This window comes from Cibotium barometz, chromosome 37, assembly GCF_041138505.1.
Source record: "Cibotium barometz isolate CiBa-2024 chromosome 37, ASM4113850v1, whole genome shotgun sequence".
NCBI classification, from domain to species: Eukaryota; Viridiplantae; Streptophyta; class Polypodiopsida; order Cyatheales; family Cibotiaceae; genus Cibotium; species Cibotium barometz.
In genome coordinates this window covers 6,324,312-6,396,400 of record NC_141082.1, presented here as the reverse complement: position 1 = coordinate 6,396,400, position 72,089 = coordinate 6,324,312, and the positions used below count along the sequence as shown (strand labels likewise).

The window sequence follows — 72,089 nt, the reverse complement described above, 5'->3', positions numbered from 1 at the left end:
CGAACTTAACCTAATCACTCAATGGTTTTGCAACCAAAAGAGGAAATAGTGGTGGTTTCCACACACTCTCAACCGGATTTGAGTCTTCTCCCCGGCAGCGGCGCCAATGGAGAGACGGAAAACTCTCTCACTTGTAGTAAGAGTAGCACGATCCACGTGTAGCTCAATCCAATGGGATTTGCATCCCTGTCGGAGCTAGGGATTCGACCCGTACCGGTGCACAAGAGCTTATCCACAAATGGAGAGAATGCTCATGGCTACCATCACTTGACACTAGACTAAGCACACACACAAGCTCAACTTGTCCTCATTCCTACACACCCCTTCATTCACAAATACAAGCAAGAGGAATACAATCACTATGCACTCAAGCAAAGAGAAAGACCTCACTCCACTCCTATCTTCCTACAAGCATGCACACATTCAAGCATCAAGCTTCCATGAAAGCTTCAAATCAATCCATGTACTCAAAAATGAAATACTAAAAGCATGCATAAGAGTAAAATGATTAGAGAAGAGGATGAGAAAGACTCATGACATTGCTAATGATTCAATGAAGAGATTTATCTCATACAAAGATGTAGATGGGGTGAGAGAAGAGCCTTCACCTCTATGGAGAAGAGGGAGAGTAGGTCTCTCAAAGGAGCTCTTGCATGAACTAAGCCCAAAAGTGTGTCTAAGCTCTCAAATGAGCCACCTTTTATACAAAAATTCTAGGACTCCCATAAGTCCCCATGTGGGATTATTATCAAACCCTCTCCCACATTCATCTACAAAGTGGAACTCTTTTCAAGAGCCCTAAGTATCGTTTTTTGTTGCATCCTGGTATTGATCTTCATTTGCATGAAACAGGAACAAGAGAAGAAAAGAGAAAAGAGAAAATGCAAAGGTTGGTGTTCAGGAACAACACACACTTAGCCAACCCTAATGAGGGTTAACTCCTTGATATGAAGCCGCTAGGGGCTCACTCCACCACCACTTGTGTCACCCAAGTGGAGCTTTCCTCAAGCTAGGTGTGGAGCAATGAGAGAAGGAGCTATGGAGAGATTAACTCCTACTCAATGCCTTCATGTGTGTGTGTGTGTGTGTGTGTGTGAGAGAGAGAGAGAGAGAGAGAGAGAGAGAGAGAGAGAGAAGAAGAAGAAGAAGAAGAGGCAAGCCCAAGGAGCATCACCTACATGCACACACATACAACCAAGCAAGTAAGCATGCATACACACAAGCTCACCACCATAGCCACAAGAGAGTAAGAGAGAGAGAGAGAGAGAGAGAATCAATTGTGATAATCTGTAAGATTCCTCCCTAGCCTCTCAAGATGTCCAGCATTTTCCCCTGTAATCAAATCCCTCTTCAGAAATATAAAAGATCTTGTTTCTACCTGTTTTGGCCTAGAGAGAGAAAATGTTCTAGAGAGAGGTTATTCAGATTTTGAATATTTTTGAGGGGCCAATAGGATTCATCCAAATGTGTGGAGAAGATAAATAGAAGAAATAAAGAAAATCCCTCCAAAAATGAGTAAATACTCACATAATATGAAGAGTGGACTAAGGACCGAAGGAATTCTTAAAAAATGCATTTTTGACACCTCAAAATGGGAAGTCCCCCCCTCATGAATGAGGCACCTACTTCACATGTGGAATGGAGTTTTAAATCATAAAAAATTGAGATATTTCATCTCTCCTCTCTCCTAATTCAGGTCTAGTTCCAAAAAGTAAGCTAAACTGACCTAAAAATGGTCAAAAATTGACCAAACTGATCTGAAAAATTCTAGAATGAGTTTGCTTGGTTAGAAGCTCACTTTTTTCTTTAAATAGAAGCCTCCCCCTTTGTTGAAGCTTAATAGTGTTTTATACACCGTTACTCTGCTCCACCCTAGAGCCAAGAACTATGAATTTCTTAATAATTCATTATAGTTTTTGACCTTTCCCTCTTCTAAAGAATTGGTGGCCACTCTTGTTGCAAACAAGAGTAGATCCCTCAAACCATCAAGCCAAAGGAAAGCTCCCAGAATTTCATGTAAGTAAGAAATCTTACTTTTTCTTATTCTTTTAATGGTTTTTTAAATTGTTTGTTATCTTAAAATGATAAACAGATGCTATGCCTTCTTGGAAAGGCTTTCCCCCTCTCTCATTCTTAAATTCAACCCTTCTTTATCCTAGTTAACTGATCTAATTGTTGGAATTAAACTTTTCATATTGTTTCTCTTTTAAAAGTGAAATTTGATTAGTTTAGAGTGCTTAAAACTATTTGGGGATAATTTTAATTAATTTTAAGATAGAAAAAAATTAAAAATGGTCAGCCATACAAAGGAGATTATGGCAAAATTTTCTAAAAAATGGTGAAGGAAGTTTTATCTTTCATTATTCAAAAAGAGTAATCCCCACCAATTGTGTATTCTAAAAGTGTAATTTTGATTTTATGCATAAATAGGTGCATAAAGAAATTATTTTTATTCCAACAGAGTTATTCTCATCAATTTTGATTTTATGCATAGAAAGGTGCATAAAGAAATTTATTTTTATTTCAAAAGAATTATTCTCATCAATTTTGATTTTATGCATAAATAGGTGCATAAAGAATTTATTTTTATTACAAAAGAGTTATTCTCATCAATTTTGATTTTATGCATAAAGAAATTATTTCTATTCCAAAAGAGTTATTCTCATAAATTTTGATTTTATGCATAAATAGGTGCATAAAGAATTTATTTTTATTTCAAAAGAGTTATTCTCATCAATTTTGATTTTATGCATAAATAGGTGCATAAAGAAATTATTTTTATTCCAAAAGAGTTATTCTCATCAATTTTGATTTTATGCATAAATAGGTGCATAAAGAATTTATTTTTATTCCAAAGTTATTCTCATCAATTTTGATTTTATGCATAAATAGGTGCATAAAGAAATTATTTTTATTCCAAAAGAGTTATTCTCATCAATTTTGATTTTATGCATAAATAGGTGCATAAAGAATTTATTTTTATTCCAAAAGAGGTATTCTCATCAGTTTTGATTTTATGCATAGAAAGGTGCATAAAGAAATTTATTTTTATTTCAAAAGAATTATTCTCATCAATTTTGATTTTATGCATAAATAGGTGCATAAGAAAATTATTTTTATTCCAAAAGAGTTATTCTCATCAATTTTGATTTTATGCATAAATAGGTGCATAAAGAAATTATTTTTATTCCAAAAGAGTTATTCTCATCAATTTTGATTTTATGCATAAATAGGTGCATAAAGAATTTATTTTTATTCCAAAAGAGTTATTCTCATCAATTTTGATTTTATGCATAGAAAGGTGCATAAAGAAATTTATTTTTATTTCAAAAGAATTATTCTCATCAATTTTTATTTTATGCATAAATAGGTGCATAAAGAAATTATTTTTATTCCAAAAGAGTTATTCTCATCAATTTTGATTTTATGCATAGAAAGGTGCATAAAGAATTTTTATTTTATTTCAAAAGAATTATTCTCATCATTTTTTATTTTATGCATAAATAGGTGCATAAAGAATTTATTTTTATTCCAAAAGAGTTATTCTCATCAATTTTGATTTTATGCATAAATAGGTGCATAAAGAAATTTATTTTTATTCCAAAAGAGTTATTCTCATCAATTTTGATTTTATGCATAAATAGATGCATAAAGAATTTATTTTTATTCCAAAAGAGTTATTCTCATCAATTTTGATTTTATGCATAAATAGGTGCATAAAGAAATTATTTTTATTCCAAAAGAGTTATTCTCATCAATTTTGATTTTATGCATAAATAGGTGCATAAAGAAATTATTTTTATTCCAAAAGAGTTATTCTCATCAATTTTGATTTTATGCATGAATAGGTGCATAAAGAAATTATTTTTATTCCAAAAGAGTTGTTCTCATCAATTTTGATTTTATGCATAGAAAGCTGCATAAAGAAATTTATTTTTATTTCAAAAGAAATATTCTCATCAATTTTGATTTTATGCATTAAAAAGTGCATAAAGAATTTATTTTTATTTCAAAAGAATTATTCTCATCAATTTTATGCATAAAATGATGCATAAAGAAATTTATTTTTATTTCAAAAGAGTTCTCATTAAAATTGAATTTATGCATAGAACGATGCATAAAAGATTTATTTTTATTTTGAAAGTGTTATTCTCCTTAACATTGAAATTATGCATAAATAGATGTGTAAAGAATCTTTATATTAAAAAAAATAAGGATTCTCTTACATTCTAAGAATGGATGTGATGAGATGGGATGTGAATCAGATAGATGAGAATGAATAGAGAATAGATGTGATGAAAATTGAAGTAATGAGTATAAGAGGTAGATAGATGTGATGATACGTGATATGAATCAAATAGATGAGAATGAATGGATGGAAAGATGTGATGAGAATGAGAGGTAAATAGATGTGATGAGATGGGATGCAAATCAGATAGATGGGAATGGATGGATGGATGGATGTGGATGTATGTGAAGAATAGAAGTGGATGTATGTTAAAGAATGGATGTGGATGGGTGTATGTGAAAGGATAGATGTGGATGTGTATGTGATAAGTCTGGATGTGGATGTATGTGAAGAATAGTAGTGGATGGATGTGGATGAGTGTATGTGAAAGGATAGATGTGCATGTGCATGTGATAAATATGGATGTGGATGTATGTGAAAGGATAGATGTGGATGTGTATGTGATAAGTATGGATGTGGATGTATGTGGGAGAATATATGTGGATGTAAATGTGATGGATATGAACGAGAATTGAAGCGATGAGATGTGAAGTAAATTGGATAGATATGAATGATAAGGGATGTGAATGAATGATATAGGATGTGAATGAATGTGATAGTATATGAATCGGGATGTGAATGAATGATATAGGATGTGAATGAATGTGATAGTATATGAATTGGGATGTGAATGAATGATAAGGGATGTGAATGGATGTGATGTGATGTGAATCGGGATGTGAATGAATGATATAGGATGTGAATGAATGATAAGGGATGTGAATGGATGACAAGGGATGTGAATGAATGATAAGGGATGTGAATGGATGTGATGTGATGTGAATCAGGATGTGAATGAATGATAAGGGATGTGAATGGATGTGATGTGATGTGAATTGGAATGTGAATGAACGATAAGGGACATGAATGAATGTGTTAGCATGTGAATCAGGATGTGAATGAATGAGATGTGATGTGAAATGAATGTGATAAGATGCGATGTAAACTGGATAGATGTTAATATATGTGAAGTGATGAGATATATGGGTAGATACAAGTGGGTGAGATCTGATGAGGAAAAATGAGGAAATAAGTGATGAGATAGAAAAAGATGTGATTAGATGAGAATGGGAATGCTTATGAAATAATGTGGGCTGATGTGCATGGATGTTTGAATGATGTGGATTGACGTGTGGATAGATGTGGATGGATGTATGGAAGATATGGATGGATGTGTAAATAATGTGGATTGATGTGGATGATGTGGATTGGTGTGTGTATGATGATGAGTGAATGATGTGGATGATGTGGATTGATGTGGATGATGTGGATTGGTGTGTGTATGATGAGTGAATGATGTGGATTGATGTGGTTGGATGTATGGATGAGGTGGATTGATGTGTGGATAATGTGGATTGATGTGCATGGATGTTTGAATGATGTGGATTAACGTGTGGATTGATGTGGATTGATGTGTGGATAATGTGGATTGATGTGCATGGATGTTTGAATGATGTGGATTAACGTGTGGATTGATGTGGATGGATGTGTGGATGATGTGGATTGATGTGTGGATGATGCGATTGGATGTGATTTGATGTAGGAATGATGTGATGTGATAGGGATCGATGATGAAAATAAAATTATGGTAAGATGAAACAAAAAGATGGGGTCTAATGTGAAAGGATGCGGAGTAATGAGAAAAGATAGAAATATTATTGGAACTGTATTTGTTTGTGAAATCTGTTTTTAAATGACTGTTTTATGTCAAGAATGCTGGGGAAGCATTTTGACCGTCTTGTGAATGAGGTCGTGGAGACCTATCTGTTAAAGTTGCAATTGCTCTCACGAAGAGTCATTGGAGGACGTCTCGCGTAGCAAGGTCGTCGGCCAAGGTCTTGACCAGCCTCGGTTTGATTAAATGGTGAGCTTCCGGTATAGTGGATGAGGGACCAAGGAAGCGGCCTATGAGTGAAGCGCTAGGTGACCTGCGAAGGATCCTAGAGGGTGTTGACCATACGGTGCTCGGGCTCTGGGTCGCCGAAGATACCCACGAGTACGTCGAGGAAGATATTTGGAACAAGGAGTAAGAGTTGTTTTCTGAATTCGGGCATGGACCTGGTTGATTGACCTTGCTGGTCCCCAACGGATGAGTCCATGGCTCTTTTATATAGATCTGTTGGTTGATCTTGTTGATCTTCAATGGAGATTCTATCTGGATATTTTTATGTGATTATATTGTCCAGTACTATGAGCTAGGAACTATTGAAAAGGCCTTTGAGTAAACAGGTGGTGAGCGTTCTGGTTGCCAATGATGCCATAGGTACACCGATGAAGGAAGGAATTGGAAATTAGGATTCAACTGGATAATTAGAGGATTATGATCAGTAACACTATGGTTTCATTAAAAGATTGTTTTAAAGATTATTGAATCTGTGAAAAAGGCAAGTTCATATTGGGTGTGTAAGTGGTGTGACTAGTTTTATGTTTGCATGAATATCCGGCTAGGGGGCCTGGGAACTCTTTTCCCTGGTACCTGGGGACAAAACCTAACCAAATTCCTAATTGGATCCCATCACTATAGTGGTTGGGGCGGTTGGCTAACCCATGGGACTAGATGGGGTGGACTGATGGATCCATAAATCGAGACTCAATTTCTGTATAGTACGATAGATGAGGTAAATCCTAGATAAAAATTGTTCTATGGAAAAGAATCAACGGCTGTGCCTCTCAATGAGGAAAAAAGCGTTGGTCTCTATGATCCAAGTACAATCTTTTCCCTGATCTGATTATGGAACTTACGAGTTTGGTCAGATCATTTCAGCTAGTTCAGGCTTTTGACTACGTTAGAGAAAAGTTATCCTGGAGGAATCGCCCGTGCTTTCCGGGCAAGGGAAGTTTTTTCGAGTTCAGTTTTGGAAGAACTGATGGATTAGTCTCTTGTCTGGATATCCGTGGGTGAGGCCCCGAGTGTGAAACCCTACCCCGTGCAAGAAGTGCTACTTCCCCTGCTAGCACCCCCAAATTCATTGTGCGGTGGGGACAGGGATCTCACATAATCGAATTGTATCCTTTTTATATTTCATAAGTCACTTATATACATGAGCTCTCTTTTTACAATGACCAGCTGCCCATTTAACAATTAGGAGTCCAAAATTGGATTTCTAGCTCTATGTACACCTAGGCTTATTGCTCATGGATGGCATTTATAAGATTCCTCCCTCCAACTTTTGAGGTGTAAAGGTGTAAGAACCTCCCCTTCTATTCTTGTAATTATTCCCCTCTCTGAAATAGAAGAAAGATCTTGTTTTTACCCTGTTTTGGCCTAGAGAGAGAAAATGTCTAGAGAGAGGTAGTTCAAAAGTGAGATATCTTTGGATAGAAAAATTCTCTTAGTGTCTAAAATGGATTCCCCTGAATCAGAAGTTCAAAATAAACTTTCCAATGTGCATTAGGAATTAATTGAAAATGGTATAAGGGACCTTAGCCTAAGGGTCTACATTTTTCAAAAATTTTTGGATTATGGTCCAATTAAGGTTCCAATGGGCCAATTGGATTAATCCAAGTGTTGGGATGAGATAAATCCAAAGAATAAAAGAAAATACCCAAAAATGAGTAAATGCTCACATAAGATGAAGAGTTGACTGAGTACAAGGTTTATTAGTTAAAAATTAAGAGATATTACTTAAAAAATGAGATATTTTGAAGAAATGATGCATTTTTGACACCTTGGTAAGGAGAGGGGGGACCTTTGAGGTAGGTGCCTTTTTCACAAGTGTGGAAGGGTTTTTTAATTCAAAAAATTGTGATATTTTTATCTCTACTCTCTCCTAGATCAAACCAAATCAAAAAGGAAGCCAAACTGGTCCAAATCTTACCCAAATTGAGTCAAACTGAACTTGAAAAATTCTAGAACCCAAGTTGACTTGGTTAGTGGCCTCCCTCACCTATATATAGACCCTCATTCCTTTGTGAACATATTGGGGCTATACCATGCCAGTAGTATATTAAAATAATCATTTTTTCTATTATCACTTAAATTTTCCTCTCTCTTGGGAGCTTGGAGCTTCTCTCTCAACAACTCTTGGAGTTGCTCTCCTCCTCTTGGTGGACCAATTGATTGGTCGGGGGCTTCATTGTTAACAAAGATTCAAGCCAAACTTGGAGGTAAAATTGATTTATATGGTTTTTTCAAATTATCTCAATAACTTTCTTCTTCTCAACCCCTCTCAAGCTTGAGAAGCTTTCAAAATGATTGTTTTAATTCAAATCAAGATTTCCCTAAAAATCTTAATGTTTAATTAGGAGAAAGTTAATCTTTATGCTTATTTGTAATGCTTTCTTTAAGTAAATCTCTCTCTCTAAAAGAATAGCCATCTTTATGGCTAGATCCCTTGGAAAAGGATGCTTCTCAATGATAGTCTCTTAATTCAAAGCTAAACTCTAGGCTTGATGAGCTAGCGAGTAAGAAAATGATTTTCACCTGACGATTTGCTACATTTGGTCTTATACACCTTTGCACGTCTTGGTATATCTTTAATCTAAAGCACTCACTTGTTTCTGCTGTTGGTATGGGCCATTCTGGGACTATCGAATGAAGGTAGTGGTAATGCTTTCAAAGATCCATAACCTGTAACACTATGAGGTGCCATGTAAAATTCATTATAAAAGAAAACTCCTCTCTCTGCCAAAGACCTACTGGATGTTTCTTTGTATAGCTTCTCACCACCATTAGATGCATTAAAAACATCGAAGATTCCCACAATAGTATCTATAGGCTGCAGTCAACCAAGTTTGAAGGATATATATCTATACAGATGAATACAAGATAAGCATAAGTATAGAAATGAAACACATTACATAAACATAATGTAAAAACATTTACTTACAGTTTGGTCTATGGAGTGGGATTCCATCAGGAAAATGTTGCGGATGCAATTCTAAGTACATGTAGGCATGTTGTATAAGGACTTCCTTAATGCTCCTACCAATGTTAGAGAGTTTGAAGTCTTGAACTCTGCCTTTGTAAGTGTCGATGAACTCATTCTTTGTTTTTTTTTTCGCTTGCTAGTCTATAACATAATCCAACTACCAATAGAGATTGTGGTAGGAATCCACCTTTGATTATCCATATCAAAACTGTTGTATACTATAATAGCTCTAGTAGAGGAGTAGGGACGCCTAGGATGTCTAGTTTCCATGGAAGCAAATAGAAAATAAAAGCAGATGTAAGAAGATGGAAGAAGATGAGATGGCAGAAGAGATAACCTCCAAAACGTACAAAATTTTTAGAGGGAAATTAATTAAATGATGTAGGAACTTTGAAGAGAACATTTCAAATTCTTAGAGGAAAAAAGCACTTTTATTAAATGAGCTGAACGAGGGAAATTTTTAGATTGAAAACCATTCATTAAATGAGCTGAGATTTATTAAATGAGCTGACAACACTCTATTTTTCATATATATTAAAGAAATGACATTATAAAGTGTGGTCAAATGCATTTCGTATTTCTTTAATAACAATATATTCATATAAAGAATATATGAAAAATGTCTAATTATCAAAAGTTCTGTTACGATGGCTCTCTTCCTATTGGTCGAAAGCCTTTCTCTCTCTAGAGAAAAAAGGCCCAAAGTTGAGTCCAAAATTCGCCTAATGCTTCTCCAAAAAACCTATTAATAGCACAATCAGTAATCTATTTATTAGTGACACAAACCCCAAAGGGGATTCCCAGTAATGTAACATTTTGTCCCTTTTGCACCATCTCACACCCCCATCTCTGCATATCAAAATCATTGTCTTCTGCCAGACTAATGATTCTAGATTTCTGAATATTACATTTGGAGCCTGAAGCAACTGTAAACTTCTGAATAATGTCCAAAGCGGCGAGTTTAACATTATTGTTCTCAGCTCTGAAAAACAGCAAAGAGTCATCACCAAAACATTGTATAACCAATTGCTCATTGTAGCTTAACTTCAGCCCAGTGATACTACCATCTCTACAAGCATTCTCAAGTGACCACCAAGGGATGAGAGGCAATAGCAAATAGGAGGGGAGCCAAAGGACAACCTTGTCTAACAGATCTATTAATCTCAAAACATCCCACCACTCTCCCATTCAGTAACACATTAGAGTACCCTCCCCAAGATAGAGTATATATACATGTTGCCATTTTAGTCCCAAATCCAAGCCTCTCCATAATTCTTGCTACAAAGGACCAATGAACCTTATCTTAATTCTTTTCTAGATCAAGTTGTAGCATAATGCATTTTTGCTGAGTTTTAAGAGACACATATCTTCCTAACATAGCTGCAAAGATGTTGTCATATATTGATCTACCCTTGATGAACCCATGTTGCATCTTAGAGATAACTTCTTACAGCACAGTGGAGTGATTCTGAGAGCAATCACCTTGGCCAAAATCTTATAAATCACAGTCAACAGAGTAATGGGTCTCCAATGTCCCCATGTTGCATCTTAGAGATAACTTCTTGCAGCAGTGGAGTGATTCTGAGAGCAATCACCTTGGCCAAAATCTTATAAATCACAGTCAACAGAGTAATGGGTCTCCAATGTCCAAATCTATTTACAAGTAATGGGTCTCCAATGTCGAAATCTATTTACAAGTAGCTTATTTTGGAATTAATTTCACAAGACCTTCTTTAAAGTCCTTATCCATGCTGCCAATGTTGAAGGCTCTCAAAGGCTCTCCTACATACTTCCCCACAGAATATCCTTCAAAGAAGGCCAAAAAGAAATGAAGAATTAATTATATAGAAAGACCATCCCAACTAGGGGCTTTGTTCCTTCCCGATTTCAAAAGAGCAACCCAACATTCCTCAACATCCACATCTCTTTCTAGCCATCTAGCCTTGTCTGGATCCACACTTTGATTGATTAACCCCAACAATCTATCTTAAACTTGAAACCTCCTCAGGGAGCAATCCTCCTTCAGGCTTAGGGTAGATTCCAAAAAGCTACCCATTTCCTAGCCATTACTTTCATGTCATTCATAGGTTGCCTATCCTCATCCAAAAATATTCCCTACCACCTCTCTACCCATTTCCTAGCCATTACTTTCATGTCATTCAACGGTTGCCCATCCTCATCCAAAATATTCCCCACCACCTCTCTATTATTCCCCCCTTAGAAAGTTTAAAAAGACTGCTCTCTGGTTTCCTTTTATTATTGAAAATTTCCCATTTGACCTAATTTTCCTCCTCTCTAGCACATCTGTCATCCTCACCTTTTAAACCATATTGACATTTGAAGTACAAGTTGGTTTCCTCAGCATTCAGACTACCATATTGACATTTGAAGTACAAGTTGGTTTCCTCAGCATTCAGAGCACCAGTCTATCTTTTAATTTGTAATCTCTCGAGTTGTGTTGCTCATTTCCTTCTTTCACTTCTCCTTTCTTCTGCTCTCAATTTACCTACAACTCTAATAATCCCTTGCATTTCATTGGCAAACTGCCTCCATGCACCCTTTGACACCCCTCTCCTTTTTAGCCTTCTAATAGCTTCCTTTGTATGTTCCACAAATAGAGCATTCTTGAGGAGATGATTATTGACTCTCAGCTTCCTTGTAGGATATTGGGAAAGATCCAGCTATTCCCCATCATTAAAAGGACATCACCATTTCAAAGGCATATGATCAGATATAGTGGAGCTGTAGTCAATAAATACCCTCAAGGTATGGGGGACCCAAGAAGCTTGTTGCGACTAAAGAACACCTTGTCAATTCTAGTGGGTCCCCCATACCCTCAAGGTATGGGGGACCCAAGAAGCTTGTTGAGACTAAAGAACACCTTGTCAATTCTAGTGGAGGAAGAAATATATTGCAAGCTAAATTACATATGACCTAGGTTATCTCTCCAATCCCCTAGGTGCCAGTTGTCTATCAGGCCCAGATCCCTTCTTAACTCCACCCATTTGCCTTTTTCCTTGCCTACAAGGACAATGCTTCCACCACATCTATCCACTACCCTTTCAACCATATTGAAATCTCCCAAGATAATACAAGGAACCTGAATATTGAAATGGGCAATCCAATTCCACATCTCACTCTTGATTTTATGATTGTGAGCCCCATAAACATTAATGAGCCAAATTCTTTCTCCCCTCACCAAAGCTTCTACCACAAGAATCCTACCATTAGGGTGATTAGCTATTATGCTAGGGCTGAAATCATTCCTCACTATAGTCATCACCCCGCTATACCCCACACTTACTCCCCCTTACATAATTTTTGTCGACTTCTTTTATGACGAGGAGGTCAAAAAAACATTATCAATGTTTATCTATAAATCAGAGAAATGTTTGGATTTCTTAGGTCAAAATTGGGATGTGAAAGAATTAAATGGGGTTACCTGCAAAATCCATAGGAAATCTATTGTCTGTAAATATATGATTGGCTCCCAGAATTTTATTTTGGCCTTTCATTATATGAGATGGCATTATGTCAATGGAAAACTTGTAGCAATTGATAAGGACTTGGAGGATGACATTGAAAATCCATTGATGTTATTAGAGGTATGGTTTGAACATGAGCTCTTGACAGTACTCAATATAAGGTCAAAAATCTTATTGCGTCAAGTGAGAACAGACTTGGAAAATGAGGATGACCTACAAGTTCCTGATGATTATGTGTTCAAGTGCAACGGCCATAAGATATGTTATTCAATCTAACCTCGAAAAAGTATTCATTCCAAAACTACACCATAATCATTATTACTTATATACATTACTTTGATTTTTGGAAATAGGTACCAAGGAGAAAAGAAAGGACCATTCAATGTAAAGACATTACAAGGAAGCAAGTTTTCGTGGTGCAAACGACCATCACATAGAGATAAATGGAGATAAATGTATTTTTGATAGCATATAGTTACATCAATCATGATAACATTTTGTATTTCTTAGAGCAATAGAAACTAAGACAAATATTCTACATTTTCTTATTGGATGTTTAAAACATTGATAGCATGTTCTCATTTTTTCTACCAAGCGTGCTATTGTATGTGGGATGATTCTTGTTATTGGGGCGGTGAGGCTTGTCGTTGAGGGGGTGCTTACTCTTCGGGACGCTCTTGGGTTGGTTGCTCTTCGGGACGCTCTTGGGGTAGTTACTCTTCCGGACGCTCTTGGGGGGTGGTTGCTCTTCTGGAATTGAAGCTTGCTGTCGTGTGAGGTTGAAGCTTCCAAATTGACGTCTTCATATTCATCAAATTCTGGAAGCTCGACAACAAACCTGTCGACTTGTGTTGTTCGGGGGTACTGTCGTGGCGGTGGTCCTGGTCGCGACTGTGGTGGAGGGGGCACAAACACAACAACGATATTAGGCGGCATGCTATGAATGTTGACAATAATATGCTCAATGGCCTCTTGCCTGAACAGCCCTAGATCCACATCGGAGTATTCTAATAATCGTGGATTCTACAAAAAGCCAAAAAAATAGACATGTGCCGTCAAAGAATGAGGAAGGAAAGTAACATATCATTAAAAAAAAGGAGCATGCCTACATTTTCTGCAGTTAACGAGAGAACTAAATGTAGCAGCAACTTTGCGTTGTAGCACACCCTCCAACCGCAACTATGGCCATCCCGTTGCTGCGGGACTCTGCATCTCACAGTCCTTGTGTGTTCTAGTAGTGTGTCCTGGATTATGGCCTCGAGAGAAGTTATTAGCTTTCTAACTGATCTGCACAAAACAATACTGTTGTCAATATTGAAAGTTCTCTAAATACTTCTCCTTCTCTCTCTCTCTCTCTCTCTCTCTCTCTCTCTCTCTCTCTCTCTCTCTCTCTCTCTCTCTCTCTCTCTCTCTCTCTCTCTCTCTAACTCGTTACGATATATAAATACTGAATGTATGGACTTACTGTCTCACGGTGCCATGGAATTCTTCACCTGAATTGGCCAAGTATCAAGTCTTAGATTCCATATCGTAAAGGATCAAACTCCAGTGTGAACTACAACATGCAATTAGGAGTATCAAAAGTAACATCAAAAATATATAGTAAATATAGGTCCCAATACTAAGACTATAAATGAGATTGCATGTCACTCTTCATTGTATGCCATTAGGATTATTTGAGCTACATCAAAATTTATCGAACTAAACCATAGACATACATCAACCAATGAAGTATGTTGTGCAGTAAGAACCGAGGAAAGAAGGGAATCTACAATATATACACGATTTTGAACATCAAATGGGAGATTTAATACAACCAAGCTGCACAAGATTACATTATATTAGTTACTTTAGACAAGCAACCCACTTTACAATCACGATGATGAAAAGGACATAGCAAACCTTAGAACTATTATGATAATTCTATCATTGACCTCCCTCAAAACATTGGACAAAACATCAATCTCCTCCGCATCGAAAGGGAAAAATTGTGCGGTGCCTCGCACCGGAAGTCTAATGTGAAACGAGGGGACAAAATAACTCAAAGCTTTGACATTCGACTTATGCATTTCCTGAATAGCCGATTTCTTTAACCGCAATTCTTGGAGATCTTGCATCCTAGCTTGGTTGCCAATCCTTTGTGCGTTGAGCCTTGCGTTGAGCCTTGTGTCAGGTGAATGACTAGCCTCTGTCACTTCTGTGATCTTAACTTTCTTCGTCAAAGGCGGGATTTCCAAAATTCCCTTCATTCTCTTGTCACTAAGTAGGGCGGCGGGCTCCAGCGTATGGTCATATTTGAACCTCAGCAAACGAAGCGAGTTCATGTCTTTCGACATCACAGTGACTCTGTGAGCATGCACGGCAAGGACATAGCTATCCTGAAAAAACTCAACAAGCCAGTCTTCCAGCCTCTTGCAAACATCCTAGGGCAGAGGCGTGCCAACGCATATTAATGCCAAAATTCTTGCATATAGACCGGACTACACGCTGGAATGGCAACTTCGGAACCGTGCAATGCATATGTTTCTCCACCTTCCTTAGTTCAAGGACGGATCGCAGTGCAGAAATTTCCTTTCCCAAACTAGCTTCTCTATCTGATTGAGGATCATCTGTAGATGAGAGCCTTGCAGTCTTCTTCGTACGTGCCATCTGACAATAGTCATAATGCTACATGATAAGCTTCTCAATAAATACATAGGACAATAATACAAAAACTACTGAAAAAGTTAACTTGGATAACGAATTAGCTTAAAATCACTACAACGCGATATGGGTACTTCAGACAAAATCTACATCAACTCCTCGCGTTGTATTGATTTCTCAAAGAGACCCTTTCATTTGACAAAATAACACAAGAACAATACACTTGACTTCATTTAAGAGTTTACAAAGCAAAGACGATCTCTCCTCTTCCAATAGAAAACTAGACTGCTCGAAGAAATCTGATAGCCCAACATAATGCAAGCCTCCATCATTGCCTCAGTGGTGTAACCCCTTGGGGATTGCTTTTCCAGTCTGCCCCCTTTCTTTGACCAAATTTTTACTGTGGGCTTGGTTCCCATTGGGTTCTCTCTATGAATACAATAAAAGTATAATCAATCTGCTTTTCTTTCAGGTGTACCATCTTCTGGTTCTAGGCCCAACTCTGGGGAGTCTGCATTTCCAGCCTTCACAAAATCTCTCATCATCCAAAATATAAACCAAGGGTTAGGAACCCCCCGTATGTTTGAGCCCCCCCCCTCTATTCTTCACACTTGACTTCATTTAAGAGTTTACAAAGCAAAGACGATCTCTCCTCTTCCAATAGAAAACTAGACTGCTCCAAAGAAATCTGATAGCCCAGCATAATGCAAGCCTCCATCATTGTCTCAGTGGTGTAACCCCTTGGGGATTGCTTTTCCAGTCTGCCCCCTTTCTTTGACTGAATTTTTACTGTGGGCCTGGTTCCCACTGGGTTCTCTCTATGAATGCAATAAAAGTATAATCAATCTGCTTTTCTTTCAGGTACCATCTTCTGGTTCTAGGCCCAAATCTGGGGAGTCTGCATTTCCAGCCTTCACAAAATCTCTCATGCAAAATATAAACCAAGGGTTAGGAACCCCCAGTATGCTTGAGACCACCCCCCACCCCCCCACCCCCCCGGCCCGAGTAAGGCATAAATCAGGTAATGCTCCTTTGTAGATTCAGTAGGAGTTGATCTAGCCCATCTCCTCTCAACTTATTCAGATTACATATAGACTAGCACATGCTGCAAACACATTTATGCATTACATCTGTCACATCAATACCAACAAGGGAAACCTTCTGAAAAACAATAGCATTCCTAGTGCTCCAGACTTCCCACAAGCAACATGCTCTGATTATGTTAAACAATAGCCTTGCATTTTCATCATTGAAGGTTCATTTACCAAGAATCCAATCCCCCCCAGTAACCCTGAATTCCCAAGCATTGCTCAACCCATTTTGCAATCCTGCCCTAGGCTCCTCTAATGGCTGGGCACTCCCAAAAAGCATGTTTACCATCCTCTAATGTAGACCTGCACTTGGGACAACTTCCACTAGAAATATTTTTGTGAAAAGCAATTTAGATCCAATAGGAAGGGCCCACATGCCAATCCTCCCTTGGGATCTGGCTCTCCCAAAGTAGCTTCCATCTCTTCTTCCAAACATCAGAACTCCATCTCACTCTCCAGATCTTGTTGCAGTATTCAACATTGCCTTCCCCTTTTCTCATAACAGAGTAAAGATCTTTGGTTTTGCCATTTACTAGCTTAACTCCATTGATCCAAGCCCAATCCTTAATCTAGCAGGTCTCATCTACAGCTGTGGAGCACCACTGCCTTTGAATATGATCAAGCACCTGGATCAACAGATCTCTCTCTATACTAGAAAGATGGAACTCCCAAGTTAGTTGGTCCAAGTCTTTCCACCCAACCATAGTCCAATCCCAACAGTCATTTAGACACCTTAACCCTTTATTCTTCAGCTTCTTTGCAGAGATAATGTCAAGTAAACCCAAGGGGGGGTTGAATTTATGTGTCCACCAGATCCCCAGGCTGAGCATAGAGTTTCCAGTCACTCTGCACCCCCCATCCCAAGTCATCAAGCTCAGGCTGTCTTTCCATCTTTTACATAGCATCTTGCAGAATGCAGAGTTTGTTAATTTGAGAGAAGCATAAGAAAACAATTTATCTTTCCAACCCAATTCAAACCATCTACCTTTAGCATACACCTTTGATGATTCAACTAATTTCCTTACCATTATAGCCCAGGATTTATTATGAAGTAAGCATTTAGGTAGCATCAAGGTAGTCCTTGCTGAAGAATGAGTAGGCATATGTAAAATTCCAATGCCCCCATCCCCCTTTGGGACTGACAGTTTGTCCCAAGCCAACCAAGCTAGGACCCTTTTGGACACTGCCATTCCTCCATAGGAAATCTCTGACAGGACCCACTATCTTTTTCCAATGGCACTTCCCAAAATCTATCACTGGGCATAAAAACATTATGTAAGCATTCAGCACAGCATTACAAATATCAATCCTGTTATGAAAGGGAACTCTAATACCCTCCCATTTCCTTAACATTAGGGGAATTTTGGACTCAACTTTGGGCCCTCTAGGAAGTGCCAACTAAGCTTAGAGAGAGATAAGCCAAAAAAGCCTAAAAAATAAGGTGAAATTGATTTTGGCGTATTTTCTCTTAGCATTTTCTTCAGATATAGAAGATATATTTCTATTCTTAAATGTACATAAAAATGATAGAATATTGCCAGTTCTTGAAGTCTTCAATCTGTTCATGTACTATATGTACTACGTGAACAATGAATTGGTCAATTCTCCAAGGTTAATGGCTTATATCTCAAAATCTCTATGTGCAAGCCGAAATAGAATATTTCTTGAAATTTGAACCAAGGATCATCCAAAAATAGTTCGAGTTCCCTCCCTGCAAGAAATTTCACCTCTTCAAAGGTTTTCGACTTCCCTCCCTACAAGAAACTTTACCTCAAGTTTCGAAGTTATTACATATCAAAGTTTGCAGGTATTGGTACCTTTAAAATCAAGGTTTTTCTTGCAAATTAGTTGGACTCTTTACTTCTTTTTACTATTTTGGCACCTTTCTCTTTCCATTCAAATTTTTCTACTAATCAAGAGCAAGGAGGAACACAGAGAGAATCAAGAGGATGGCAAAGGGATCGAGCAAGGAGGAATACAGAGAAAAGAGACATTTACAACCTGCACATCGAGCTTGAACATGAATATGAACCTCTAAGCAAGAGCAATAAACCTAATACTTTGTGTACTGCTTCTAAAGGAATGTTGAGGATGCAAGGGAAGAAAAACATAGATTTATGGATTGATGGGAGGTTATATCCAAAAGACCCTTTTAGAAACTCCACCCCCCATTTAGGAATACGACATCTCTGCTTAACTTTGTTGGAGATGGCTATAATGGGCTCCTAGGATATACACATCATTTGGAATCAATAAGAAATGTTCTTAAATTAGAAAGAGATTTGTTTGAGAAGGAGAACATTCATTTGAAGAAAACTATGGAGCATTGTGTGCAGAAGTTATTAAGCAATAAGGAAACCATTTCAGGGCTTGAAAAATAAATGTCTGAATTAAGACATAAGCAGACCTCATTAGGTCTCCGTAAACGACAAAAAAACTAAGGGATATTGAGCAAATGAAGCTAGGAGGTGGTGGCATCAAGAAGAGAATACATGCAATCAAGTAAGCTCCTTTATATTATAACTGGTTTATTGTTTCTATTGTGATATTTTATGAATAGCAATCATTATTGCATATGTTCATGTATATCAATTTTTGCATTTCAATATGATATCAGATCATTATTGCACCGTGATAAAGAATCAACGAAAGAACCTTCTGGCGCACATTTAAGTCTTCTTTTAGATCACAGTATGCAGAAGCATTGTGATGAATGAGAAGAAATATAAGGTCTCAAAAAAGCAAATAGATTACTTTTTCAAAGATAATCAACTCAATCCATAGGACATCCAGGCAATACTTGATGAGGCTAGTATATCACATAGAGGGTACTAAGCTATTTATAAGACTTTGCAGGAAAAGATGAAGGATTCTAGTATGAAAGGATCATTATTGCCAAATCCTTCTTTGGTAAAAAAATGCGTAAACAAGTAAACGAAGAGGTACTGCAAGCACTAGGAACCCCATTTCATATTGAAGACACCTATGCTGCACCAACAACAGGAGATGTGGTCTACAATACATACAATAATATTTTGTACGACTTGGAGGCCTTACAATCATATGCTGTTCAGTTGTTTGAAGTTACTCCTGAAGAATGTGATGGTGTCCTCAAATTTGTGCTAAAGCTTGATGAGTGTCAAATTGTGAAGGAGAGAAAGTTAGAAAGGGTTACCATCACACTGATGATGAACAGGGCACTTGATACATCCATTCTAAAAGATGATCCTAGATTGTTTAGTATTTAATCTAAAAATAATATATTGTCGTTGGGATCGTTTGAGGTAAAATTTATTAGACTCGGATATGTTTTTGTGTGAAAAAAGAATTACATATAAAAAACACTAGTGGGTGTTGCATTCCTATGTTTCTTATGTATTGCAGGTAGAATCAGAGAATTTTGATGTGTTGCATTGGGCCTTTCATAAGACATCGATACTCGAGATCATCAGCGCGACGAGTAGAGAAATGGTAAAATCTTGGATGTAGAAGGCATGGGACAATATAAGGTGGAGTGGCATATGGCGGGTGATCTTAAAACTCTGAAATGTATGCACATTGTGTCAAAGGGTGCCAATTCAAAAAGTCCCTGCTTATATTGCATGTGTAGTACAAAGGTGTTTGATAAGAGGTATTGGAAGAAGGCACCGGATAGACACTTTTGAAAGACCCAAACTTCAAGCCAATTCTCGATATTCCATTGTCAAGTGTCCACATTTGTACAATGCATGCTCTTTGCAGAATCATTGAAAAACTCTTATTTTTATACATATGTTTTGCGTGGACTCTACATCCCAATACAGCAAAGGTTACATCCATCAAAGCACTAGAGAAAGTTCTATCAGACATTGGTTTGCATGGTGGACATGCAAAAATTGAACAAGATGAAAAAAGGTCTAAGGATGGGAAGAATGTACCTAAGAAACCTTCCATTGGGGGTGTTAAAGCAAGAAGGCTTCCATTTGAACCAACACCAGAAGGTCGTAGAAGAAGACGATCAGTGCAGATCATAAAATACAACAGATGGAAGTGCGTTCACAATGCAATAGTAGACCATGCAGACAATGGTCAAGCAAGAACACGGAAAGCCAAGGTGTGGAAATCTCTAGACACTATGTTTAAGTTCTGTGACAAGAAAGTGTGGACGAAGGAGGACCATGAGATATTTCAAACAGTGCTAGATGAGTTTAAGAGATCAATGATTGATGCATGGACGGATCAACACATCACCCACTATATGGTATTAGATTGATTATGTATTGAACTAGTTTTTATACTGTATATTAAAAAATATACTAATTAATGTATTCTTTTATTCTCTTGAAGCATAGTATATACCATCATACCCCTTAGTTTGCAAAGAAGTATGGTAGTTTATCAATATGGTCAACCCAGGGAATGGAGAAAACATATTATCAAGCACGCTCCAGGTATTTCAATCATACAAGACATGGTGGAGGAGTAGAAAAAGCTAACAGTTTAGAGGAATTACATCAGTGGACATATAGGAAGCTTGTACACAAAGCCAAAAAGAAGCAGCAATTCAAAGCATCCCAAATTAATCAAGCAGTAAAACTTGTGAATAAAGAAAGAAAACAAGATATATGGAGGAGATCTAATGCAAGTATTAAGCATGCAGAATGGCGAGTAACAAAACAAAGAAATGGGAAGATTTGGATATCCATAGATCCATGATTAACATTTCAAATTCAGAAATGATCATATGCAAAACTGTCATGACATTACACGAGAGAGAATATTATTACAAGAGATAGGAATATACTACTACTCCTTAACCTGCTCACTAACATCCTCGGGTGCATGAAGCCTTGCCCTTTTTGAAGATGGCTCTGCAACATCCTGTAACTAGCAAACTGGAGGAACCCTCAGTTTTGTGAATCTCAGAAGCTCCCTTTTGCCATAATCACTTAGCATATTGGGATCCTTAATCCCACACGCCAATACATAAGCAGTATAGGCTGAGTAATATTTACTCCTTAGTGCATAGACTCCAAGGCCCTGCCCAAAGATTCGCAATGCTAACTGCTTCTCCAAAAGCATGACTTTGTCTGCATTCCACCTGACGGGATATGCCCCAAGGTATCTGGATAATGTCTTGATTGCAAACAAAGGAAATTCTGCATTATCTTTTGAGAATTTCTTGTGGAATATAATGAATTGTGGAAACTTCAATCGGTTTATGTACTCTCCCAGTGCTGAGTCCATTCCAAGTCCTCCCACGCGTTTGCCGGCTCCGCGACGACCGAGAAACTCATCCTCAAACACAACCAGCTGCAAAACAATATTGTCGATGAGCCAACACAACAAATAGAATAAGCTACTCAGCACGATAAAAAGTAATTAACAAGTAAACACACCTTCTGATTTTCATCATTAACAAGTAAATCATTTGTCCATATATTGATTGTTGAGTTAGTGTCTTGGACCGTCGATGAGGACGCCCCTTCCCTTCCCATGTGTGAAATATTAAGTCTTTGCTGAATAGCCTGAAATTCCCCTTCAGTGGCGGATTCATAGCTTTTTGCATCCTTGTACATCATGGATAATGTGTCGGTAGCAGAATGGAACTCACTGTCCTTGACATTTGAATCCAATAAGAGATACTTATCCAAATCTAGATCCAACAAATCTTCATCTTCCTCAAGATTCTGTGCAATGATGGCCAGATAGTAGTCTTCCCTTATGTCAAAGAGAGCTTGAATATCTATAATTAAAAAATATTCTTTGTTACCAATAGGAAATGTGGGGAGTAGTGGGATTGGAATGTCCCCTGCTTCCTCTATCTCATAGAGGGTCGCTCGTCACCTGTAACCACTAAGGTGTCTTCTCTTCTGAGCACATCAATATCCAACTGCTCACTTAAGTCCCTCTCTGCAGCAGCAGCCAAGTTTATCTCCTCCGCAATCTCTTGAACTTCATCTTCTGCTCTCTTGGAGGTTCCTCTGGCTTCTCCTCAATTTTTCTTCATCCTCAAGCAGCACATGTAGTAGTAGCAGATAAATCCATAGTGGTAAGCAACGAGATGACACTTGCGATTGGGAATGGGGCACTTACTGTGTGTCTTCTTCTTATCATCTGGCACCTTTAAAACATTCCTGTTCAAATTTTATCTCAGGGTTGTTGAAGGCATGATATCATTCACGTGCACGTGTACTGGACGCCGTCAAACCTGACTGTACTACTTAAAGTGGTCTGCTAAAATTGCTACCCTTTCTCCTCAAGATATGAACGAGCAAAAACGATCATGTCTTCGATGGAGAAATTGAAATTAAACATGCGTGAGATTTATCAGACTCAACCTCAATCCCGAAAGATTCCATCTACAAGCTAGGAAATATGTCAAGATGACAAAAGTTCCGTGTAAGATAATAAAGGATTAGCCAAGATTAGTATAATGCGATAAGCGTTGGAGAAATCTCATCGATATCTCTAGTCGCATTGTAGTAAATTGATGAAATATTAGTGAGAAAATGAGATTGCAAGGAAAAATGTGCCAAAATTACTCCCACACGATACGTGTGGGAGAATTCCCAAAAGGAGCCCTCTCTTCATGTTATAGTGATTTGATGCAATATTTCAAAGGCAATGACAATTGTAAGAAAAATCACTACAAGAACGACAATAGGACAAATCACTATAACGCGATATGGGTGGGAGAGTTCTCACCGACTCCCCTCTTCGCACTGTAGTAATTTGATCAATTATTTGTAAGGAAAAATTAAATTCTTAAAAATCTAAACGATGAAATCTTTGAAAAAGTTAAAAAAAAACGACAGCAGGACACAAATGACTATAAGGCGATATGCTTGAGAGAGTTCGCACCAAGACCTCTTCTCACGTTGTAGTGCTTTCAGGAAATTTATGCAAGCAAATTGCCATTATGGGCAAAATCACTACAACACGATATGGGTACGTTACTTCTCACTGAGATCCCTCTTCGCGTTGTAGTGATTTGATGACATATTTGGGAGAAATAAATTAAATTCTTAAAAATCTAAAAGCAGTAATATTTGATAGAATATTTATAAAACAATTATACAACTTCGGCCAAATTGAAACACGAAAATATTCGAAAACATACCATGAAATTCACTAGGAGAACAAGAAGCAACCAACGAAGTTGACTGTAGGAGAGCAAGAAGCATGGTGAAGGTGATGACTGCGAGAAAAATTGCACGAGAGCAAGAAGCAACGAATAATGAATGTTGGTCACCTTTATCCACGGAAACTAACAGTCTGTACACGTGGCAGACATGCATGATGGCATACCACGTGCTCTCTGTGCACATATGATGACACGTGTCAAAATTTGATTGATCACATAATCATCAAGAGTATGGCCCCACATCCTCCTTGGCACGTGTGGACATGCTCTTTCGCACGTGTGTCGTGCTTGTCCTCAATAAATGTGGTACTCGTCCTTGGTAAATGTCAAGTGTCCTTGTCTTTTGCCGTCATTTCGTCCTACGTTCTTCACCTGCGTGTATTCCTCCGTCGTGCCTCATCTACGCCATCTTTGCGATTTATCAAAAGCAAGCGTCCATCACTTCAACATTTTTCCTGTGTAATTCTTTGGTAAGTTATCAAGCAATCACTCTTGGTCTTAAATGTTATATTCAATCATATATATCATGTTTTACCTACGTTCATTAGATATTGGGTCAAACGAAAGGCAATGCCTGACAAGTCACCACGACGCGAAGAATGAATTACGATTTTTTCTGATGTAGCCATATCGCGTTATAGTGTTTTGGACATACTTTCTTGTCCTATACATTGTTCTGTGTCGTGTATGTTATCTATTACTTATTTCCATGACGTACTTTGTGAAATGAAATGCTCTGTGCAAGAAATCACTACAGTGCGTTGAGGGTATGACGATTAGGTCTGATATGCCTCTATCGCGATGTAGTGATTTGGACCTATTTTATCATCATAGGTGTTGTTAGGTTATATTGGGTCAAACGAAAGGCAATGTCTTAAATGTTATATTCAATCATATATATCATGTTTTGACTACGTTCATTAGATACAGGATCAAACGAAAGGCAATGTCTAACAAGTCACCACACGACACGAAGAATGAATTACGATTTTTTTTTATGTAGCCATATCGCGTTATAGTGTTTTGGACATACTTTCTTGTCCTATATATTGTTCTGTGTCGTGTATGTTATCTATTACTTATTTCCATGACCTACTTTTTGAAATGAAATGCTTTGTGCAAGAAATCACTACAGCGCGTTGAGGGTATGACGATTAGGTCTGATATGCCTCTATCGCGATGTAGTGATTTGGACCTATTTTATCGTCATAGGTGTTGTTAGGTGTGAAGAATAGAAGACTCTAATGAAAAAAATTATTTTCATTAAGGTTGTGTATGACTTAACTTTTTTAGCACATATATATAAATATCTACTATTGATCCCAAAATAAAAAAACACTCTATACTTGTATAATACGAGGACTTTTAATACAAAAAGGAAAATATTTAAAAGCAAATTTTTAATAAAGAATTGTAAGTGAGAATTTTCATGCTTGCAAGCGTGCACACGACTCGAGCAAGGACTCCGTAGTATTTAAAACACAAACAAAACAAAATTCAACAAATCAAGAACTACGCTTATTGGGGATCTATCTCATTAGGTGTATATTTGATTTTGTTGCAGTAGTTGCCATCTCCCAAAATCAACAGCCTGGCCGGTTATTGAAGTGTTAAAAAATCAGGTTGAACCTTGTAATCTGTACATGCATGCGTGCTTAAACATGTTGCAGCTCTAGAGTCTACAGAGCATGGGGCTTGCTTTGAAAGGATTTATAGAATTATAAAAAGAGGGGGGGGGGGGGGTGCTTTAATGTAGTGTATGACTCTTAGTTGCCCGCCGACAACGTTGCGTGAACTTTAATGTAGTGGTCGGTGATTTGTATGACCACGGGGCGACCGGCCTCAGGATCACAATCGAAAAAGTTCACAACAATGTAGATTATTTGATTGCTAAATTCAAAGTTGTAGATCGACAGTTGTGATTGAAACATATTCAAAATAGTAGATCGATAGTTGTGATTGAAATAAATTGGTTATGGCATGCTGTCCACCTCCATTGACACTTGGAAAGTTGAAAGTGTAGCTCATTGGGTATTCTAGACCTTACTAAATGATTATAGTCTAGAATATAGTGGAGGTTGGGAGAATCGAGACTTCATTTGACACACTTGGAAAGTTAAAAATGTCGCTCATCTATTACATATTAACCTTGGACCACTTTGGGACAACAAGAGGAGTGAAAAGAAAAATCCTCAAACATGGAGCAATCGGCTGGCTAATTACAATTATTCCCCCAAAAAATTTTTCAAACACTTCATTTTGCTGGGTGACGTTTCATTGTTGGGGCCGTTTCGTCTTCCTTTTACATACCGCAACAACGCGCGGGTTGAGGACTAGTTAAGTATTATAGACCCTACTAAAGGATTATAGGATCTTGTAACCTAAGTAACTTGAGTCTAAAGCTTAACTAACACACACACACACTACACATTCATGAATGAGTTTTTTTCATTTTTATACACCTTAGATTAGTGTAGTCATTAGTGTAAGATTAGTGTCTCATTAGGATGCCATTTTTTATTAGGAGAGCTCAATCCATGTTTCTCAACATGGTATCAAAGCCTAGGTCTAGCTTTCTCAATTTAGGTTTAGTTTATTAGAAAAAATTAAGGACCCATTAGCATTTGATTAGACTTTCTCTTGTCATTAAGGTCTTCATTAGCGTTTGATTAGACTTTCTCTTGTCATTAAGGTTTTCATTAGGAGGTGTGTGAGAGAAAATTGCATCTCTTTCAGCTTTGTGGGAGGAATGAAAAGCAGTTGTGAGTGAGCGCACAGCCCTAGTGTAGCGCAAAGCTTCTCACATAACCTGTAGGGCTCCATTAACGACAGCAGCCGAGTTGCAACCTCAACCCAAGATTTTCAAAGCATAGATATTGGGCTAGTAGAGCAAGCAAGAGAGAGAAGAGGGACAGCTCAGCCTTGCGCATCCATGCAATAACCTCAAGTGTAGCAGGCATTTTTCAGCATAGTAGAAAGACTTTGAACCTCAAAGCCTTGAGCTTTAGCTTGCAAACACCTCTCTGAAGATGGCCACACAGACCATAAATCCAAGGCACCATCTTAGCTCCATCGAGCAAGCAACATTTATCCCACATGAGCTAACAAGCCAAGTTATACTCTCCTCATATAAAAGGGGATCATTTCAAGTAATAGAACGTGAAGCATATCTCAAGTTTCTTTATGAGTACACGTCTCAATCTAGTAACCTAATTAAGTTGAGTCTAAATCTTAACTAGCACATACGCATTCATGATGAGTTTTCTTCATTTCTATACACCTTAGATTAGTGTAGTCATTAGTGTAAGCTTAGTGTCTCATTAGGATGTCATTTGTCATTAGGAGAGCTCGATCCATGTTGCTCAATTATAGTAGTAAACTCTCATAAGCAAGATTCCAAAGACTTGCTAATTTAGTAACACCGGTGATTCACATCATTCATCTATTTGGATGTTCATAAAACAAACTTTGTGACTTTCTTTGATGATAGTAATAGATACTATTGGGTCCAGTACATAAAAGAAATCTAAAGTGCTTGTGAAGCCATTTCAAGGCTATGATGTGGCAAAGAACAAGTTAGTGGCCAAAAACAAATAAATTCTTGAGGTCTAATGATGGAGTAGATTATAAATCATATGTATTTTGGTAGTTTTATGGGGGAGGGGCATTAAAGATATCACACATGCCCTAGACACGTTAGAAAATTGACTAGAAACCTATGGGAATATGCCAAAAAAAATCCAATGGCTATTAGATTGAGGTAGTAATACTATTAATAACCTTGGAAGGGGATTACCCTTCAAACCTTTACACGGGAAGAATCCTCATAAATTTGTCTTTAAAAAACAGCCAAATATTCATCACTTCAAAGTATTTGAATGTACATGTTTCACTCATGGAGCTCATGAAGAAGATAAAAATAAGGGAGCTATGAAATCAAGAAAATATATTTCTCTTGGCTTTATTGTAAATTTAAAACTAAAAGAAGAAATTTAAAACTAAAAGAAGAAACTTAAAACTAAAAGAAGAATTGTTATAATTTATCACAAGCTCCTTTTAATGAAAAAAGGCTTCATGTCAATAATTGGTTGATAAAACTTTGGTTAAAATTGACGAAGAAGCTCCTAATTTTAGACCAAATTTGGACTTGGAAAAGATCATGTCAAAATATAATCAAGACATACCCTAAGACACTATAAGGGACATAATGAGGATTTGTTGCTGACACTTTGTAAAAGATATTCAAATTTTCAATTATAAAGTGATGGGCCTTGTTAATGTGTTGCCACGTTTGATGTTTTTATGGGCCTCACTACAGTGGCACTTTTAGCGATGTTTTCTCAACATCGTAAAAGCCTTGAGAGAATCCTAATATGTCATAATTTACAATTCTTTTTCCCCTACTTCCCTTTTAAAAAATAGCACAATGAATGCTTGGGGAGCCGTTAACCATTTTGTAAGGCACTTTACCATCTTATCCTCTTGAATGGGAACCTATCTTTTGTAAGATGATGCTAGAACATATAAAGTGGCCTTGCCTTGTGCGCTTAATGTCAAAAAGAAAAAGTCTAAGAACTTAGTACATATTTTCTTAAGACTAGTAATAGAGGCCGAACCATTTTTAAGTTTGTCCGGCCTAGTGTAAAAACTAGTCACTTGTATATAAGTTATTTTTTACAATAAGCAATGGAAAATCATTCCCTTGCAATAGAGTACTTGTGACATCTACTCTTCTCTCTTCTTGCTTGCATGTATGTTATTACACTTGTATGCTTGATGGATGCTTGCTAGATATGATTGGTTGTAGGTTTTCTACTTGTATTAGCTTTCTCTTCCTCCCCTAAATTTTGTGAGGGAGAACTATCAAGAAGAACCATCTCTTTTTGCCTCCATCTAGGCATAGAGAGCTCTACCCTCACCCCATCATCAAACAAGGAGCATTCTAGTGTGATAAAGGAAGTGAGGACATGATGGATGTGGACGAGCTAGCACATGGTCATAGGGAAGTTGCAATTACAACTCTAAGGCAAGGCCCAATGATACATTGCTTTGGCAAGGCTAAGGTAAGCTCTTGACTTTAACATATTTGGCCCAACAACACATGCTTTGGTAAGGCTAAGGTGAGCTCTTGATATATTTAGCATCGTTGTGCACCGAGAACTAGCCTAGGGCTTAGTTTTGTTCATATGTCCATTTTAAGCTATTAGGATCCCAATATTTCCTGGTGTTTTGTGCTCGTTGCATTCGGAAGCTGTCAGCAACACATCCAAGTCGTTGGGGGAGCTATCTGATCCTCTTCTAGCATCTTACCTTTTATCAATCACCTCTTGCATGATAGCATTGGCCTTTTTTCATGTGTTTCACATAGCCATGCGGGTCCAACCAGCCCAACCAATGGATATAATCGCCCACATAGAACACATCGAAGAAGTAGAGCAGCTCATTAACAAGGGCTAATAGGCCATAATCAGGGTTATTAGCTTGAAATGCAGTGGACAACTCTGTAATTCTCTTTCCAATTGCCATTCTGCAATTCCCTATCTTAAACCATGTGTAGTCGAACAAAGTAGACAAATAAGTGTCAAAGAAAGTGGTGTGTTGGATTTTTCATATGAAGGAGCTTCTACATAGACCCATCTTTTGTAAAATACCCATGCATAACGACACCTACTGCTAACCCCATTTTGGAATAGCTTAACATCTCTCCATTACATACGAGAGGTAACACAATAAGTGTTATGAAACAGCACTCTAAACATTGTAATTATGAGAATAGCTGGCTATGCCACAAAATTATGTAACTTGTAAACATCTAGTTCATCTTTCATTTAGTTTTGGGCACCCAAGTGTGATTAAGGGCCAGTTGTTTAAATAATATTATTCTCATAATGCAAGACACAATCTCCCTTTGTGCCAATTGAGTCTAGCCTAAGAGCTCAAGCTCTCTTCTCCCCTGTATCTTTTCATGGTATCAGAGCCTGGTTCATGCTAAGGGATAAGCTGCAAGCAAGAGAAGCACAAGAAGCGGTACGAGGGTAAGAGCTTCATCCTCTCTTTCCTATTTGTATTGGCAACACACCCTTGTCGGGAGCTCTACGAGAGGCACCGGCAAACGATCTCTGATTGAGGAGCTTTTTTCACAGGAGTAAATTTATAGGGCAACTTTATTGTCCCATCAGACATCAAACAGAATTTTTTGGGCTGAAAATGCGTTTTGGGCGCGTTAGGACCTCCATTTTTCGGAAAGCAGGTGATTTCGAGCACTGCGGGTAAGTCATCGATTCTATGCAGAACTTTGCCACATTGAGGTCACTAGTTGTGTGACATTTGAGTGTAGTACAGTACCGCTGTAGAAAATACAACAGTTTGTGCAGGATAAACCACTAGAGTGCTGTTTTCGATAAATTTGTGTGTTTGGCAAGATGTCAAATGATGGCATAAACCAAATTGTTGCTGAGAAGCTTGACAAGAACAACTTCCATGCTTGGAGGTTCAAGTTGACAAATTTTCTGATGGGAAAGGGTTACTGGGACTACATAGAAGGCGAGCATGAAGAGGCACCGGAGATACCGGAGATCAATCCGACTGCTGCTGCAGATGTGAAAGAGTTCAAGGATTGGAACCAAGGAGCCAGAAAAGTTATGTATTGGCTCTCTATCAGTATACAGGACACCATGATTGGGCACATACAGGATGCCAAGTCCCCCAAGGGGGCGTGGGACACCTTGGTAAAACTCTATGAAAAGAATACTAAGGCACGAAAGATACAGTTGAAGAATGAACTTCATACTGTGGAGAAAAAGAGTATGTCTGTGAATGACTATGCATTGAAGATCAAGGGTATTGTGGAATCCCTTGCATCTATTGGTGTTTCAGTAGATGATGATAATAATAAGGTGGAAGTCTGTCTACGTGGTCTTGGGCCACAATACAAGGCGTTCAAGACGTCTATTCAGACTCGAGAAAACATTTTCAATTTCACAGATTTGGTGTCTATGTTGATTATAGAAGAGAAGAGCTTAGGTGAAGACCAACAGTCTTCACAAAACAAAAACAGTTTAGAGCAACAGGCCTTCTACACAAGTTCAAGAAGAGGACGAGGTAGAGGAGGCCGTGGACGCGGCCAAGGAGGTGGCCGAGCAGGTAATCAGAATTATGGCCCCAGCAGCAGCAGCAACAACAACAGTCCCAGAATTCACAACAACAACATGCAAGTGGAAGAGGCCAATTCAGAGGCAGGGGGAGTCAAAGAGGTCATGGAAATTGGCAAAGGTAGTATAATGATACACGTGGATGCTTTTATTGTGGTAAGCCTAGACATGTGCAGGCAGATTGTTATAAGAAGCAGGCTGACATGCAAAATGGAAAATTGCAGCAAAACAACTATGCATCCTCGAGCAGAAACAATGAGGATAATGAAAGGTTGTTTGTTATGCAGCATGCCGTTGCCATGTCTGAAAATGTTGAAGCAGCACATAAAGATGATGTGTGATGGTACGTTGATTCAGGTGCTTCGAATCACATGACAAGTCATGGGGAGTGGTTCAAGGAGATGAAAAACCTTGAAAGACCAGGTTTTATGGAAATAGGGGGTGACACTACTCATCCAATTGCCCATGTTGGAGATGTGCCATTGTCTATGCAGGATGGCAAAGTGAAGTACCTTGCAAATGTACTTCATGTTCCAAACATAATAAAGAATCTGGTTTCAGTTGGCCAGATGATTAAGCAGGGTTTGCAGGTTCGATTTAACCCTGATGGTTGTTATGTTGAAGACTTTAAAGACAAGTGCAAGTTGGTCGAAAAAGGTAACAGAGTAGGCAGAATGTTTACATTGAATGTAAACATGCCTGAAGTGAGTGCTGTAATGTTTGCAAATGGTTCAGGAATTGTTGCAAACACAGACATTTGGCATAAAAGAATTGGACATGTGAATATGCAGAGAATGAAGTCTATGCAAACTAAAGGAATTGTGACAGGGCTACCAAAGTTTAAAGTTGAAGGTATGCAGAAAATATGTGAAGCATGCCAATTTGGAAAGCAAACAAAGCATGTATTTCCACTTGACAGAAATGTGAGCAGAAATGCACTAGATGTTGTGCATTCATATGTATGGGGTCCTACAAAGACCATGTCTATGGGAGGCTGCAGGTATTATGTGACCACACAAGGAAAGTGTGGGTATACCTCATGAAGGAGAAGAGTGAGGTGTTCACTCATTTTCAGAATTTCAGAGTTATGGTTGAAAAGCAAACATGGAAACATGTAAAGTGCCTAAGGTCAGATGGAGGAGGAGAGTACTTCTCAAATGAGTTCTCTGAATTTTTATAGAAGAATGGTATTCAAAGACAGTTTACATGCAAATACACTTCGCAGCAAAATGGAGTTGCTGAGCGAAAAAACAGACACATTGTTGAGATTGCACGAGCATTGATGGGAGAGAAGAATATGTCGTATACCTGGACCATGATACAGAGATCTTTGATGTAAAGATCTTGCTTAGACAGAAGTTTGAGATGAAGGATCTGGGGGAGCTCAGATATTTCTTGGGCTTTGAGGTGATTAGGTCACCACATGGTATTGGATTACTACATAGACAGTATGGCTTGGACATGTTGTCCAAGTATAGTATGATAGGTTGTAAGCCTACCTCAGTGCCATTGGATCAGAATGGCAAGTTGAGTGTACAGATTTAGGAGAGATTTTTGAGGATCCTACTATGTATAGGCGCATAGTAGGAAGCTTGATCTACATGACAATCACTAGGCCAGATTTGAGCTATGCTGTTGGGTTGGTGAGTCAGTTTATGCAGGTTCCTCGAAAGCCACATTTGGATGCATTGAGACGCATACTGAGGTATGTGAGGTCTACTTTGCATTGTGGACTATTTTATGAAACTGGGACAGAGATATGTGTACATGGGTACACAGATGCTGATTGGGCTGGTAGTATCTCAGATAGAAGATCTACTAGTGGCTTCATATTTTCTTTGGGGAGTGCTGCTGTGACTTGGAGCAGCAAGAAGCAGCCTACGGTTGCTCTATCCAATACAGAGGCTGAGTACAGAGGTGCTGCTATGGCAGCATGTGAGGTAGCTTGGTTGAGAAAGCTACTTGCAGATTTGGGTCTATCAGTGGATAGACAAGTTGTCATTTTCTGTGACAACATTAGCAGTATACAGTTGGCCCACAGGAACCCAGTTTTTCATGCTTGCACGAAGCATATAGAGGTCCACTACCATTTTGTCAGAGAGAAGGTTTTGGCAGGAGATGTTGGCCTTGTTTATGTCAGCACACAGGATCAGGTCGCTGAAGCTCCGCAGATTCAGGGCTTAGTGTACATGAGATAGAGTTGAGCTCGAGGGGGAGTGTTGAGATATTGAGCTCATCTAGTGAGGCGGTGGACACTGATGACCCGCCTGGGGAATAGGCCCCACACTTACACCACTGGCATGGTTGGTGGGATCATGGGTGATATGCGGCCAGTGGGTTGACAGGCTGTGTGATAGCCATTCTAGAGACTGGCATAGTTATAGCGCCAGCTCATTTAGTTGGGTTCACACTATAGAGAACCCTAGTATGTATTTGGTTGAGTACCTTTTTCATATAGTGTGTACTCTTATCTTTGTATATGGTATGTTGAATGTTGTGTGAAGAAGAAGAAGATTTTCAGCCTCTCACCTTGTGTGTTCTCTTTTAGGGTTTTGTGAGTGTGTGTGTGATTGCAAGAGCTCAAGCTCTCTTCTCCCCTGTATCTTTTCACTCCTTGCTCTCTTGTGTGTCTATGGTGTGTGTGTGAGAGAGAGAGCGCTATATTCTTGGTGCATGTTCTTCTCATACTTGTGTTCATGAGTGAGAGTAGAGGAGTGAATGTCCTTGTATGATGGAGAAAGGCAACCTCATGGATGAAAACTTGTGGAGGAGGCAAGAGAGTGGTGCTAGCTCTACCACTAGCAAAGCTTGGAGTCTACTAAGATATGATCTTGGACACTGGCAAGTTCCTCACGACAAGTTAAGGTAAGCATTATACATTGCACAACACTGCGAGAGGGATGGTGTAGCCCATAACATCTTTGGTGCCGCTGCAGTCTTTTTTCTATTTTATTTGCACTCTATGTCATCTTCTTACAAGTCCCTTTTTCCTTAATATGGCTTTTTGAAGTTGTGTGATTGGTAGAGAAGAGAATAAAATGTGGATAAGGTTGTGAAGAAAGAGGAAAAAAAGAGGGTAAAAAGGACTGTTTTGCATTGTTTTAACATTTGAAGTTGTTATTTGCATTGTTTGAAAGTTGGGAAGGTAACAAAACAAGCATTTGGATTCACAATTTCATGGTGTGAACTCCATAATCATGACCGTGATTATGCAGGAACACTGATTTGCTGCATCTTTAAAAAATCCTTGAAAATTTTAGAAAATAAAGAGCCATTGATTCCATTACTTGATGTCATTTGTATATTCATATTGTAAGGGAACAATTTGAAAAATTTAAACTGGAAAATTAAGATTTGCACCCCTAATCAATGATTTTTGGTCAATCTGCGGAATCACACTGCCATGATTCTGTGGTCTTTGAGACATATTTCCAAGATTACAAATTAAAAGCACCTTATCTAATAGATTCCATCTTATCTAATCGTGATCATGGTTGAACATGGCCCATGATTACTAATCATGATCATGGATGACATGTCACCAATCACATCACTAAAATCACAGTACATGATTGCCACTTCATGAATCATACTTAAGAATCATACCCGTGATCGTTAATCACGTTGTGATTACCACATCACCAACAATCACGGTGGTGACAAAACATGATCATTTGATAAGATTTGAAATAGTGGACTAGGAGTATCGAAAGGAACTCAGTTGAACAATCTTTGGACTGTATTGGGTGAAGATAATCGTCTCGTGATTCTGTAGAGGATCACGGCCGACTCTCAACCCTACAAAATCATGTCAACTAATACCTTCAGAATCAATAAGAAAAGTGCTCGGGGATATTCCTAAGGGCTTTATGACACTAGGGGAAGTTGTGAGTAGCTATTAATAAATTGCAATATCGACATGATTTCTGTCGTGAACACGTCCATGATAATCACGATCATGATTCTACAAACATCTGCCATGATTCTGCAGAAACCTGTCACTTGTGGATCTGATAATTCCAAGTGTGTGCAAATCTAAAATTTTGGCTAGTTAAAACCATTTCATGCACTTAAGTCTAGGAAGGCTAGTTAAGTCTAGGAAGGCTAGTTAAAACCATTTTGGCTAGTTAAAACCATTTCATGCACTTAAGTCTAGGAAGGCTTGTTGGTGACGGCATCGCCCCAGACAATAGTGCATCTAATCAACCTGGATCCTCTTACTAGAGAAGTTTAGGGTCATCTCGCATGGTCAGCACACAAAGGAGTGTGTTTACCTTGCACAAACTGAATTCTATTGAGTCTAGCCACACCAAATGTACCATAGCCTTAACTGGGTGTGACAGGTCAGCAGATGCAAGAGAGCAGGGGGCACATGGAGCAACAAGAATCCTTATGGTCCAATGTAGGTAAAGTCTCTAGGCTTGCCAACCCATGGTGACTGGCGGACTTGCTCAAAATACGAATAGTCACATTCGTGATCGCTCACGCCTACAAGTAGTGGTGGCAGCATGAGCATATAGTCGAATCACGAGAGTCAAGCTATGAAGATATACAAATGGATGCTAATGGCCAAGTTGTGGTATCTAGCCAGCTTGGACATTACCCTTCTTCACCATCAAATAATATGCAAATATGTATAGGAATCTCCAAGGCATCTGCATGTGGACTCCCTATACATGCTAATCAAACAACCAGGGAGTTCTCGAAAGGCGTGCTCGTGTCTCCCACATCATTTACAATTTTCCTTGCTTTAAGCAGAGCTCCTTTGATTCATGGAACCAATAATGACATTTAATGCTTAAAATTGTCCATGCAATTCTAGATCCAGCCACCGTAGCTACTGTCAGATTCTTTAAACTCATCATTCTTCTCATTGACATCCAGGATGATTGTGTCCATAGCTACAATAGGGAAGGCATGCGCTTTAATCTTAACAAAGAGCCCTTGGCAGACAGTGGCATCATGTATTATTATCATTGTCTCTATTGTTACCTACCCTTTTACATGCATATAACACTTTAGGACATGATCGACACAAAATTTTGGAGGTCACTCTACTTCCTATCCCACACCCTTCATGTCCTCTAAACAAGAAAGAGGAGCTGCCACAAGGAATATCTAGGGCAACAAGCCTTACAAAAATAGATTCCGAGGACAGAATTTGGATCAAGTAGGGGGGATGTTGACCTCATTTTGGGTTAGCTTACCATTACATACAAGAGATAGCACAATAAGTGTCATGAAAATGACACTCTATACATTGTTTATGAGAATAGCTGGCTATGCTGCAAAAATATGTAACTTATATGCATCTAGTTCATCTTTCATTAAGTTTTGGGTGCCCAAGTGTGAATAAGTACCATTTGAATAAATAACAGTATTCTCATAATGTAAGACACAATCCCTCTTTGTGCCAATTGAGTCTAGTCTAATCTCCTTACTCTCTTGTGTGTCTATGTTGTGAGAGAAAGAGCGAGTTGAGAGGAGAGAGAGCTACATTCTTGGTATATGTTTCTCTCATGCTTGTGTTCTTAAGTGTGAGAGTAGAGAGGATTGAATGTCCTTGTATGGAGAAAGGAAACCTCATGGTGACAACTTGAGGAGGAGGTAAAAAAGCGGTGCTAGCTACCACTATCAAATATTGGAATCTATGGAGATACAAGCTTGGACACTAGCAAGATCCCCTCGACAAGTTAAGGTGAGCATTGTTCATTGCGCTAGGAGAGGGATGGTGTAGCTTGGACACCGGCGGCAAGTTTCCCAACAAGTTAAGGTGAGCATTTTCCATTGCACTAGGAGAGGGAGGGTGTAGCATGTAATATACACACAGGATCTACATCAACAAGATACATCAATAGGCACTCATATATCAAACACCTGCATTAAGCCTCATTGTCCCACCATCCAGGTACAATTTTGGATGGGGCGACCATATGGCAGGCATAAGCGTGGCCCATGGTACGATCCATTGCTTGAGCTTCCTTAAACTTATAGGAAACTTCCATTGCCTCTTTGGCCCCCACCACCCGTTGATCCACATTGCCTCTATCATTAGTGCTCATCGCGCTAATGCCAAATCCCTTGAGCCATAAAGGAGGCTGCTAACTCCATTGCAAGTATAAGCAATGTCAACTGCCATGCATCAACAATCTAATGATCTTGACTCCCCAAGAAAAGGGATGTCAAGAAATATTAAACAAAGCATCGAAGAGAGTCAAAAAAAGTAGTTAAGTTGGATAAATCTCCAAGTTGTAGGAGAAGACACATAGGGGCACACCTTCCCATGCACGTCACCTACATATTTCATTATGGACATAACATTTTTTTCCATTTCTCACATCTCATGGCACACATAAACACATGCACCTATAACTAACCTCGTCAACACCAACCCTCGAGGTACATCTCTGGATAGGGGTACCAAGGTGGGCACAAACCTAGATGGGGGTACCAAGGCAAGCACAAGCTTGGCCCATTATGGTACGGCCCATCTCTCGAAGAAACATCACCTTGTAATTTCCTCTGAAGAGCTTCAATCCATGCAACCTCCTCTACTTCAACACTCCACTTCCACACCAACACAACCTCGTCCTAGGCTGACATATTCGATATAAAGAAGCCTACTCTCTAAGAATTATGCATCTCGGCAATACCATGTTGTGCCAAGAAATCTTGAATTGCCATCTACCCATGCCAATCATTTCATGGTGTGAACTGCTTCTACCAACTATATCTAATTTTGAAGGGTCCACACTACTTCCACAACCACTAAAGGCCTCACATGAAGAACCTCTACATCGCCTATTACCTTTCATGCCGCCTCACCAAGCTACCTACCCCACCATGGCAACCCACAACTTCTCACCACGTAGTTGTGCTGTGGATTAGTCTCGAACCATACCACTTAACCTTGGTCAATGCCAACTTCATGATAGTGTATCCTAGACCGTCCACACTTCACCACCAACTTGGGTGACACGAGGATGCGGTCATCATTAGAAAGAGGGGTATCTTAACCACTCTATATAGGTTAAAATGGTTTCACCTACCTAACCTACCACGTAGGCGCTTTTCCATCTTAGCCACTTGAATGGGGCAATTATCTTTTGTAAGGCGGCACTAGAAAATATATAAAGTGGCATTACCTTGTGATTAAGTCTAAGGACTTCATGTACATACTCACTTAAAAATAGTAATAGAGACCGAACCATTTGGTCCACCTACTGTGAAAACTAATCACACTAGTGTAAAAACTAGTCACTTATTTTTTACAGCAATGGTGGATAATCATTCCCTTGAAATAGAATACTTGTGAGCTCTCCTCTTCCCTCTTCTTTCTTGCATGTATGTATACTATTGAATCTTGCATATTTGATGGATGCTTGCTAGATAGGATTGGTTGTAGGTTTTCTACTTGCATTAGCTTCCTCTTCATCCCCCACCCTTTGTGAGAGTTTGTGAGAGAGAACCGTCACGAAAGACCTTATCTTTTTGCCTCCATCCAGGCATGGAGAGCTCTACCTTCACCCCATTAACAAGGAGCATTCCAGTGTCTCAATAGAGTGAGGATGCAATAGACGAGCTAGAGCACCCACATATAGAAGTTGCGATTGTGCCTCTAAGACAAGGCCCAATGGCACGTAGTTTGAAAAGACTAAGGTAAGCTATATATTGTCCCTTGAGACAAATTGGGCCCAACTGGACTCAACCATGTGCAATTGGGATACAAATTTTGATCTTTAATGTGTTTGAGCTCAAAAGCTAGTTATGCACTATCTAATGATGGCAAGCTTGGTTTGTAATGGAGTGATCAAAAGGGAAACTTTAAATGGTCAAAAAAACAAAAGGTTGTCTCAAGTTGTCAAGAGGTTATTCACCTACAGGTATACCACTAATCAATCCTCAAATGTAGCTTTAATCACTTATCTATCTAAGCCTCAATCTAACCTATTAAGAGTAATTTACAATACCTTTCATCACTTAATCTCTTGGTCATACGATATCAAGCCTCAATAACTTAGCTTTTGAGATAAAATTGGGCCCAATTGGATCCTATTAGATCCATTTAGAGTCCAAAGTCATCTTATTTTTCAACTTGCATGAGATGAGCTAGATATGCACTATGTGATGATGGTGGCAAGCTTGGTTTGCACTTGAGAGATTAAATCAAAAGGAAAACTTCATATGATCAAAAGCACACATCATTGCCTTAGGTAGTAGCACACATGGGTTTCTTCTTGTATATTACAGCTTCAATATCTAAATTATTGAGAGTACTCGTTATAATATCTTTCATCAAGCATCATCATATAATATTAAACCTCTATTAGTCTTTGAGATGAAATTAGATAAAAAATGAAATCAATTGACATCCAAATTAGTCTTAATCTTTATTTTGTCAAGGAGGCCCGCTAGTTGTGCTATGTGATGTGATGTGGTGATGATGGCAAGCTCTGGGTTTTCACACAGTAACCACCCCGCGCCTCTTTACCCTTGGGCATGGATTGTTTCTAAATGCCCGTGTTTCTGGAGTTCATTAAGCACTCATTACCTAGCGCTTGGGTGGGATAGGGAATGCACTCCAATTTACCTCAGAAAGATGTCAAAACCTCGTGCAAGAAAGACAAATACAAACATGATTAGTAAATCTCACCCGCAAACTTCACTGAACTTTGGAAAGAGAAAAGATGAAGAAGTATTTTACACATGGGGTAGAAGGAACCATAACCATAACATGAAACCTTAAGAGTCACATGAGCCGTCTCCTAAACAATGTGAAGTAAAGAAAAACCTACACATCATGTTAATAAACATCCAGAAACCCACTCTGTGAGAGGTGCCCTCTGATTGTATCAAGAGAAAATATGTTATTTTGCAAGGCAGCGGCCTTTAGCAAGTGTTGACTCCATCCTTACAATCTTTGGTCAAGAAGCCAAAGGTCTCAATCCTTTTCTTTGCTCGCAAACTAACCTCAGTGTCTACCTCTACTCTCATGTAGCCATCAAACTCCACAGGGTTGCCACCAGTAAGCTCAAGCGTTTGATTATACCATAGACTATCCTTTTCCCACAAAGTACTAAAATCATCAAGAGTGTAGGCATGCCTGTACACATCCTTGAGCCCATCAAAGTACCCTGGCTCCCTCTCATTGGTTGCAATGTACACATACCTAGAGCTGTCAATTTGGTCCCTTAGCTTCTCTACTAAAGACTCCACAGATGTATCAGCATCTAAATTAGGCCATAGATCCTTGTTGCTCACCTTGTCCCCCCTCACAATGTGGACTGCATCAAAGTCCCACTCCATCTGCCCACATATTGCATTGACAATGTCCATGATCCTCTTTGATTTCCACAGCAGGTGCCAGGGCCTCTGAATGACCTTCTCAGTCTCACCCTCGCAGACTCGGTACCAGTAGTTATCTGGCTCCGGCTGCTCGAACTTTCTCATGATGATGGTGCTCTCATCCTTCTCCATCTCCATTGGAGTGACCTTGTTGTCTGTGACCTCTCTGAGAGTGGCTTGATTGTCAGGGTGGTTTTGGTTCCATACATTCCACTCATTTAGAAACTGGTTCTGCTCTATGACGGAGGCTGAGTCCTTCAAATGGGCAAAATCAAAGTAGAATCTAAAGTCCTTTCCATCCTCGTCGCCATGGCCGGGGTTGTTGGACCAAGAAAGGCAGAGGTTAAGGTCCACAACTAGGGTTCTATTCAAGTATTGTGCTTCTCCAAGAGCACAAAGAAAGCTCCACAGGTAATGGTTCATCTTCTTGCAGTGGTCACCACCCCTGCCATAGAAAAGGTACCTTCGGTCATTGAATGTGTTGATTTCTGCTGGTGGGGCCACCACAGGGACAGAATCCTCTATCACTTCAACCTCCTCCATCACTGTCACATTCTTCTCGGCAGGAGGGGTGACAGCAGCGCCGGCATCAGTGGCCGCATCAGCAGAAGAAGGCTTGGGTTTGGGCAGGTTTTTGCCCCCAAATGGGCCACCCTTCTTGGATTTGAAATGCTTTGCATTCTTGCCTGAGTGCCAGCCTGAGGCCTCAGCCACACTGTAGTTACAAGCCTCATCCACAGTGAGGGAGAACCTCCGAAAGTCTCTGTACATTCTCCATGACTTCTCCTTCTTCGCTCTGAACTTCCAAGCCACGTCACATTCATTCTCATCCAAGCCTCTCACAGGGGTTTGGTAAGAGTAGAAATTCAGATCCGGGAAATGCTGAAGGTTGAAGCTGACAATGGCGGTGAGGACTCCCGGATCCGAGCAGTTGATGACCCTCTCTCGTGGGTTGCAGACAATCAGAGGGACTGAGTCGTCTATTGCCTCTGCAACCACTATCTTGTAAGTAATGGCAGGCCCTTCCACATCTGCAATGGTGGCATTGTCGGATGCCGACAGCGCGAAATCCTCACCAGTGTGAAGAACAGAGTCATCAGACTGGAAGGTAGCATTCTCTACAGAGCTCAGCACCTGGGTAAGGGCCTTGCCTGGCTCCAGCCATGGGTCTGGGGGCTGGTACCTGATGGAAATCACTGTGAAAATCAACACACCCAATATGAAGAAGCTGAAGAAAACATTGGTTAAGCCCTTAATCAGCTGTTGGGTAATGTGCTCTCTGCTGCCTGCCTTCATCTCACTCAGCTGTTGGCTAAATCTAGCAGCTGAATTGCTACGCCAAACACTCAGGCCACAAACTAACCCAGCCCAAAATCACTCACTAGACACATAACCTAACCCAAACTGTCCACAGTTCACTAAGCCCAAAACATTGTTTTACCATAGCTAGTTTACTGAAACACAAACTACCCAAAACAGTTGCCTGCAACGGGTCACTAAGCTATTTGCGAGAAACACCGGTTTATATACCACCGGACTCCAGTTACAAGGACGCCTTTCAAAGCTAAATAGCTTTGAAAGGCGGATGATGAATGCGCAGATAAAGAAGCTGAAAATGGCTGGTTTTGGGAACCAGGGACTTTAAACGTAGCGGTTACGGAGGGCCTCCGCGGTTACTCCTCTTAAGGCCCCACCCAGCCTTTGATCGCGCTTGGGACGGCCGTAACTATGCTAACCTCGCACGCCGCAGCTTTTCTTCAAAGTTCAAAAAAGTACTGCAAAAAAAAAAGAGACAAAAATCACGTCTTTGGCGTCCCACACCTCTTTGGATCTGTCAAAATTTCAATGCTTTCTCACGTTTAGGAGCTGCTCACACGCGCAATAAAGGTTGCTTTTCAAGGCGCCATGCCCATTTTTTGGGGCATTGTGGCCGTAAAATACAGCCACTTATTTTGAGTGGCCATAAAAAAAAACAAGGTAAATAGTGAAAAAACGGGGATTATTTCTAACTAAAACCGTCATTTTGAAGGTCCCGTCAAAAATCATCGCTGCGTGCCATGCTTGAGCCCACCATCACATAGCCCAACTTAAAGGATGCAACACAAGAGCCCAAATTTCCGATAAGAATGCTCGAGATAGAGAGCTAAGTGGGAGGGGCAGACCAAACGAGGTGTACTCCATGGAGATCAACTTCACTCTAGGAATGTATGGCACCTAGAAAAAACATAGAACCAAAGCCACAATCTTCCCACACCAATCTCCAACAGGACGCCACTTCAACAAGCTTCCAATCTAGCCCCACCACAAGTGGCTGAGCATGCACTAGCGGCCATTATATAATTATGTCACATGGGCCAACATTGGAGGCTTTTGGGCCCTACGTGAATATGCCCTTACACTTCTCTCTCTCTCTCTCTCTCTCTCTCTCTCTCTCTCTCTCTCTCTCTCTCAACCACACACATGCATGCATGCGCATGTGCACACAGACAACGCACACACACACACACACACACACACACACATTCATAGTGCCCACTCCCTTTTCATGTTAAAAGAAGCATCATGAATATTTGTGGTAAGTGAGATACCTTTAACTCACTCTCACTACAATACAACCCCACACTCCTTTTAGCATTCCTCGCTTATACATACCATGAGAACTCCATTGCACCAATTCTCTCTTGAACTTCTTAGTTGTGTATACCATAATAAACCACGTCTCATCAGATCTCTTATTGGTCATGTACATGCATGTACATTACTAGCATCCCCCCCTTTTATAGCTTTTTTTTGTCAATTCTTGTCTCTTAGCAGGTACAATCACAAGCATCCCCACAGTGCTACAATTAAATGCACTATCTAGGAATGAAATAAAGCCCATATTTTATGAGTCATTGACAATCCAAGGATTCAATGTGATTCTTTATGGACATAGCCAATTCAAATGCCCATACTCCAACACTTACTAGCATTTATGCACTACACATAATTCCAAGTTATGATAAAACATCACATCGCACTATGTGAGTTATGTTATATCTATTTCCCAACAATGCAATACAACCATGGCTCACGCACGAGATTTGGCATTTAGAGTGATATAATGAGTCAAGGCCCAATTCTCAATAACATGTCTTTGGGAAGTGTAAGAGATTTATTAATAAACAATGAGCAACCCATAGAACATGATGATTTGAAATACTAAACATGATGCTTCAAACAAGACCTAAAAAGGTCATGTGATATTTTCATCTTTCTAAACTATCAAACTTCTAGGTTAAGAGCTCTCTCTCTCTCTCTCTCTCTCTCTCTCTCTCTCATGCAAGAACACACAAACCCATTTCTAGTACTCACTCACATATTTCCACCACTTATATAATTAGTCAATCAACACGTCTTCTAAATGAGACTACTTTTTTAACTTATACCTTTCATCATAGTGGAGTGACTGAACAACATCTTTACTTCAATCTATGTTTTGCATGGGTGTTTTTTAAATGAATATATTGACTTTTTATTTGAAGTCATGACATCACCACCTAGTAATAATATATCCTTTTACTCCAATACAATGGCAAATCTACTAAAGTGTTGCAAGCTTGTTTGTTGAAACCACATGACAATTTGAAATCTTCTTTGTAACTTTACTTTCCACCCCCTTCCCAACCCCAACAAAAACTTCCTCCCCTCCTATAGAAGTTTAGCTGTAGCTACAATGTGATTTTTTTAATTTATTATTAATATATTAAAGACACCAAACTTTACAAAAAACTTTCAACCACCTTTAGTCCCATTTCCTATTCATCATGTCACATACTAAGTCCCACATTTCATATTTGTTGAGATATCAAGCTCAACTAGTGCTACGGCAGACATTGATGACCTGTCTAGGTGATAACTTCCACACTTATGTCACTGGCACGATTGGTGCAATTATGGTTGATATGCCGCCAGTAGATAACAAGCTATATGACAGCCACTTTGGAGTACTAGAGTTGTGGCATAGTTATAGCACCAGCTCATATAGTCGGGTTCACACTATAGGAGAGTACTTTCCCTTTATGTATGTACTCCTATATTTTAGTTATATGGTTGTAGAGAAGAAAAGAAGATAGAAGAAAATTCAACCATCCATCTCTCTTGTGTCTTGCACTCTTGTGTGTGTGTGTGTGTGTGTGTTTGCTTGCAAAAGGAACTCAAGCTCTCTCTCTCCCCCATATTCTCTTTATGGTATCAGAGCTCCAGTTCGTGTGAGAGCTAAGGAGGCAAGCAAGAGGCAAGAACAAGCAAGCAAGCAAGCGGTACACACGTAAGAGCATCATCGTCTCTTTCCCTTCTTGGTTTAGGTACAGCACCCCTCGGTAGCTCCGGGAGCTACACGTCTCCGATTGAGGAGCTGTCTTCTCGCAAGCTTAGAGATGCATGTGTGATACTACAAAGTACTGCATTTTTATGATCGGAATCGCGTTTTGGGCACGTCTCGGTCTCCGTTCTGTCTCACTGCAAGTTATTTACGCAGTTTCGGAAAGTTCTAGTTGAGAACTGTCTCTACTCGAAATCTAGTTATTGCAGTGCAGCAGTGCAGACAGTGTTTGCACGTGTATTGTTGACATTGGGTGTATGTACATGTACCTTGGTCAAATCTGGTGACCTACATGTTGTGCTGCAGTACCGTTTGCAATAGTCATAGAAGATACTGCTATGTTGCAGGTTGCATACAGAAATTGTCTGTTGTAGTTTTTTTATTGTTGTCAGGAGAACAGGTGATGGAATCAATCAGATTGTCAGTGAGAAGCTGGACAAGAACAACTTCCATATACTTGGAAGTTCAGAATGACCAATTTCTTGATGGGTAAAGGATTTTGGGACTATGTAGAAGGAGAGCCTCTAAAGTTATCTAAAGAGAATGCCACTGCAACGAATATAAAGACATTCAAGGATTGGAATCAAGGTGCAAGGAAAGTCATGTATTGGATTTTAATTAGTGTCACAGACACGATGATAGGACACATACAGGATGCCAACACTCCAACAGTTGCGTGGCAGAATCTAGTGCAGATGTTCCATACCAACACAAAGGCAAGGAAATTACAGCTAAAGCAAGAGATGCATACTGTAGAAAAGAAAAGCATGTCTATCAATGAGTATGCTTTAAAGATGAAGGGCATTGTTGAATCCCTTGGGTCCATCAATGTATCGGTGGACTGACCCTAACTGTCAGACCCAATCAACCACCCAATTAGACTATGTCTACCCTTTTACCCTTCTGGATGACTTCCCCTAATGCACTAGCTCCAGCTAACCTATAAACTACCAGTTACCTTCAAATCTGACTCTGAGCTGACTCCTCATATCTAAGATCGTTATACACAATTGATTCTCACAAAACAAATTTCATCAAAATAAACTACAGATGCTTTCCTAATTGACTCAACCAACACACCATAGCTGACTTCTATTTGACACCCTTCTGACCTAAATTAACCCCACACCTACTGACTGTAATCTAAATGTAACCTGATTTAGGTCCCTAGATCACTGTCAGATTTTGTCCTCCAACCCTACAAACTTTCCTCCAACATCCAAAAAGCTCAAGTACCTTGGCCTCAGACCCCTGCTGAACCACTCAGTAATTCTTTGTTGACCTTCTGCTGACTGCTGAACCACTCAGCAATTCTCTGCTGACATTCTGCTGACTCCCACTTGACTGAATTTGACACAGATGACACAGCTGAACCACTCAGCAATTCTTTGCTGACCTTCTGCTGACTGCTGAAACCTCTCAGCAATTCTCTGCTGACCTTCTGCTGACTCCCACTTGACTGAATACTGATGACTGAATTTGACACAGATGACACAGCTGATTCACCTAATCCAACTGACTCCAAATTCTTCACCTATGTCTCCTCTAACTCATCCAAACACTCAAACACTCAACATCCTAGATAGATCCAACCAAATAGACACTAAATCACTCCATCTGACCATTAGCTCTGACAATTGACTAAATCCTCTGGCTAAACTGATTGACTAACTCAGATCCTTCAACATAAGTATCCTCCAAGGGACAAACACCCAGACACTCTAGCCCACACAAAGACTCACCTTAACAACTCTCAAACTGATAGCAGATTACACTCAACTGATAGCAGATTACACTCAACTGATAGCATATTACACTCAACTGAGTCTGGAACACTTTCATCCAACTGTCTGACTGATTTCGACTGACCCTAACTGTCAGACCCAATCAACCACCACTTCCTCTCAAGCCAATAAAAAATATTTAACTAAATCATAAGAAAATATTATTTTTTTATTTGAAGCTTTCTGGACACTTGGCTAACCCTCTACTGACCCAAGTTTTGACTGACAGCAGCTGACTCCAATCTGACTGTCCTCTCAAAGCTGACTAAACTAACTCAACTGCACTCCTAGGCCCTCAAGACATTCAAACCTCACAAGAATCCATCACTATGGACACTTGACTGACACAGCTAACACACAATTGACTCTGGATCACTCATTAGACCACTAACTCATCTAACTGTTGTTGACTGTTGATTTTTGACTCGTGTTACAGAAATCCTACCCTAACATGTCGTGGGAAGTTGCCTATCCGTCTTGCTCAAGCTAGGCTCAAGAGCTCCACTGTAGCTGCTCGCGTCACTACCGTCCTCCCGCACTCGTTGTCACCCCAAGGCGGTTGCTATAATCCAACGAGTGATGCAAGCTCTCTCCCGAAGATCATGTGGGATCTCCATAGAAGAGGATCCCGTTGGTAGCCTAATTACTCAAGCAAGAGAGAGAGAGGAAGCAAGAGTGAAGCATAAGAGAATAAGTGATTAGCACTAATCACTCCAAACCCTAACCCTAAGCACATCACACATGCTAGATTAGAGTTGCAAGGCAGAGGGAGAGAGAGAACACTCCACTTCTATTGCACAAATGGGAGAATGAGTTATAAACAAGAGAAACTGGCTTTTATAGTTCCAACCCTTTTCCCACTAGGCCACCCAGGAGTAAGTGACCCGGGTGCCCAAAACATAGTTACAAGGCTTTTCTCTATGGTTTAGCCAACTGACCAAGATCCTCTTATCAATCCAACAAAGCTCAGTACTTAGGAGCGTCTTTAGGGCGTTTCACTCATCAAATGATGGGATTTACAATATATAGTACCGACGTCCATTACATAACTATGCGGACATAGTTGTCGTAGGAATGTGTTAACCAATACGTGGTTAACATACTCCCCTTCCTAAACTCAATCACGTCCTCGTGATCGGTAAGAGGTTCTCGAGTCACGCTAGGAAGTGTCGCACTTGGTTGGTGCTCCTATTTCTCCGGAAATGAGAGAGGGTGGGGGAGTTAGTAAGATGGAAAGAAGTTAGTGGAGTACTGGCGATTAAGTATCTAGCTAGTCGTATTGGGCTGTTTTATGAGTTTGCTTTTTTTGTATGTGCCCAGTAGTAAGTAGACTAAAGAGAGGAGTCAGAGCACGTGAATAAGTAGACTTGCATGGACATCCTCATTAGAGGAGTCAGAGCACGTGAATAAGTAGACTAGCATGGACATCCTCATTAGAGGAGTCAGAGCACATGAATAAGTAGACTAGCATGGAATAGTTAATGATCAGTATCCAAATGGTAGGTGGTATGAGGAAGGAAGAGTTAGTAGAATAACGGTGTTAGTAAGAAATTGGTGAGGGGAGGATTCCGGAGAGGGACAAGGAGGCAACACACATTGAACTACTTGCACTCTGAGATACTGTAGTCGATGGTCAGGTACATGAAGCTCTAGCATCTTTGTCAAGACACCGTAATGGGTATCTTACCTCCCATGGAGGTATCAGTTTGTAGTGTTCTCTCTTTTGCTTCTGGTGTTTTGTCTTCTTCTATCATTGGAGCTCTGGGATCTTGTATTGATAGGAGTGGTAGTCAATGGGGCGAGGATCCAAACATGTGGAGAGCCGAAGAACAAGTTAAGGGTAGGATTCATGAGGCATGATGTTATTTGGGTGAAGCGGGGATGATTAAGAAGATCCAGGCAATGGGTCATACCGTTGATCAGGATTACGCCCACCATGTCCCCCCATCCCTCCCCCATCCAAAGATGTACCTGGATGGCTGCCGATGATGAAGCTTTGTGCGGTGTGTGCATAGAGGACAAAGCCCAATGAGAATTGCAGGTGTTGTGCATGGGCGAGGGCAAAAGGTGTGCCCGTGGTTCTAATCACCTAGAGACTTTTTTTTTTGTTTATTGGTCAGCACCGCCATAGTCCACTAAGTCTTAACTTGGAGAAAATCTCCTATTTATCGACACCTTGACCATGTAGAGATTCAAGGATATGATTCATAGGTAAGACCTAGTCCTATCCCGCAGGGGGAGCGTGATCTTCTAAAAATCAAATCACCCATAGGGTAATTGATCGTAAATTGGGTAACTACTAGACTTGATTTCTAGAGGCAACGCTTTTTTCCTCATCCATGCAAGGCACAGCCCGCTGGCCTAGTCTTCTAGAATAGAGTTGCCCAAGAACCTATTTATCTAGCGTAGGGCTTTCACGTGGAAAGCTACCCGACTAATCGAGTCCACCCGTCCGTAGGATGGTGCCGTCGGGGCATTCCATCCTCCCACTTTCCACCCTACTCACGCATCAATTTGTTTTCTAATTAATCCTACCACATTGTTTGTGACATAAATAAACATGTTCCTTAATTAAGGCCCTTTTAAAAGAGTCTTTTTCCACAATACAATAATGCCAAAGACAAGATATATAAAAAAAAGTTTATACATGAATCAATTATTTACAAGCCAAACTGACTCTCTTATTCTTTTCCTTTATACTGCCGATGATCTAGAATTCGGCCTTCCAGCCTCTACATGCTGGGCAAAACCCTACGGGACCATACACCTCATCGTCGACCGCTTGGCGAGGACTCAAGCCGGCCTGTCGCCCTCTCAGGCTCCATCGCTCGATCCTCCCGCTCCTCAGAGGGATGTCTGCACACTAGGGTGGGCTTATTCACCGCACTAGCCTGGGCCCTCAGAACTAGACAGCATTATAATCTCTTGCCTCAATCGGCGAACCTTATTCTCCCAATGGTATGAGGGATACCTTGGGCCATTCCCGGGCTTTGCTAATGATGCCGCCCGACTACACAAGCATGGAACGGAGTTAGCGTCGAAGCCAAGAAAACCTTGCACTCTTTAAAGATAACAATTTCAATGCAATTCATTGAATACAGCATCACTCAATTCATAACTTCATACAATTTTATGTCATTATTTTAAAAGGAAAAGATACACATTTATTAACACTAATATTTAAAAAAAGCTCTTCTTTAAAAGATAACCAAGCTAACCTGGCCACCATTTCCTTGAGGATCTTGTAAAGAGAGGGTTGGAGCCGCATCGGGAGCATCTTCTCTAATCTCGTTGTTGCGCGCTCCCCCCGAGAGGCAATATTCTGACGTTTTCGAGAAGGGGCCATCTTGGACGTCGTCTTGTAGGACTCGCTGCTGTCGCGGTCGAAACGCTCCAGTCAGATCTCAATTCTGAGACCGTTTGCTCACTGTATGAGCAAAAGACCAAAGCGCATGAACCCTCTCTTAAGGCTAAAATTTCTTCCTAAAGTCCACGCAAATGGGGGGGGATTGTGAGATGTCCTTTACAAAAAAACGTTTTCCTGAAGGGGAGAAGGGCTACTGTAAGTCTCTTCACACGGGGGGGAGAAGAGTTAAGGACACTACCTCCTAGAGCAAGAGGGGAATAGAGGAAAATTGCCTTATCTAAAAAGTGGCAAATAAGGGGGTGTGGAGAGGGGTGGCTGTAAGGGGCAGCTGTACTACAGCAAGTACACTGCACAGGGAGGACAGACGGAGGTACGGACGGCAGCACAGCAAAGCATAAGCTACACATAAATGCCTGTTGTCCATGGAGCACCCCGAGGGTTTATATAACTGTGGGGTACGGGTATGGGCGCGGGCGCTATGTAAAGCAAGGATGAAAGGACGGTGTACCAGCAAAGGCTGTAGATCAATGGCCTGCATGGCTCAGGGGGAAAGGTACAGTGTCGGGGAAAGGAGTGGTACGCATGTACCTTATCTGGTCAGGGGTAGCATGGGTGTCCACGTAGTAGCGGTATGTGTGGACCACACAGTGGGCGGCCGTCCTTTGGTTCTTGTGCGGCCATCGTACGAGCACCCTGGTAAGTGTGTACGGCCCACATTTTTGGGGTGGGGTCCCCAAATTTAGGACGTCGACCTCGATTTGCATGTCGAATCACCCCAAGGGGCGAATTTTTTTTTGTTCGGGATGTTCTCATGGTCGTTGGGGTGCATTCCGTTTGTCCCTCAAACGCCCGGTCGTGCATTTATTAAGGTTTAAAGGTCGTCGCTTTTTAACAAAAAATGACTGAAATTCACGTATAAGCTTGATCCGGTGTCCGTTTTGGATGCTGTAAAATCCTATATTAGGATAAAATCACGTGCAGATTCCAAATTTGGGCTCATCATTTGAAGATTCTAAGTAGAAATGACTCATTTAATAAAATCATTGATTTTTATACCATAAAAACTCATAAATTTATCTATTACATGGACATTTCTTTATTAGTGAAGATGGGTATGTTACATCAAGGTCTTGATGTGACAAGCATAAAAAACAAAGAGCTTGTTGCTCCTAACGGTGGTCATAGAGTTTTCAGCAAAGGGAGCTTTGGCCATGGGATGTGAGTGCCAGGTATATTAATTGACCTTGAGCATTTGAGACCCTTTGTGGAGGTAGATATGATGTGTGTCCCAGTCATGTTGTGTTTGTCACATGAAGGGTCTACACAAAATGCTATCATATGCGGCATTATGAAAGTCCATGACTATAAATCTAGGTGGAATGTCATGTCGTAGACTTTTACCTTGAGGCCATGCACTATGCCCATGATGGGGTTTTATAGATTTTCCATTAGCAAGCTTGATCACCAATGTGGTATGATCAAGGCATGGTTGGTCCCATTTTTCCTAGCATGTTCTTGTGAGGATGCTGACGCTGACACCACCATCCAAGATACCTTTGACCACATGTCCGTTATAGGAAATGGGCAAGGTTGCATTGGTGTCATCACCTTCAAAGTAGTGGCCCAATGCATTTATGTGAATTGTGGGTGCGCCTTTGGGTTGTGGGTTGTGGTGATGGATGTTAACCACTCCAGTTAACATTACCTTGTGCGTGGCTACACCTTTGTAATCTATCTTTTTGTAACCGCATGCTAGTTGCATGAAGTAGAGGTTGAGCTCTCCATAGCTCCCTCCTTCTTGCTCTCTACCTAGCATTTGGATCTCTTCTTGAGTGACACAAGAAGAGGTGGAGTGAGCCCCTAGCGGCTTCACATCAAGGAGTTAACCCTCATAGGGTTGGCCAAATGCAACTCTTCAGACTCAACTCTTGCATGCATCTTTCTCTCTTGTGTGCAAGGTAGCATGTTATCCTTAACATCTTGGCGCCGCTATTGGGGAATGCTTTTGGCTTAGGGTCCTCCACACTATTCATTTGCTAGTGCCTTTGATTAGCCCGGTTGGACTTCAAATCCATCGGTTGGTTGTTTAGTCTTGTTTTTTTTAATGGTGGATTACCCGGAGCATTTGAAGTTAATCAAGCATTGGAGCATTCAAGTCTTCACCAAGAGCAAGAGAAGCAAGTGAGTGCTCTCACATTTGCCCTTAACATTCAAGCAAGACCTTAATTTTTTGTGCTTTTTTCTTTAAGTTTGCATTCTAGATTACTCTACAAATTAATCTCAATTTGTTAGTTTTAATCACGTATTATAGGCACCAATAGACAGCTAGAGATTAGATCTATCTCCCTATTTTTAAAAAAACATAAAAAAACACTGAGAAAACACCTAAATCAGCAAGTGTGAAGAAAAAACTAGGTGAAATTGCATTCTGCTTGGCTGCTCTAACAAGCAAACGCCCATTTGCTTATTAGGCCACAACTGTGGCACATGTGCCATGCCCGTTCCCTTCTGCAGTTGACCAAATCTAGTAAGATTCCCTACCTTAATGTGGCAGATGCATTAAAATAGGATTAATTACATTAAATTGAGCATAAATTGCATTCAATCTAGGGGTGGTGATTGTAATGTCAGAGAATATTCAGGGGGGCTATCAGACCTGCACACCCATAAATCCCCAAACAAATCTTGAAAAATTCCCAAAGCTGACAACGTCCGTTCCTGAAGTGCCGTAGCCATTCTAAACATGCCACATCTATTCCCTTCTCACCTTGAAGCAAATGCGCGTTCCACTTTGTGATTTACTTGGTACATCCATCCATTTAAGTTTTGGGAAGTGAATGCCTATACAGTGCTTCCTTAAGCGAACATCCGTTCCTTCTCCCCCTGAGAAGCGAACACCCGTTCCACCCCAGAATCAATTCAAATGCCCATTCCTGTCTCCTAAGCAATTTTTGGTCGTGCCATTTCAGAAGCGAACATCCATTCCTTCTGTCCCTGAGATATGTCCCTGAGAAGCGTATGCCTGTTCATTTCACATTTTGAAAGCTTACGCCTGTTCATTCCAAAGCGTACGACGGTCGTTCCATCTCACCCAAAAAAAAATTATTAGAGGGGTTCTGCACAATAGTTCCATATTCCCATGCACCTATGATTAGGTAGATTGGTGCAAAATAACCCTCTTTTTGACAAATTAACTCTTAGGAAGCTCCTTTGCTTGTAAGGTTGGACCCATCGGTCAATACCAAGTGGAGTCAAACGGTGCTTGTATTTGACAATACTAGTGAAAGAGAAGGCCACCCAAGCACAGGACGAGGGACTCCATACCTCGAAACATGAGAGAGAGAGAACTTCAGTGCATGGATAGAGCATATGTCCAAGAGCAACTCCTACCTCTCCCACATGTTCGCAGAGAAGCCTCGCTTCGAGGCTCCATGATTTTATCCTGGGAAATAAACAGTCAGAAGAACCACAACCCAGCGCAAGAGGCATGGACCTACCACAAGCAAGTGAGCCCACTCCGTCTTTAGATCCTAGAGTGGAAGTAGGGCAAAGTGGAAGCCAACAGACCCAGATAAAACCATCAGTCTGGAGAGCTGTGCCTATTTCACATCGTATAGGTGATCAGTATAGGGCCCAAGGACTAGTGCAAAACCCAAGGCTAGGTCCATCATCTCAAGGACCATAAATGTCGCACCAAAGGGCGAGGGTCTACCCAAGCCCTTCACATCAACCTAGTCCACCTATGTATCAACAATACCCACCACAAGGAGTCTATCCTGGGTACCACATGGGACCACAAGGGGTACATTTAAACCCACCTATCTCAGACAGGGGCCTCCTATGGTTTATTATCCTCCCGGCCCCACTCTTTCACCTACCCTTCCACAAACTACTCCTGTTCTAGCCACGGTAGGGCTAACACCAGAAATGTTGAGATTGGCCATGAAAATAGGGAGGGGGTGGCTGCAGGTAGTATCACACCTCTAGCACTAGTGCAACCTGCACGTGCACCAAGATTAGAGCGAAATAAACCCACTAATATCTCAAAACTTATCACAAATTTTGATGGGACTAGAGACCCAATCCCATATTTAGAGATGTTAATCAAATCTGTGATACCTTCGGCCATGTAGAAGATCAAGTCAAGGTGAGCGCCTTTGGCCTCACCCCCTTGATGGTAAAGCAGGCCAATGGTTCAGGTCCTTGAAGACTGAGGACAAGGCCACATTTGAAGCTTTGAAAGAGTCTTTCAAGATTGGATATTATTGCCAAGGTACCAGATGGAGCCCAGTTGAGCAGCTGCATAACGTAAGGCAGAAGGAGGGAGAAACCATCAGAGACTACATCAATAGAGTTAGATATCTCCACTCACGCTACAGTGCAAAGGGTAATAGGGAGACTTCTAGAGGATCTTGATGGTGTGCCCTTACATACCTCATTGTATGCCTTGGGTCATACCTCCTTTGAACAATGTTGCAAGAGTGCTATGGATTTTGAGGACAATTTCAAGGGAACACATTCCCGAGAACTCCATGAAGGCACATCAGAAGCTTCCTTCAAAACTACCAGCACAAAGCCTAATGGGAAAAGCAAGGAGTCCACGTCACGATACAATGTAGACCGCCGTTGATTTAATGCAGCAAATGACCCAACAATGGAGAACCAGCCAAGGTTAGGATCGGGGAGGTCAACCCCATCTTTATCCTAGGAGAGAACTTGTATGGTACCCAACCTATCGAGCCAACCATACCGACACAAAGTGTCCACATCTAAGACCCTGCCCTAGCCTCTACTGTACATATTTCATGAAATGGGGCAATCATGAGGAGTCCAATTGCTATTGTCAAAAAGCTGCCTTAGCTAGAGGTCTACCTCAGGCATTGCCCGCTAACCCTAGACAACCGCTGGCCTTGCCAACACCTGCGCTTCATAACGCACCTCAACTTAGCCAAGGAGTGGCCCATAGAGAGGAATCCTCAGGATGCTTGAAATGCACCTACCACCTTGGTTCTTCCACTTCAGCCCCCGCTGTCAAGAGTTACACCAGTTCGTCAGCTAACCCTGATGGAAATCTTTGAACATGGGAATGAGGGGGAAATTCCAGAGGTCCCTATTTATGAAACCCAAGAGCCTACAAGCCCACCCTCACAAACCTTTAGTAATTATGTTATGGAGGAGATCAAATGTACCCTGTGTACTTAGCAACCCCAACACCACGGGCCAGAGACATGAATCGGATGACAAAGTGATCACCCATACAGTGCTATGATTGTGCCAGGACCTCACCGAGTGGCTGATTGTCCCAACATGAAGGGAATGGCAAGTACCTCTGCAAGTGCTCCTGCAATGACCCCATTGTGTGTAGGGTGTGGTATTGACCACATGTATAAAGATTGTCCGCTAAGACCAGGAATGACGGGAAAGGCTCATGAAGGTAATCCTAGCACCAACCTTAACTTGCTGAGTGTTAGAGATGGTTTCATCCGAGCAGTCCCTCTTAACACTGTAACAAGATGGAAAAATGGCAGAGAGCTGTAACACATACTACTGCAAAGGCATCAACTTCCCAAAACCAGGGCCAAGCAATAGCCCCTGAACAAGCACGAGCAACGAGGTGCTCAAGAAAGAAGGCCACAAAGATCGGCAAAGGTGAGAACCAGATGGTTATCAAAAGTGGTTTGGAAGACAACACTATAACTCACACATTGACTTCTTCATCTAAAGAGGAAGATTTGCTACACGTTGCTGGCTGAACTAGGGAACCTATTGACACGCACCAACTACCAAAAAATCTCATCGAGTATCCTAACCCCATTGAGGAAAAGGAGAGACTTTTGCCAACCCAAGAGTTGGTCAGGGAATGCCAAGCGCAATAGGAAGATGAGCCTCCTAACGCCTACCTTGAGCCATGCCCATCGGTCTCAAACCTGAGACCTCTGATGAAGAAGCTCAGGTATATCCTGGAGAGATTCCAGACCAACCACTCCCACAAAGGCTAACAAAAGCAGTAGCTTCCACTTCAGCAGTTACCCCCCAGCAAGGAAACATGGTAGCCGAATATCTTAAAAACTTGGGAGATGAAAACCTTAGGGAAACGAGCACAAAAATCCATGTTCCCATCCCTTACACACAAAAGAGCTTAAGATTGAGCCAAACGTTCCAAGAGACATTGCAGGTCTCTCTTCCTTCCTCTCTTCTCAGGTCCAAATCCCTATCGGCACTTTGCTCCAAAGCAACCCAAGCCTATGGAACGATCTAAAGGATTGGATGGAATGACGCCTTAAGGTAGGCATGCACGAAACCATGGAGCCTAACAGCTCTAATGAATCTAAGGAAGAAGAATTTTGTATACCCCATAAGGTAACTGGGACCCGCAGCTTGAGTGAATAAGCTTGGACAGTACTTCAAAGGTGATGGCCACCAAGTTATAGCAATCTTGTTAAAAAACAATGCTATGAAGAATGGGGAGCACCCACCTTGGGGATGACACCACCTTGCCAGTTAAACTTGCTAATGGAGCCACAACTACACCCATTGGTCTACTAAGGGATATTAAGATTAAGATCCTTGGAACTACTTACTACCACACCTTTGTGGTGATGAATTTTGGACGTCAGCTAGTCTCTTATGACTGTATCCTTGGAAGGCTATTCATGAGAGAGTAAAAAATGATTCATGATTGGGATACCGACCACATATACATTCGGGGCGAAAAGATCTAACATTCAAGATCAATCTACGCACGTGGAAGGTCCACCCCATGAGCGGTAGACCATTTGGAGAGGACTCTGTCACAACAACATGATCCACTATAGTCCATTTGTGCCAAACAAGCCATAAGACACTTGAAGATGAAAGGGAGAGTAAGGGGTGTGCACTGCTTCCAGAGCCTGAAGACTCTGAGAATTAGATGCATATCTTGCTACCCTGGACATTTTGCCTAGACGCACTGATACAAGTTTTGCTCAGCACAGGCAAGAAATTACACCGCTATATATGCTCAGTTCAGCATACCTACCGAATGTGGCCACCCAAGAACTTGAACAGGCTATTAAAGCAAATCCATCAGGGGGGGTACATGCTCCCATAGAATTCACATGCGTGAGGGATTCCCTGGGCTAGAATGATATGTCTTCCCAGACGATTTAGATACCCATTGGTTGAAGTATGTGGGAGGTGTGGAAGCGCATGACCAATTCAACAAAATGTGGCAAAAGGAGTTTGTTAATAGATCTCTTTTGATCCACTCTAACATTCCACAGCTACCAGAACCCACTGAACCCAAGCCAGACTTAGAAAATCTTTGCCGCTCAGCGCGCAAAGCACACAACAAGAAGCTAGCACAAGCTGAAGAGGAAGCCAAAAGGCTAGTTGATGAAGAAAGTGCTAAAGATGAGATCAAACAAGTGCCTAAACATTTAAAGACCTTCCAACCGATCTATCCAATATGATTCAGATCAAAGGTTTGACAGTGAGCAACCAGGGACCTCTTATGATGGTCCAGCCAAAGTCAAGGAGATAAATTTGGCAGGCCGGGGAGACCCGAGAGACCGGTGTATATTGGTGAAGACCTCTCTATAGAGGAAGAGACCCGAGAGACCGGTGTATATTGGTGAAGACCTCTCTATAGAGGAAGAGACTGAGCTTATCGCTCTATTGACAAAATTCCAGGATTTCTTTGCTTGGAAGTACATGGACATGAAAGTTGTACCTCCATAAGTGGTCGAGCATACCATTCCAATGGTGGATGGAGCCAGGCCAGTCAAACAATGAGAGTATCTGATGAACCCTAAATACTCCAAGATGGTCCGCAAAGAGATCGAGAGACTTATTGATGCTGGATTCATTTATGAAATCGAGCACAGAATGGGTAGCACCTATCGTGATAGTTCCCAAGAAGAATGGAAAAGTCAGAGTGTGCATAGACCTCAAAAAGGTTAATGTCGCTACCATCAGGGACCACTATTCCTTACCTTTCACCGAACATGTGCTAGAATGAGTACCAAAAAAGGAAGCTTATAGCTTCCTCGACAGATTATCTGGATACAATCAAGATCGATCCCAAAGACCAGCACAAAACAGCCTTTGCCACCAAATGGGGCACATATGCATACCGAGTCATGCCCTTCGGGCTGACCAATGCCCCCGGAACCTTCCAACGTCTTATGTGTATGGCATACAAGGAATATCTTTGAAAATTCCTCAAGGTCTTCATGGATGACCTTTGTGTCGATTCCTCTTGGAAGCAGCACCTTGTATGTTTGCACAAACCATATCTCATTGAACCCCCTCAAATGCCAATTCTGGGTTCGGCATGGAGTGATCCTAGGACACATTGTCTCCAGGCAACCGATGATAGCAAAATGCAGTTGATCCTAGAGTTGTCGCCACCCACTAACTTCAAGGCTTCATGGGACATGTCGGCTACTATTAGCGATTCATTTTTATGTACGTTGATATTGTTCGACCTCTGGACGCACTCCTCATTGTCTTCGAGTGGATTGATGAATGCCAATGGGCTTATACTATGCTGGAAAAAGCATTGGCAAGCACACCAACTCTCAAATCCCCAAATTGGGACATCATCTTTCATGTCCACACTTTCATGTCCACATTGATGTCTCAGCCTTTACTATAGGATGTGTGCTGGCCCAACCAGGAGAGCACAAGATGGATTTTCCCAGCAGTTTTGCTAGCCGCCAAGCCAACTCAATGAAGCTGAGAGAAACTACACTACGACTGAGAGAGAGGGACTAGCCATGGTCTACACCATCAAGAAGTCCCGCCACCTTTTGGCGACTAAGTTTGTTTTCTTTGTAGACCACCAAGCCCTCCTCTACTTGGTAAATCAGCCCTGTGTATGACAGGTAGAATCACCCAGTGGTGGCTGCTTATACTGCTTGAGTTTGATTTCACCATTACGATGAGGAAGGGCTCTCAACATACATAATTGTTGCCCACGGATTAATGCACCGTGGGTAGAAGTCATGCAACTCGCAAGGCTGATATGTTAGATTGACTGCTCGCTAAATTCCTCTATGAATCAATCATCATCACCCGCTTCGGCTGCCCCCTCGAGCTCATCAGTGATAATGGGACACACTTCATTAATGAGGTAATCCAATTCATCTTATAAGAGTTCCTTGTCACCCACAGAAAGTCCTCTCGTATTACCCGTACCCGCCGCAAAGCGAATGGCCAAGCCAAAATCATGAACGAAATCCTATGTTCCATTCTAACCAAAACCGTGGAGGCCAGCCACAACAATGGGGAACAAACATTACCAGCTACAGTTTAGGCTTATAGAACTTCATACAAGGCAGCAACCAATGCCACCGCTTTCAGTTTAATCGCCGATAGTACTGAAGCGGTTATGCCCATGGAGTTCTTAGTCCCTAGTTTACGTGTCACAGTACAAGAAAAGCTCATTAGGAACGTCTTAGGTTGTCTCCTATTTGAGCTTGAAAAGCTTGACGAAACACGCCTATAGCATGATTGTTGAAAGTTAAGGCATAAACAATGGTTTGACAACTAGCTTAAGGATAAACAAATGAATGAGGGTGACATGGTTCTCTTATTCAGTACCAAGACACATAAAAAGAAGCTCAAGCTCAGAGTCTTAGGAGCGTTCCTAGTCACCTAGATAACACTACAAGGCATAGTGTGCATCAAAACACTGGAAGGTGTGGAAATGGCTGTGGTTACTTCAATGGTAGAAAACTTAAACGCTACTATGGCCCTCTCACAAAGGCCACCTTAAAATCCATCCATGATAAAAAATAGCGAAAGAAAGACCATGAAAATATGAAACAAGCCACACAACAAGAGCCCAAAGCAAGGCAAGCTAAGCTCAGGCAAAGACATATCATGGTTAATATAGCCCAAGTGGTTGACCTTGAAGAAGAAGATTGGGAGGTGAAGCCTGCTCGATTGTGGTTAGGAATGACCACCCCGACAAACTTTGTCCAAAAATTAGCTCTTGGGGCTAGTTACAATTTGATGTCTTATTAAACTTGGTGTTCCCTTGGGAAACCCTCACTCAAAGAGACCCTTGCCATCGTTACAACTGTGGCATCACAGCATGTTCATTGCATAGGCAGTCACATTTTTATTCCACATTGGAAATAATCCCTTAGAAGGGAAGTTCTACGTGATTCCTATAGGAACTCTGCGTGAAGAGATACTTCTTGGAAGGGGTTGGATGGGACATAACATGTGCAACATCGACTGCTAATATACGCAAACGACGACCCTACAGCTAGCTTGTGGCCAAGTTACTATCCTCACCACCATGACAGACAAAGAGCTTATACCTGCTGCTTCCCCATGCCAAGCACTTCCCATTTCACCACCCACCATCATTCCATCCTCACCCATATCAATCCATCCCCCCAAAAAGAGGTTGTTTCTCCTCATTTCAACCACATCAATGCCTCTCACACACCTCCCCCACCACCACGCATAGCAGCAACCCACTCTCACAAGGTCCCCACACCAACTGCTGGCCCACCAAACCAAACTAACCAAACTAACACTATTAACACTACTAACAAAACTCCACAGGGTTAACCATCTCGCCTTTGGGTACCTAAAAAGCTTCTCGCAGCATAAGGTTATTATGAGGGCGAATCTAAATTGTGGATCCCCAAAAGATCCAACCGTCCCCTTCGTCCACATGAAACCAAAGCTCCTCATCCTCCACATTGGCAACACATTCGCCAACCACAAGCCTACAGGGTACATGACAAATGTAGGCCCAAGCGCTCCCCACAGATTTCCAACCCTCAATTGAACCCTCAACTGTACCCAAAACCAACTCTCCAATGTGAAAGATCCCTGTTCCCTCCACGCAATGGATTCAAGGGTGCTAGCAGTGGAAGTAGCACTCAGTGTGCGGTGCAGGGTCCTCTCACTCGGGGCCTCGCCCACAGATATCCGGACAGGAGACTAATCCCTCGGTTCTTCCAAAACCGAACCCGGAAAAACTTCCCTTGCCCGGAAAGCATAGGCGATTCCTCCAAGATATTTTTACTCTAACGTAGTCAAGGTCATTACTGACCAAACTGATTCGACCAAACCTAAAGTCACTTGGTCAGATCAAGGAAGAAACTTGCACTTGGATCATAGAGATCAATGCTTTTTCTCCATCGAGAGGCACAACCGTTGATTCCTTTTTCTATAGAACAATTACTATCCGGGATTTACTTGAAACTTCATCTAGCGTACTACAACAAAATTGAGTCTCATTTTACGGATCCATCAGTCCATGGGCTAGCCAACCGCCCAACCACTGTAGTGATGGGATCCAATTAAGAATTCGGTTAGGTTTTGTCCTGGGTACCAGGAAAAAAGTTCCCAGGCCCCCTAGCCGGATATTCATGCAAATTTAACGCCAATCACACCACTTACACACCCAATATGAAATTGCCTTCTTCACAGATTCAGCTATCTTTAAAACAATCATTTAATGAAGCCATAGTGTCACTGATCATCATAATCCTCCAAAATATCCGGTTGAATCTTAATTTCCAATCATTCCTTCATTGGAGTATCTATGGTATCATTGGCAACCAAAACGCTCACCACCTGTCCACTTAGGGGCCTTTTCGATAGTTAGCTCATAGTACCTGACAATTTATTCACTTATAAAAATCAAGATGGAATCTCCGTTGAAGATCAGCAAGATCTACCAACAGATCCATATAAAAGAGCCATGGACTCATTAGTTGAGGACCAGCAAGGTCAATCAACCAGATCCATGCCCGGTTTCAGAAAATAATTCTTACTCCTTGTTCCAATATCTTTCACGATGCACGTGTGGGTATCGTCGGCGACCCAGAGCCCGAGCACCATATGGTCAGTACCCTCTAGGATCCTTCACAGGTCACCTAGCGCTTCACTCATAGGCCGCTTCCTTGGTCCCTCATCCACCATGCCCGAGGCTCACCATTTAAATCGAACCGAGGCTGGTCAAGCGACCGACCTTGCTACGTGAGATGTCCTCCGTTGACTCTCCATCAGCTATTGTAACTTTATCAGTTAGGTCTCCACGACCTTATTCACAAGACGATCAAAATGCTTCCCCAGCATTCTTGACATAAAACAGTCATTTACAAACAGGTCACAAATACAATTTCTATAATGAACTCTCGTCTTTCCACATTGTTCCACATCAATCCATATTACTTAATCCACATCCAATTCATATGTGTACCCATTCTCATCTAATCACATCATTTTCCATTCATATGTGTACCCATTCTCATCCAAGCACATCATTTTCCATCTCATCACATTAGATTCATTCACATCACATATCATTCATTCTAATCATACACATCCGCATTCATACATCCACATACATATCCACATCCATTCTTCCACATTCATTCTTCCACATACACATCTACATTCATTCTTCCACATACTTATCCACATCCATACATCCACATCCATATCCACATCCATACATCCACATCCACATCCACATCCATACATCTACACCATATCCACATCCATACATCCACATTCATACATCCACATCCATATCCACATCCATACATCTACATCCATATCCACATACACACATCCACATCCATACATCCACATCCATACATCCACATCCCTATATCTACATCCATATCCACATCCATACATCTACATCCATATCCATATCCACGTCCATACATCCACATCCATATCCACATCCATACATCTACATCCATATCCACATCCATACATCCACATCCACATCCACATCCACACATCCACATCCATACATCTACATCCATATCCACACCCATACATCCACATCTACATCCATATCCACATCCATACATCTATATCCATATCCACATCCATACATCCACATCCACATCCATACATCTACATCCATATCCACATCCATACATCCACATCCACATCCATACATCTACATCCAAATCCACACCCATACATCCACATCCATACATCTACATCCATATCCACATCCATACATCTACATCCAAATCCACACCCATATATCCACATCCATACATCTACATCCATACATCCACATCCATATCCACATCCATATCCACATCCATACATCCATACATCCATATCCACATCCATACATCCACATCCACATCCACATCCACATCCACATCCACATCCATACATCTACATCCATACATCCACATCCACATCCACATCCACATCCACATCCACATCCACATCCATACATCCATACATCCACATCCATACATCCATACATCCATACATTCACATACACATCTACATCCATATCCACATTTATTCATTCTCATACACATGCATACCCTTTCTTTGACATATACATCCGCATTCATATCCAATCACATCCCATACTCATCTTATCGCATCCGTTCTTATCCTATCACATCCCATACACATCTTATGACATCCCATTTACATATTATCACATCCCATACACATCTTATCACATCCATTCACATGCTATTTCCATTTAACACCTTTTTCTAGATTAATACCGATAATAGGTCTTTTTTTAAATTTCTGCCAATTGCTTGGCCTATTTAAAGATTCTTTTTCTAACAACTATTTCCATATTCCTTCTCAATTCCTCAATTGAATTATATTTAATATTCTTCTTTTGAATAAAAGAATTCATGGGATTTGTAGAAATCGATTCTACCCATATTTTCACTTTTGGTAAATAATCATAAATCGAATTATACTAAAAATTCCTCTTCTTCCCATTTAATTTCCTCTTTTTGCATTTAATTAATTGCATTCCAAGGTCATGGGAATTCCTCTTTTATATTTAATATTTCTCGTAAAATAATTTTATCTAAAATAAAATATCCATTATTTCAATATACTAGGAATTTCTCTTTTCCCATCCAAATCATGGAATTCCAAATGTTATAGGAATTCCTCTTTTAACATTTAAATATTTCTCATAGATAAAATAAATTTATCTAAAATTCATCTTTGAATTTAAATGAATTATCCAATGATTCCAATATGCTAGGAATTTCTCTTTTCCCATCTAAATGATGGAATTCCAAATGTCATAGGAATTCCTCTTTTAACATTTAATTATTTCTCATAGATAAATAAATTTATCCTAAAATTCATCTTTGAATTATCCAAGAATTACAATATGCTAGGAATTTCTCTTTTCCCATCTAAATGATGGAATTCCAAATGTCATAGGAATTCCTCTTTTAACATTTAATTATTTCTCATAGATAAATAAATTTATCTAAAAGGTCATCTTTGAATTTAAATGAATTATCCAATAATTCCAATATGCTGGGAATTTCTCTTTTCCCATCTAAATGATGGAATTCCAAATGTCATAGGAATTCCTCTTTTAACATTTAATTATTTCTCAGATAAATAAATTTATCTAAAAATTCATCTTTGAATTTAAATGAATTATCCAATAATTCCAATGTGATAGGAATTTTTCTTTTCCCATCCAATTGATGGAATTCCAAATGTAATAGGAATTCCTCTTTTATCATATAAATTTATCTATGCAAAAAGATAAATTTAACTAAAATCTTTCTTTAATTTTTACATAAAATATACATTAGATTAGTATTCCAATTTTTTCTCTTGATTCATTAGAATACATGGATTTCCATTGTCATGGGGATTACTCTTTTAACATAAAAATAAATTACTAGAAATTCCTCTTTTATAATTCACTAATTATGCATAAACATAAAAATCAAATTTTCCATGATTACAATGAGAATCATTCAACTAAACTAGGATGATAATTCCTAGAATATGGTAGGAAGTCCTCTTTTCATATTATGAATGAAAAGGTTTTATGTGTTTATTTTATAAAAATTTTACCATCGCTCCGCTGCTATTATTGATAATTCTCAATTTAATTGAAAGAATGAAGTTTAATATTATTGATATGATTAGAATGACCACTAATTGGATCGTTATCCAATTATGGATTAATTCATAATTTCTATATGAAATAAATATCATAAAAGCATTAAAAAGCCATTATTTTGGCCTCCAATTAGACAAGCATAGAAATTACTTTTGGATTAGAGAAATGCTTCATGAGAAGCTTCATTTGGATTGAGAATAGGTCATAGGAATGACCATTCTTTGGGGGGAGAGAGAAATGCTTAAAAACCATTATAAATTAAGCATAAATGGAAATTTATGTGTTTATTTATTACAATACATCAAAGAACTTCAATAGTATTCAAAAGCCATTCAATTTAAGCTTCTCAAGCTTGAGAGGGGTTGAGAAGAGAGAAACATTTGGAAATTATAGAAAAAAAGATCATAATCCACTCTTTACCTTCCAATTTGCTTGATTCTTTGATCACAGTCGAGGCCCCCAACCAATCAATTGGTTTGGTATGTTGATGGAGTCACCAAGGAAGATTGAAGAGAGAGAGAAGCTCCAATTTCTTCAATTTGGAGAGGGTTTTTAGAGGATAATAGAAAATATCATTATTTCAGAATAATACTGGCATAATATAGTTCTCATATTTTTTTACAAAGGGCTAGGGATCTATTTATAGGTGAGGGAGGCCTCTATCCAAGTCCAACTAATTTCTAGAATTTTTTAGGTGCAGTTTGGTTGAATTTGGACAAGATTTGGACCTAGTTTGGTTCCCTTTTGATTTGGTTTGATCCAAGAGAGAGGAGAGATAAAAATATCACAATATTTTTGAGTTTAAAACTCCACCACACATGTGAAATAGGCGCCTCCTTGAAGGGCCCCCTTTTCCTTACACATGTGTCAAAAATGAATCATTATACCCAAAATATCTCATTTTTTTAGTAATACTCATAGTTTTTTTACTAATAAACCTTGTACTCAGTCAACTCTTCATCTTATGTGGGCATTTACTCATTTTTTGTTATTTTTCTTTTATAAATTGGATTTATCTCCTCCCCACACATGGATTGATCCTGTTGGCCCATAGGAACCTTAATTAGACCATACTCCAAAATTTTCTGAAAATCTAGACCCTTAGGCTAAGGTCCTTTATACCTATTTCTAATTAATTCCAATTGCACATTGGAAAGTTCTTTTTGAATTTTTGTTTCAGGGGAACCATTTTAAACACTAGGAGGATTTTTATATCTAAAAATATCTCAATTTGGACTACCTCCCTCTAGACATTTTTTCTATCTAGGTCAAAACAGGATCTTTCTTTTATTTCAGAAAGGGAAATAATTATAAGATCAGAAGGGGAGGTTCTTACACATGTACACCTCAAAAGCTGGGGAGAGGAATCTTACATCCTATCCCACTTAGAAAACGCGAGATGTCCTCATCTCGTAAACTAGAGGACAACTCTTTTCCTTAACATCCAACTGATTATGGGGTTCCTTATATTCTAGTCAACCCAACAGAATCCTGGGATAAATATCCCTTATATAGAACTCATCATTAAATAACAATTCATTCAGATCATATAATTCATATCTTTAACACAATAATGGTCCATTAGACCGAAAAATTTTCTTTCTGAACATTCCTCCACGGGAATTTCAGTCAAGCAAGTTCTCAATTTATTATCCAATTAACTTGATCCACCAAGTCAAGTTAATAGTAGCAATCTGACAACACATTCCACTAATCTCATAGTGATTAGTGGAGGTCATTATCATCATTCCAATTACGAACATTATCACAGGGACTTGTCCCATTCATCCTCGTTGTGGTTTTGCTCAGCTTATCACTTTTCAACCAAAATTCAGGAATCATCTTTTTCCAATCAACATCCACATACACATCCACATCTATATATCCACATCCATTCTTCCACATACACATTCACATTCATTCTTCCACATACACATCTACATTTATTCTTCCACATACTCATCCACATCCATACATCCACATCCATACATCAACATCCACATCCACATCCATACATCTACATCCATATATCTACATCCATATCCACATCCATACATCCACATCCATATCCACTTCCATACATCTACATCCATATCCACATACACACATCCACATCCACATCCATACATCCACATCCATATCCACGTCCATACATCTACATCCATATCCACATCCATACATCTACATCCATACATCTACATCCATACATCCACATCGACATCCACATCCATACATCCACATCCACATCCACATCCATACATCTACATCCATATCTACACCCATACATCCACATCCATACATCTACTTCCATACATCTATATCCATATCCACATCTACATCCACATCCATACATCCACATCCACATCCACATCCATACATCCATATATCCACATCCATACATCCACATCCATACATCTACATCCATATCCATATCCACATCCATAGATCCACATCCATATCCATATCCACATCCATACATCTACATCCATATCCACATCCATACATCCACATCCACATCCACATCCACATCTATATCTATACATCTACATCCATACATCCACATCCACATCCACATCCACATCCACATCCACATCCATACATCCATACATCCACATCCATATCCACATCCATACATTCACATACACATCTACATCCATATCCACATTTATTCATTCTCATACACATGCATATCCTTTCTTTCACATATACATCCGCATTCACATCCCAATCACATCCCATACTCATCTTATTGCATCCGTTCTCATCCTATCACATCCCATACACATCTTATCACATCCCATTTACATATTATCACATCCCATACACACTTCTCAATTCCTCAATTGAACTATATTCAATATTTTTCTTTTGAATAAAAGAATTCATGGGATTTGTAGAAATCAATTCTACCCATATTTCCACTTTTGGTAAATAATCATAAATTGAATTATACTAAATTCCTCTTCTTCCCATTTAAATTCTTGGATCCCAATTACCATGGAAATTCCTCTTTTTGCATTTAATTAATTGCATTCCAAGGTCATGGAAATTCCTCTTTTATCTTCAATATTTCTCGTAAAATAATTTCATCTAAAATAAAATATCCATTATTTCAATATACTAGGAATTTCTCTTTTCCCATCCACATCATGGAATTCCAAATGTCATAGGACTTCCTCTTTTAACATTTAAATATTTCTCATATATAAAATAAATTTATTTAAAATTCATCTTTGAATTTAAATGAATTATCCAATAATTCCAATATGCTAGGAATTTCTCTTTTCCCATTTAAATGATGGAATTCCAAATGTCATAGGAATTCCTCTTTTAACATTTAATTATTTCTCATAGATAAATAAATTTATCTAAAAATTCATCTTTGAATCCAATATGCTAGGAATTTCTCTTTTCCCATCTAAATGATGGAATTCCAAATGTCATAGGAATTCCTCTTTTAACATTTAATTATTTCTCATAGATAAATAAATTTATCTAAAAATTTATCTTTGAACTGAGTACAAGGTTTAGTAAAAAACTATGAGTATTACTAAAAAATGAGATATTTTGGGTATAATGATTCATTTTTGACACATGTGTAAGGAAAAGCGGGCCCTTCAAGGAGGCTCCTATTTCACATGTGTGGTGGAGTTTTAAACTCAAAAATATTGTGATATTTTTATCTCTCCTCTCTCTTGGATCAAACCAAATCAAAAGGGAACCAAACTAGGTCCAAATCTTGTCCAAATTCAACCAAACTGAACCTGGAAAATTCTAGAAATTAGTTGGACTTGGTTAGAGGCCTCCCTCACCTATAAATAGATCCCTAGCCCTTTGTAAAAAAATATGAGAACTATATTATGCCAGTATTATGCTGAAATAATGATGTTTTCTATTATCCTCTAAAAACCCTCTCCAAATTGAAGAGATTGGAGCTTCTCTCTCTCTTCAATCTTCCTTGGTGACTCCGTCAACATACCAAACCAATTGATTGGTTGGGGGCCTCTACTGTGATCAAAGAATCAAGCAAATTGGAAGGTAAAAAGTGGATTATGATCTTTTTTTCTATAATTTTCAAATGTTTCTCTCTTCTTAACCCCTCTCAAGCTTGAGAAGCTTAAATTGAATGGCTTTTGAGAATACTATTGAAGTTCTTTGATGTATTGTAATAAAGAAACACATAAATTTCTATTTATGCTTAATTTATAATGGTTTTTAAGCATTTATCTCTCCCCCCAAAGAATGGTCATTCCTATGACCTATTCTCAATCCAAATGAAGCTTCTCATGAAGCATTTCTCTAATCCAAAAGTAATTTCTATGCTTGTCTAATTGGAGGCCAAAATAATGGCTTTTTAATGCTTTTATGATATTTATTTCATAGAGAAATTATGAATCAATCCATAGATGGATAATGATCCAATTAGTGGTCATTCTAATCATATCAATATTATTAAACTTCATTCTTTCAATTAAATTAAGAATTATCAGTAATAGCAGCGGAGCTATGGTAAATTTTTTGTAAAATAAACACATAAAACATTTTCATTCATAATATGAAAAGAGGACTTCCTACCATATTCTAGGAATTATACTTCTCCACCAATGAAGTGTTGGGTAGGAGGGAAGCTAGCCTGCACACACACACACACACACACACACACACACACACACACACACACACACACAACCTCAAGCACAGAGAAACGTGAAGTGCTGAAAAAGATGTACTCAATAATGATATAAAATGAAAGTACAAGTGAGTACTAAAAGGCCTAGGGAAAAGTGCCCAACACACATAAGTGTGTTCACATGGGAAAAAAACCTGTCTACTCACACGGAAAAAGTGCCCTGAGTAAGCTGGGTTCACACCTGAACTAGCCAAGAGTGGACATGACCAACAAACCCCCCTCAAGTGAATGGTGTGAATGGGTAGCAGCAGGGTGATAAAGCTGTGAATGTTGCCCTACACTATGCTCCACAGTAAGAGTGAACTGCAGTGCTAATGGAAAAAGCAAGCACTATATGACGGGGAAAAGGAGAATCCCCAATGTCATAGTGCCAATTCTAGAGCACAGTAGTACATAAATGCATCACCAAAAATGCATGGAAAAGATCATGTGGACATCAATTGCATCAAATCAAAAGGCATCGCATAATACCTCCCTGAAGGCAAGCATCCAAATGCCAAGCTGAACTGCATGTAATCCACATCAATGCTCTATAACTGCACCAATGTTGATAAGCATAAGAAGAGGTAGTAGATATACACGTGTAAAGGCAACAGGATCCAGAAGTCATGCTTGTGAGACATGCAATGTAAGCTGTAAAAGTGAAACTCATCAATGGAGGATCTGATGAGAAAAAAAATCAGCAATGGTAGGGCTGATAAAAGTAAAAATTCAGCAATTGGAAAAGCTGAAAATGCGAAGAAAAAGTGGGGGCTCGAGGCGGGCATCAGCCAATGCTATGAGAGGATAGGTAAACTCTCAGCGATGCCATGATTAGTGGCATGTATGGCAAGTGTAAAGATGCATAATCCCACAATGAATAATATGCATGTGACATGTCAAAACCATGAGAGCAAGCCAACACTGGCCAAGTGTGTAAAAGGCACTCCCAGTAAACATCACATGTGAGAAAGTGACAATGTCAACACTATAGAAACAATCCTGCTCTGCAAGGGAAAATAGTATAAAAGGCATCTCCAGTAGATATCACATCAGAGAAAGCATCTAGCATAGACTAGCATAAGGGTCAACAAGCATAAGTGACCCATGAGGCATCACCAACTGCATGTGGGCAAGTAAAATCCCCCCTGAAATGCATCTGCCAGACAATGCATACCATGGAGTACAGACTATAAAGCATAGTCATCAAAAGCAATGGGATCAGAAGACATCTCTGTAGTAGGTGATGAAGATGTAAGGGTCAAGGTTGACACATGTGTAGCCAAATTGACCTAATCTGCACCTGTAGAAGAAGATGCCAGCTTCTTCTTTTTTTCACTCTCAATACGCTTCTTGCATTCCTCTATGGTGTGCCCTATTTTCCTGCAATAGTTACAATGCTTTTTCTTTTCAGGCTTGTCCTCAGTCGTCTTGGGAGGATCCGCCGATGGGCTAGGTTTAGGCCCAGATCTATTCCACAAAAGGGAGCAACCATTGCTGACTCAGCAGACATCATGTTGTTCCTGTTGGAACGAGATTGCTCTTCACTGAGCAAGAGAGTCACAAGGTTGTCAAAAGTGACCGCATTAGGTGCATTGCCAGCCAACAACCATAAAGTGGTACCAAATGTCTAATAAGAGTTAGGCAAATTACGCAAAATTGTTTGAACAATATAGCTATCTATCAAGACCTCATCAATGTTAATGAGCTGCTCTCATAGGTCCTTCACATGCGTAAGGTACTGATCAATAGAATCACCTTCAAGCATGTGGTCAAGCTTGCCCCGAAGGTAAGCTACACGAGCCTCATTGGCGACCTCCTAAATACAACGCCGCCAAGGTATCCCAAGCACCCTTTGCAGTGGTGCAAGAACGAATGTGCGGAATGATATGCCTACGGCGGCACGAGAGAGCAATCAATGCATGGGCCTGAGCATCCCTAGCATCCCAAGTACATTGCTGCAAGTAGGAGGAAGATGAGGAAGTGGACCTGCCTGAGGGTGAGCGGGAATCACTTCACCTTCCGCTGGAGAAGGTGCAAGAGGACACTCCTCAATGCCATCCACATACAGCCATACATTTTTGGCAACCAAAACATGATGCATAATATAAGCCCACATAGGGTAGTTGTCCCCATTGAGCTTGTCCTCTTAAGATAGCATTCCAAAGAGGTCATTATTACTGTTGGCCAAGATAGCACAGCAAATATGTCACAAGTCACCAAGAGTAGGCAATGCCCAGCAAAACCATAAGAATGCGGGAGATAAATAGCAGGATAACCAAAAGACTGAAAGGGAACTCCTTCACCCCCACGAGAAATATATATGTATATCCCAAATCTGCAAGTGTACTACTGCACAATGATGCAAATCTGTCAAAGTGTCCACAGTGGCATACATATACTCCAAGCAAACCATAAATGTATCCATGTGCCGTGAGAAACACAATCAGCTGACACCTGTAAAAGAGTTGCAAGTGCGCAAATCCTGTAAATCAAAGGTAAATTGGTCGAATGCTCCAAAAATGGTCTCAATGTAGAAAAGCCCTAATTTTTAGGTAGCCAATTAGACCAAATTTGAATCGGATCTGCACCTGTACATCTGCTAATGCAATTGTCACCTGTACCAAATGCTGCAAGCTCAAAGATTGGGGGAAATGCCCCAATGCCAACCAAATGTGCTTGTAATACCCAAAATTACCTGCAAATAGTGCCAATTTCATAAAATCGTGCTAGTTTCTGTAAAATAGTGCCAATTTCTAGAAAATCCCCAAATTTCTAGTACAATTATGCACCAAATCTGTTGAAATCAGTGCCAATGTGTGCCAATGTTGCAATTGCAGGCTCAATGCTAAAAAGCCCCTATTTTTAACAAGTAATGTGTGCAATTTCAGGTTAAACCTTATAGATCTGGAATTTGAAGTTGCTTTGGGTAGTAGCAGCAATAGTAGGCAGGTGGAGTACAGATCTGAGGCAGCTATTGTAAGGTCATACGGGCGACGCAAGT

At 40.0% G+C, this 72,089-nt stretch overlaps 1 protein-coding gene across 1 annotated transcript; it reads right to left on the bottom strand.

The window, feature by feature from the left end:
• Window positions 1-39,435: 39,435 nt before the first annotated feature.
• LOC147616865 (uncharacterized) lies at window positions 39,436-41,571 on the bottom strand. Its single transcript, XM_086776511.1, has one exon. It carries the CDS (start codon window positions 41,294-41,296, stop codon window positions 39,545-39,547), a length of 1,752 nt encoding a protein of 583 aa, XP_086632637.1. The 5' UTR covers window positions 41,297-41,571; the 3' UTR covers window positions 39,436-39,544.
• Window positions 41,572-72,089: the final 30,518 nt, after the last annotated feature.

Coding starts and splice junctions, on each gene's coding strand:
- LOC147616865 (XM_086776511.1), bottom strand. CDS start 41,296: ATGAAGGCAGGCAGCAGAGAGCACATTACCCAACAGCTGATTAAGGGC.